Genomic DNA, 72,089 nt, shown 5'->3' with positions numbered 1-72,089 from the left:
TGATCAATAGTTGTGATCACATTATTGTCAGAGGACACTTATTCCAACAATCTCCCACTTGTCCTCGACAAGTGTGCGTCAACAATTCTCTTGTCCTATTACTATCTCCCACTCAATGCAAGGTGTCTTTCAGGTCGTACTTGCAAGTGATCATATCGAGAGTGGTTTCCTCGATCTGGAGAATAACTGATTGACCGGATTTATCTATCATAAATACCTTCCGAGCGTGGCCACGCATTTCCAGTTCATTACTCCTCGAGTGGCCCTGAGATATTGTTATAACCCTGACTAGGGGTGGACAATTCCTATCGCACTCATTCCCTTCAACTAGCCACAGCCATCATAACCCAAAATATGCCCATTTGACCCCATTTACGAAGGTCGTAGTAACACAAATCAAAGTTAATCTGAAACTGTGCCATTTTAGGCGAATAGTCATTAGTCAAAAGAATCGACTCATTTGAATACTATAGTAGCTCTCGCCACGATCAGGCTATATAAATTTGCCAGAACTCTATAAGCGGTCATAAGGCCCGACAAAATGTTCCTAACAGTGTGCCTATGTGATCAACTAGTCATCTCACATGACTCTATGGCACTTGAACTTGCCATCAATCGCATCACATTCTAGTCACTTCGAGACGTCACCTCATACAAGTGACTATGGGCAAATACTATGTTAATCCGTGTTCACTTTAACAGGGTTCAATTGTCACTACAACCCGTTGGATGTAACAATGTATAAATTAAAGATAAAAGACAAATGTGATTGTGAACATGAACAAAAACAACACTTTTATTTCGTTTCAAAATCTAACAAAAACTTGGTACATGTTTAAGTCCCATGGCCGCAACATGTCCATCATGCTTAGCCTGCGATAAAGGCTTGGTGAGCGGATCGGCTATGTTGTCATCCGTCCCAACCTTACAAATCACAATTTCCTTTCTCTCAATGAAATCTCTTATTACATGATATTTTCTAAGTACATGTCTAGATCTATTACTAGACTTTGGCTCTTTAGCTTGGAAGATTGTCCCACTATTATCACAATAGAGAGTGATGGGATCATTGGCGGTAGGTACTACTCTTAGACCTTTCGTGAATTGCCTGATCCACACAGCTTCCTTGGCAGCTTCTGATGCTGCAATATACTCAGCCTCCGTTGTAGAATCCGCGGTTACAGCTTCCTTGAAGCTTCTCCAGCTAACGGCACCACCATTGAGCATGAAAACAAAACCAGCTTGTGATTTCATGTCATCTCTATCTATTTGGAAGCTTGAGTCCATGTAACCATTAACACGGAGTTCGGTGTCTCCTCCAAACACTAAGATAGAATCCTTAGTTCTTCTCAAGTACTTAAGGATGTTCTTGACAGCAATCCAATGACTCTCACCTGGATTTCCTTGATATCTACTCGTCATACTCAAAGCATACGAGACATCAGGGCGTGTGCATATCATGGCGTACATGATTGATCCAACAACGGAAGCATAAGGGATCGTCTTCATGCGTTCAACATCATGGGGTTCGGAGGGAGATTGAGTCTTGCTTAATATTGTCCCAGTTACCATAGGTACCAAACCCCTTTTGGATTTGTCCATGCTGAACCGTCGAAGAATCTTATCAACATAAGACTCTTGACTTAGTGCCAATATCCTCTTGGATCTATCTCTATGAATCCGGATACCTAATATGCGTTGTGCCTCTCCTAAATCCTTCATTTGGAAGTGGTTACCTAACCACTTCTTAACAGAAGACAACATTGGAATATCATTTCCAATGAGTAGTATGTCATCGACATATAAGATTAGGAACACAACATTGCTCCCACTAAATTTCATGTATAAACATGGTTCCTCAACACTTCGAGTGAAACCATTTTCCTCTATAACATGATTGAATCGATGATTCCAACTTCTAGATGCTTGCTTAAGACCATAAATGGATCTCTTAAGCTTGCACACTTTGTTAGGATTTTTAGAATCAACAAAACCTTCGGGTTGCATCATGTACACCTCCTCTTCTAAATGCCCATTTAGAAAAGCGGTTTTGACATCCATTTGCCATATTTCATAATCATGAAATGCGGCAATCGCTAACAAAATCCGTATGGATCTTAGCATGGCTACGGGGGCGAAGGTCTCATCATAATGGAGACCTTGGACTTGGGTAAATCCTTTTGCCACTGGCCTAGCTTTGTAGACATTGTCATGTCCTTCTATACCATTCTTGACTTTGAATATCCATTTGCATTGAAGTTATCTTGCCCCTTTAGGCAAATCTACCAAGTCCAAAACTTGGTTTTCATGCATAGAATCCATTTCGGACTTCATGGCTTCAAGCCATAAGGAGGAATTAGGACTAGAGATTGCGGTTTTGTAGGTAGCGGGCTCGTCACTTTCTATAAGCAACACATCAAGTGTTCCATCTTCTTCGATAAGTCCCACATATCGATCGGGATGGCGAATAACACGGCCCGTTCTTCTAAGAGGAGGAGGAATAACCGCATTAGACGACGAAGCAATTTCTTCTTGCGTCTCTATTTCGGTTTGTGGCTCTTGAACTTCATCAAGTTCAAAATTTCTCCCACTCTGTCTCCTAGAAATGAAATCACTTTCTAGGAAGACAGCATCTCGAGACACAAACACTTTGTTCTCTTGCGGCTTATAGAAGTAATAGCCTCGTGAGGCCATGGGATATCCTACAAAAATGCATTTTTCGGATCGTGGTGCCAACTTATTATCATTTTTAATTTTGACATAAGCATCACAACCCCAAATTTTCATATGGGATAGATTTGGAACTTTTTCTCTCCATATCTCATATGGAGTCTTTTCTATTGCTTTGGTTGGACTTACGTTCAAAGATTTTATTGCGGTTTGAATCGCAAATCCCCAAAACGAGTTTGGTAACTCGGTTTGACTCATCATGGATCGAACCATATCAAGTAGGGTTCGATTCCTCCTTTCGGCAACACCATTGAGTTGTGGTGTTCCGGGTGGAGTAAGTTGTGATATAATACCACAACCTTTCAAGTGTGAATCAAATTCAAGGCTAAGGTATTCTCCACCACGATCGGATCGTAGTGCCTTAATCCTTTTGTTCAATTGGTTCTCTACTTCGTTTTGAAATTCCTTGAATTTCTCAAATGCTTCACTCTTATGCTTCATTAAATAGATATACCCATATCTACTCAAGTCATCGGTGAAGGTTAGAAAGTAGTCATAATTGCCACGAGCGGTGATACTCATTGGTCCACATACATCGGTGTGTATGAGTCCCAATAGTTCACTAGCTCGTGTCCCTTTACCACTAAAAGGATTACGAGTCATTTTGCCAAGTAGGCAATATTCGCATGTACCATATGATTGATAATCAAATGGTGTAATCACATTAGTCGAAATTAATCTTTTGATGCGATTCTCGTTTATGTGACCTAATCGACAATGCCAAATGAACGCTTCACTTGGGTCACTTGATTTGAGTTTCTTTGATTGAATGTTATAGATATCATTAGTCAGATTTGAGGTCTCTAAAATGTAAATGCCATTGATAGAGGAAGCTTGGCCTATAACCAAGTCGTTCCTAGAAATAGTACAACGATTGTTCTTAATGACAAAACAAAAACCGTCCATGTCTAGCATGGCGATTGAAATAATGTTTTTAGAGAGTGTAGGCACATAAAAACAATTATGTAAATACAACTTAAATCCATTAGGCAAAGCTAAAACATAAGTTCCTTTGGATTCGGCCGCTACCCGAGCTCCATTTCCAAGGCGTAGATCCACATCTCCCTTGCTAAGCCTCTTCACGTCTCTTAAACCCTATAAATGATTATAAAGGTGAGAACCACAACCGGTATCTAGTACCCATGTCGTAGTGGAAGTATAATTTATATTAATTACATAAATTTCCTTAGGAATTTTACCTTTTGGAGTGATGATTCCTTCCCTTATATTTCGCAAATATACGGGACAATTCCTAAGCCAATGTCCCATGCCATAGCAATAATGGCACTCATCATTAACTTGCTTGAAGTTTTTGATTTTCTTTCCCTTCTTCTTGAACCTTTTGCCCTTGGAAGCAAGAACTTGATTGCTTGAGCTCCCACTAGCTTTGGCATCTTTATCTTCCAGAGACAAAGACCCTATAGATTGTATGAGGTAGTCTTCCCGAGACGGACTCACACGAGGTCTAGTAGTAGTAGGTGGTTTAGAAGAAGTGATGAAATTAAGGTTTCCATCCGAACCTATCCCAAAATGAAGTTCTCTAGTAGTGTCGAAATCATTGTTGGAGCAAACGTCGTCAAAAACATTGTGGTAAGACTCAATAGTTATCGGCGCGGTAGCATTTGATGGATTCATTGCAATGAACTACAAATATGGAGGAAAAGGAAATATTAACATTTTGTCTTTTTAAATCATACCTGTAAAATATTAACAAGATATGAACATTTATATAGTGACCTCTACCCAACTATCATAAATGATTCCAAGATCCAAATTCATATTAATTTAGGGCACGGTGTGCCGAAATACCCTTTATTAACATATTTCGGTGTATTAACCTTTTAATCGATTCTACTTTTAGAACTCTTGGTCGATGATATTTACATTAATATTCATCTTTAGCCCGAAACACATCCGGAAATCGTCGTGAATACTTTCGTTGAGTACAACCCAAATTTCGAATAAATGTGTCCATAATCCAAACCCATATAAACTTAGGGCACGGTGTGCCGAAATACCCCTTATTAACATGAATTCGGTGGATAGACATACATCACCCACTTCCCCTACGTAATAAGGTTTGTACCCCGGTGTGGCCGAGTGCACTCCCTCACGAAATAGGTTTTCATGGTTTCTACTATTTGGTAAGGCTATGTCTCAATTAATTGTTTTAGCGAGAGGTCATGTCAATTTATTATCTATCACGTTTTAAGTGAACTAAAGCGGTGAACTACGATAATTTTAATTGACACGGTCGATAAACTCGATTAAAGAAGATGCATGTTTTAGTTATGGCGATTTAGCGATGCATGCGACATATAAATAAAATGCAAACATAAAATAAATCCTAGTATGGCCTTTTCTAAAATAGAAAAACTATTTAACTATTACATATTCGGAAACCAACTCCATTGGTCCCTTGAACTTCGGTTGTGGCACGCATCTCGAGGTAACACCGTCTTTATGTACCGCCATCTTGAAGAAATCCGTCTTTGGGAACTCCGGAATAAATTAAATTACATAGCAAATTACATAATTTCCTATTATACATTTGTAACTAAAATAAAATAAATCTATTAAATTACAAACGGTGATACGAGATCACAATAAAATTACAACCGAATCGATATTCCCATACATTTCGGGAAATACCAATTAAAATCTAAGGCCATACTAAGTAAAATTACATAATTCAAAAATTACATAAATTAAATTATGACAATCATAAAGAAAATGCAGCATTATAATATGTATGAACATGCCCAATTTTATGTTAAATCGCCTTCAATTAGCCACTATCGTATATTACTCGGTTTTTACGGATTTGCGTGATTTCAACATTTTATAATCACAAAAATTACATAAATTCATATTTATGCATAAGTTAATTACCCTAACCTCTTAGGACTCAAAATTTAGTCTTCACTAATTATTTGACCATAATTAACTCATATTTCTAAAATTGTTCATTAATGGACCAAAATTACAAAAATAAGCTATAAACTTCAAATAAATCACAAAATTTCAAATAAATTCAAAATTTGAAATTTAAACTCATGGACATTCTGGAAAAATACCATGACACTCATAATGCTCAAAAACTTAGGTTAAAAATTTCAAAATTTTTCCGGAAAAACAATGTTGCGGTTTATCGGTTTTTAACAAAATAATCATAAAAACATGGGAAAAATTATATTCACCAACTTTTCAATTTTAGATCTGAAAAAGATAATAAAATGCAACATATGATGTTTTTCTTTAGTCATAGAGTATGTTTTATTAATATTGCACTAATAAAGTCACTATTCATGCTATTTTTCTTCAAAAATCCATAAATCATGCAAAAAGACTTCACTATAGCCCATTATTTTACACACATCTTTTAAAATTGCATGTGACATCATACTAAATTTCTATGACCATATTCGAAATTTATCTCATATTAACCTATTTTTCACCTAAAATCGATTTTAATAATGAAAACTCCATTTTTCGAACATAAAAAGTCCCAAAAATATGAAAATTTACAGGTCATCTCAAAATAATATATGTGATAACATATCCAAAAATCACTGAAAAATTCGAAGTTTAGCTAATTTTGGTCCGAAAATGACATTTTTACTCATAAAATCATATTTAAATGCCATTATTGTATAATATGAACAATAAAAATCCGTAAATTAACCAAAATATCCTAAAAACATTTTAGGACCAGAAATTTAACATGGATAAATTAATTTCGTGATATCTCATAATAACACAAATTATACAAGTTTTATATGTTAATTTTTATAACTCGGAAAAACTTTTAATCGATTTGCATGCAAACAACCATGGCTCTGACACCGATTGAAAGAAAAGTAGATCTATATACTAACATATTCATATATGTTTTAATTTAATTTGTCATAAAATTAACAAAAGATCTTATGCATGCAAACTAATTAACAAAAGAAGAAATATTCATCCTTACATTGGAATTTCGGTTCATATGGGCTCGAAAGAGATCTCCTTTTCTTTTGTTCTTGAACTTTCCTTTTGGATGAACAAAGACCCAAGTGTAGCATCTCTCCCAAGGATTAATACCTAAAGCACACTCTTAAATAAAATCAATATTATAAATACTAGTACAATATTAATTTTGTAAGAAAAATTGACCCAAAATAATTTTGGTTTTTTGTCTCCTAAAACCAGGTAGGAGAAAGAGGAAGGAAGGAAAATATTTTTATCTCTCTAAAAATATTTTTGATGAGATGAATGAATGAAAAATTATCACACACACATGCATATGGTGAATAATAAAATTTTAAGCAAAAGAACATTTGTTCTTTTCTAGGGGAAACCGGGTAGGAGGGTGGAGGAAGGCCAATGCATGGGCTTCGTGCTCTTCCACAAGAGGCACTAGGTATGCATGCCTAGTTGTAGAAAAATGATTACTTTTTCCACTAATTTTAATTAACATTATAAGAATATGTTAATCACACCCAATATTTCGGTCCATATGAATAACATGGAATCCATTTTATTTTTGTCAATTGTCAATATGTCACATATCATATGTTGTATAAATTTGTTGTGCATTTTTAACATATTAAAAATCAACGTATTATTAAAAATACGTCACATACAACAATCGACTTAGTAATTCATAATTACTTGTACCAAAATATTTTACCAATTATAAATCACAACAATTTGTATTTATAATAATTCATTCAAATTTAATTGTTTCCTTAAACAATAATTTCATCTGAGTAATGATACAATTCGATTACTAAGACCGTATCTCATTTTAATCAATTTCAATGTGATACGTAAATTTTACTTCCAAAATCGTCCGTCAATTTTCAAGTAATTTAATTAACTCGTAACATTATACGATTAATTAAATGATCAATTAAGAGTGTTGCCCTATAGGTATGACCTAGGGGATCAACTGATCACCACCGTCGCACGACAGTAATGTCAAACTCTAGTCAGCCAATCATTACCGATATATGTTGACCAGTTGACAGTAAAAATTATTTCCCAATTGTATTCTTTAAAATGAGACTTAAACATGTGATCATCATGATCAATAGTTGTGATCGCATTATTGTCGGAGGACACTTATTCCAACATTAGTATCTCCTCCATAAGTCAATACCCAATCCTTAGTCCTCCGTAGGTACTTGAGGATATTTTTGACTGTTATCCAGTGTATTTCACCTGGAGTCTTTTGGTACCGACTCGTCATACTCAATGCATATGCCACGTCTGGACGTGTGCATATCATGGCATACATGATCGATCCTATTGCAGATGCATAAGGAACACGACTCATGCGCTCAATTCTTTCAGGCGTCGTGGGTGACTGAGACTTGCTCAACTGCATCCCAGTCGTCATAGGAAGGTTCCCCTTCTTGGAGTTGGTCATGTTGAACCTCTCAAGAACCTTATCCAAATAAGACTCCTGACTAAGTGATAACGTCCGTCGTGATCTATCTCGGTAGATACGGATTCCCAAAATACGCTGTGCCTCACCCAGATCTTTCATCTGGAAATGGTTCTTCAACCATTCTTTAACCGAAGAAAGGAGAGGAATGTCATTCCTAATCAAGAGTCTGTCATCGACATACAATATCAAGAATACAATCTTGCTCCCACTCGACTTGATATATAAGCATGGTTCCTCGACCGATCGAGTGAAACCATACTCTTTTATCCCTTGGTCGAAACGATGATTCCAACTCCGTAAATAGAACGCTTAAGCTTGCATACTTTCTTAGGATGCTCAGGATCTATGAAACCTTCGGGTTGCACCATGTACAACTCTTCCTCCAAATAACCGTTTAAGAAGGCGGTTTTTACATCCATTTGCCAAATCTCATAATCATGAAATGCGGCAATCGCTAAGATTATCCGAATGGAACGTAGCATGACTACATGTGCAAAAATCTCATCATAATGCAATCCGTGCACTTGAGTGAAACCTTTTTGCCACAAGTCGTGCCTTATAGGTATCTGGTTGCGCGTCTACAGAACGATTTATTTTGTAAAGCCATTTGCACTATAGAGGTTTTACCTTATTAGGTAAATCAACTAGATCCCATACGTCATTCTCATACATGGAGTCCATCTCGGATTGCATGGCTTCAAGCCATAGCTTTGAGTCGGAACAGGTCATAGCACTTTTATAGGTAGCGGGTTCATTACTCTCTAGGAGTAAAACGTCATTCTCCTCGACCATACCAATGTATCTGTCCGGAGGATGAGAGACTCTACCCGACCTCCTAGGTTCCTCTGGAACATTAACCGTATCATCGATTGGAGGTACACTTCTTCCATCTGTTCCTCGGTTGTTGGTTCCGGAATCTCCGAAACTGGCTCGAAGGTTCTATTACTCGTCTTGTTCTCGAGAAATTCTTTCTCTAAGAACGTCGCACTAGCCGCAACAAAAACTCGATGTTCGGTAGGCGAATAGAAGTAATGACCAAATGTTCCTTTTGGATAACCTATAAAGTATGTCTTGACCGATCGCGGGCCGAGCTTATCCTCGTGTCTCCACTTGACATAAGCCTCGCAGCCCCAAACCCGAATAAAGGACAAGTTAGGTACCCTTCCCTTCCACATTTCATATGGAGTCTTGTCGGCTTGACTTTAGACGGACTTCGGTTAAGTATAAGAGCAAATGACAAAGAGCATAACCCCATAATGAATCAGGCACTACGGTGTGACTCATCATGGATCGAACCATATCAATTAAGGTTCGATTTCTCCGTTCGGACACACCATTCAATTGAGGTGTTCCAGGTGGAGTTAACTGCAAAATGATTCCGCAGTCTTTTAGGTGTTGATCAAACTCATTTGAAAGATATTCGCCACCCCGATCTGAACGGAGTGCTTTAACCTTTCTACCCAGTTGGTTCTGTACCCTATTCTGGTATTCCTTGAATTTCTCAAAGGACTCACTTTTATGCTTCATTAAGTAGACGTATCCGTATCTACTCAAATCGTCCGTGAAAGTGATAAAATATCTATAGCCATCTCTAGCGGTAATTGACATAGGTCCACATACGTCCGTATGTACGAGTCCTAATAGGTCACTAGCGCGCATTCCAACACCTTTGAAGGAAATTCGAGTCATCTTGCCAATGAGACATGATTCACACGTGCCATATGTAGAAAAATCGAATGCGGGAATAGTCCCATTGTCGACGAGTTTCTTCACGCGTTTCTCATTTATGTGTCCCCTTCGACAATGCCATAGATAGGTTTGATCTTTGTCACCAACCTTTAATTTCTTATTATTCATGTGTAATACTTCCGTGGTTTGATCTAAGATATAAATTCCATTCATGGAAACTGCTTTGCCATAAATCATTTCATTAAAAGAGAAAATACAACTATTATCCTTTATTGAAAATGTAAAACCGTCTTTAGCAAGTACAAACAAAATAATGTTCTTAGACAAACTAGGTACATAGTAACAATTATTTAAAAATAACTCAAAACCACTAGGGAGTTGGATTACATATGTTCCCTTCGAGGCGTGAAGAAGAACTCGTGCTCCATTCCCGACTCGTAGGTCCACATCACCTTTTTCGAGAGGTATGATGTTCTTTAGGCCCTGCAAATGATTACACAGATGAGAACCACAACCAGTATCTAGTACCCAAGTTCCGAAACTTGCATGGTTAATCTCAATCATATGATTATTAAATGACATACCAACAGGAACGACGCGGCCTGCCTTGATGTCCTCACGGTAGACGGGACAGTTCCTCCTCCAATGTTCAGTCTTGTGACAATGGTGGCACTCTATGTGTCCGCCCTTGCTCTTTGTCTTGCCTTGTGAGCCACTAGTCTCACCTGGCGCACTCTTACCGTTTCCTGGCTTCTTAAACTTTGGCTTACCTACAGCTAGGTCGCCATGAGCCTTGCCCTTACCTTTACCCTTGTTGTAAATCGTGAGAATATCCTGCTTCATGCTCCCACTCAATTTCATATCTTTCTCGGTCTGTACGAGAAGGGAGTGTAGCTCATGAGGACTCTTTTTCAAGTCATTCATGTAGTAGTTCGCCCTGAAAAGGGCAAAACCATCGTGAAGAGAATGAAGCATTCGGTCAATGACAATGCTCTCACTGATTTTACAATTCAGTGTCTCCAGCTTCTCGACATTCTCAATCATGTGAAGAATGTGTGGGCTAACCGGTTGGCCCTTCTGGAGTTTCGCATCAAAGAAGCGACAGGTATGCTCACATGTGACGATTCTCGGTGCCTTTGAGAACTCGTTAGTGAGCATGGTGAAAATCTTGTTTGCACCTTGGGCAATGAAGCGTCTCTGCAAATTGGTTTCCATTGCAAAGATGAGTACGTTCTTTATCGCACCCGCTTCCATAACGAAGTCACTATAAGCGAATGACTCGCCGGCTCCTGCATTTGGGCCTGGGTTGACCGGTATTGGCTCAGTTAAATACCTGAGCTTACCGTCGCAATGGCAAGAGTCCGTAGTCCGCCTCCCGATCCGCAAAGTTGGACCCATCATTCTTCAGTCGCGTGGACTGATTCATTTGATCCATGAATACTTTTAGCCAGGATGAACGATCTAGTGTGGCACTAGGCATTGGGATTGCGTTATTTCCAGCCATTTGTTGTAACAGTATTATCGAAAATAATCGTGTTCTACACTGCGAAAGAAGAATAAAAATAATAAGCATGTGCATCGTTTTGACTTTAAGTCTAATGAACTAATGTCATAACGCGAAGACTCAAAACATTTATACAATTGACCTCCCTCAAGAATTATATAAATGATCCCAAGACTCAATTTTCTGTAAATTGATAAGCTAACCTTTTAGCTAATTCTACCGTTAGAATTCTTGGTCGATAAATTTCTGTAAATACTATCTTTAGTCCATCATAATCACGAGAAACTCTTCGGACTATGATGTTGAGGTAAACTAAGTAAACACAACTACTTACCCAACGTAGAAGGGGTCATATTAGGCCTACCGACGAAGAAGGGATTCATAGATGTTTGCCCTTATAAAGACTAATCTCAATTTCCGTTTTAGAAGAAGATCCCATCAACTTTATTTTAATTCATTTTAAGTGAACTAATATCTAGCATGCGAAAATGAATAAACTAAGGTGATGGCTTAAATAGACTGTGACATCTGCATGTCCATGAAAACTAACATACAACCTATATGAGTCATTTTTCATGCATTTTAGTAGTAGGTGGTTTGGTTTTAGGCGGAATATGATGCAATTACTAACATGTGAATGAAAAGCAATAATAATGAAAAACGTAAAAAACAGTAAAAGTCCTAGTGTGGCCTATCCTATCAAAATGAACAATAAATACAAGTTTGGAATCCATCCTTGTACCCGAGAAGCTTGTCTTGATGTTCCATCTCGATCCATGTAGCGGGAGTGAGCTTGAATCTTCATCTTTAGTCTTCTTTGAAATTACAATAAATAAAATTACATAATTGACCTATTTATTACATTCTAATTTCAAAACCCAAAACTAAAATAAAGGAGATTCGAGATCTCATAATTACATAAAAAATCATGTTTCCTTCATTACGAAAACATAATTTGACTAAGGCCACACTAAGTAATACAAACTACAACCGATTGCAAAAATTAAATACGTAAATAAAAATCATTCATTCGATTCATTCAACAAAATTAAAAGCATCAACTAAAAATAAATTAAACATACATGACACAATTCCTTAATTATGTTGATTAATTTATTCAAACCACCTATTTAAATTAAATTAAGTGACAATTCCACAATTAATCACATTAATTTCATTCTTAATCCATATTAAACTTGTAATATGAATTCTATCCGTCAAAATTTTAAACTGCTTTAAAATAACTCGGTATCTTTAAATTGTGAACCGATTCACAATAACTAATTGGCCAAATAAAAAAAAAACAAAAACCAATTTTTTTTAAATTGTACTCGGCTGGACAAATAAACAACAAAATTTTTTTATTAAAAACCAGCTGCACACGGCTGAAAAAAAAAACAGCCCCCTTTTTTTTTATTCGGCAATTAGGAAAACAAAAGGAAAAAAAACTTTCCAAATATTTTTTTCCTTTCGGCAATTAGGAAAACAAAGGAAAAACTTTCCAAAAAAATTTTTTTTTTAAAAAAAAATTCTGCCGTGAACAGTAGCAGAACCCCCAAAAAAATTATGGCTAAAAAAACAAGAACCCTAATTGCCCCTTTTTTTCCTTTCTTTTGGGCCAATATGCCCTAAAACAAGATTTGATGACAAAATTGTTTACCTTTGCTATTAGAACGTGATTAGCATATGAAATAATAAACATGATTAATTTATATGCCAAAAAACTATATAGCAAAAACATTCTTTTTATCATAAACATGACGATTCCATTTAATTTTAACTTAATCTGCATTAAATCAAAAACTACCAATTCTTCATATGATAATTTTAACTGATTAAAAACAATAATATGAAAAATAAAATGGAAAAATATCATCAAACTTAAAAGAAAAACGGCACAAAAAAAAAAACAATTCGGCACAAAAAAATTTTTTGCCGAAACAAAAAATTTTTTGAAACCCTAATTTTTTTAGAAAATCCTCATTGTTCACATACAAATTTATGAAAATCATCAAAATCAAAATCGTGGCCTATAGCTCTGATACCACTTGTGGGAAATAATCTGTATACTTCCCTTAATATAGAAGGATTATAGCGAATTTAACAATGATGATTAATAGTCATAAACAAAATACATAAACAAAGTATAAAGGATTCAGAATTAACCTTCGGTCCCAGCAAAATTGGCCTAAGAACAATATCAAAATTGATATTCGCCTATCAGTTTCACCCAAGACGATATGAGATATGCCCCTTGATTATGCTAGAAATCGATCTAAAATTTTCTGTAAAATTTAGTTGTTTTTGTGTTTTTCTGATGAGAGAGAGAGGCTTGGTCAAGGAAAAAGAATTAGGGTAGAATAAACATCTCCCTTTCTTTCTTATACTGACCGAATTATGGAGTCAATTAGGAAAGAATAATCCTTTCCTAATTTCGGCCAAAGTGACCGAAATAAGGAGTATATTCTCCTTATTTTTGGTCTCTCCAAAAATATATAAAGTGTGTTAAATTGTCATCTAGGGAGGATCGAACCCATGACCTCTTGGCTTGTGTACCCTCACTATTACCACTATGACACATTCAACTTGTTGATATTAAATATAACTGATTATATTTATTTACGAATTAATAGATTAATTCGTCAACCTAACATTATATACATTTAATTAAATATAACTTATTATATTTAATTTACGAATTAATGATTAATTGTCTCAACTAATATTATTTAATTTTCATTAAATAATTATCTCATCAACACATTGACTAACTTTTTAGTCATATTGGGCATCAATGTGATTATATTTCTATAACCACATTTCTCAAACACATCCTATTGGTGTAACCTTTAGGGACCAGTTGATCACCGCCATCTGTATGATAATAACGTCAAACTTTCTAGCAAGCCAACCGTTATTAGGTAAACGTTAATCAACTGATTAAATATACGAAGTATACCCTTGTGAACCTGTAAGAGATTTACAAATGTTATCACACTAATTTGTGGAGGACACAAGCTCCAACAAGCCCTCCTCATATACGCCCATGGCTGGCGAGCCTTACTACGCATTGCAGCTGGCGAGCCTTCCTCATATACGCACCATAGCTGGCGAGCCTTACAACACATCGCGGCTGGCGAGCCCTTCTCATATATGCACCACAGCTGCCGAGCCTCTATCCGCAAACATGCATGGACGTATCCGAAGATGCCTCAGGTATGACTCCTTCTTATGGCTGGCGAGCCTTTGTACGTAGTTAACGGACTTTAAACGACCGGCACGGATAGTCGACAGACTCTAAACTATTCCCGACGATAGGTCCTCGGCTCGTACCCTCGAGTCGTCTTGGCGTCGCTCTTCCCGACGGCAGGTCCTTGGCCCGAATCCTTTCGAGCCGCCTCGACGTCACTTGGATCTCCAGGTTGTAATCTTCAATTGACCTGGAGGTTCTACTTTGACTTTCGCCCTGTCCAAGCCTCAGTCAAAGTGGGGGCTCTGTAGATACCCATTATCTGCTGAGACTCCGGCAAACACCCGATGATTATCGGACTACAACATGCTTTGGAATCGCGGCGTTTGATCGACAGTTTGTGTACAACTTTACGTCGGAAAACTTAAAACGATTTCGAAAATAAAACATTTCAAAACTTTTCAAAAGTACCTGGAGTGTTTAATGCATGGTGACGGGGTCACAATGACACTAACTAGAGTCAAAACCGACACCGGACCAAAAACCGACTCAAAAATTCAAATCCCTACTCCAACAACGAGTCAAACCGAGTCAACCACAAAAAAACAAACCATTTCAAACCTTCTATACTAAGATTTCCCGGATTCATGAATGGTCAAGTACCACACATGTGACTACAAATCCTAGGATAGAACAAATCATGATTGCACTTGTGTGAAAGTGACAGGACAACTCGAAGACCCGCGACATGGCTCGCGCCTCTTTGAGCAGCCCAGGTGGCCACGTCGCTCAAAACTCACACAACCACTCAGTTTCCTATAAATACCCCTCAAATGCCCCCATTTTAGAACTTACGCGAGTGTCCGCCCCCTCTTTTCTCCCTTAAAATTCTCGACTCGACTTCTTAAATCACAATCCGACGCGTATTTACGACCTACCGATCGTAAATACAAGCTTTACACATTGTTTGGTACCGTCATCGTGCATTAAATCACTTGACCGACCACTTCGACCACTAAACCGTCACTAATCTTAATAAAACACTCTTTTTACTTACCAAAACGGTTTTAAACCGAGTCTTTTCCGACCAAACGAGTTGTTACACTTACGTCGGTTTCTCGCCATAACCAAACATGTAAGTATGAGGGTGTAAAAATCCTTCTTTTATCATGTCTTCATTTGTTTCATGACTATAACATGCTAAAACATGCATAACATGATCCAAAACATGGGATAAACGAGCCAAAACTGTGTTTTGGCCTGAGGCAGAAGGCCCTTATTTTGAAAATAGGCTCGCGCCTAATGGAGTGCCCAGGTCAGAACTCAACCGTGTTTGTTCTCGTCTTTCCCCTTTAATTCATTTTCAAATTTGTAATCGGTTTTTACCACTTCAAATATTTTCAAACCCCTTTTTATTTTATTTCATTTGTTTTAACCATAAAACATTTTTCACCCTTGGTTCCTCATACCATGACGGTTAAATCCATGTTTCGGTGATAATATTTGGTTAAATACATTGAAAAGGTATTTTAAAGCCTTTTATTACAGGAGGTATTTTAAAGCCTTTCATCATTTATTTACAATTTCAAAAGAAGCATATTAGTCACCGACACAAAGTCATCCTTGGTTCTACATACCATGCCGGATTTTAACTCGGGTACGATGACGAGAATCGACTAATTACATTCAAGTGAACTTAAAATAATTAGTTCATAATTATTTTCAAAACTATTCATGTCAAGCTTGCCAAGTCGAACCCGACATCGAATATCATCAAAATAATGATGTTTATTCGAGTCTAAACGACCCCTTCAAACAAAATTGGGTCAAATACCCGTTTTTCAATACGTTTTATAAACGATTTTCAAAAGGTCAGAACACGGCATACAACCGTTGGTTGACCCGCGCCTAAATAGGCCCCCTTCTTTCTTATTTCCAAAACAAAGAGAGACCCCCTTGCACTGTCAACAGGCTCGCGCCTCATATGGCCGCCTGGCACAGGGCCTGTTCCCTTTCCAGCATTAGTCTAGGACGATCCCGACTCCGGTTAGCCCGGATATAGGATGGATCAGATGACTATTTGCTCATTCAAAATCATATTTGCAAAATGCTTTACTAACACAAATGGATCACGTTATGCACCATAAACCTAATACGGTAAATGGATGTTTAATTTCCGTCATCCATGCAAATCAACCATTAATCCGACTCGTCATCTTATACTTGATACTTGGATTAAATCAACCGACTTAGAAAGTTCTCACATGTTAGGTTTAAATTATTGGATGCGCATTCTTGCATTTAAACCATTTTATCAACTTTTGCATTCAACCAACCAAGATCGTTCAGTAGAGGCCGCTAGCGCGGGCGGGATTGGGTGTCTGATTAAAGGGCTTCCCAATACGTACCTTCACCTCTTACTCAGAAACTTTGGATAGTGGACGACCTTATCCAGGGCGTACGAGAGTCATTCTAGAGATATGATGCTAAAGAGGGATGATTTCCTTATCTTTAGTGCCTATGTCAAACGCTGCTTTGTGCTTCGATTTGACCGAGGTATAAAGTGGATTTCGAACGGGTTCCAAGCATCCCACAAATGCTTGGTGGCGACTCCGAACATCTCTAATCGTTTCGAGACCCTTACCGAGACGAAACCGACCGATCTAAAATGATCCGGTCGAAAGCATTTTTACGCCGCCGAGCGTGGCTTTCAAAAGACCGCTGCAGTCCGCAGATCGAACCGGGCCCGCAGGTGGGCCATATCCACAGATTGGCGACTCCGCTGGGGATCGAACCCAGAATCTCTGGTTTCGCAGACTACTACAACTACTCAGCGCCTCCCGTCGGACCAGTCCCGGTCTCGCGAGGAGTCGCCGCCAACGCAGATACTACTACCTGCTTAGACTCCCTATCCGGGGAACTCTCCAGCGTCTCACGCTCCATCTCGACGTGAAGCTCCTCCGCTGCAGCTAGCTAAGCCCTCAGAGAAGCAATCTCCACTTTTCGGCTCCGTAACTCGTCCTCACGACGCCTCACTCCTGGTCCCGACGAGTGATCCCCAACCCCTGGGCCTCGATCGTCGACCTAGCTGCATCCAACTCAGCGCGGACCCAAGCAAGCTCCGCTGGATCCGCAGTACCCTGCAAAACACAATACAGATCATCAACATCTAAAAACGTGAAACGCAACATAAAATACACAAAAACAACATACAAAAGTACCTGAGAAAGCCGGGCCTCCCTCGCAGCCAGGTCACCAGCAAGCGCCCTCCAGCGGTTAGCCATCCGCCACAAAGCCTGATGACTAACGGTCGTCACCTACATTCAAAAATGTCCTTCAATACAATGCAAGGCAAAACATAAATGAGGAAAAATGTCCAAGTCAGGAACTCACCCTCAGAACGATCAGCCTCCACTCCATGCCAACGTCGGTCACCTCGGCAACCGCAGGCTCTGGTAAGCGCAGCTGTAGCTCCTCACCACCCGGCCCCTCAAAGGTGGTCTCCGCCGGGAAAACTGGGGGCTGAGTCCTCATCAGCAGGTCGACTCCCTGTAATTTGGATCCGCATCAGAAATAACAAATCCTCCTACCAAAAGAAGCAATGAAAACAAAAGAACAGAGGAAAATATACCTCGATCGGGTACCAGGCAAGCCTCGACAACCGGAAGGTGTCGTAGTCGACGTCCCGCAGTAACAACGCCTCACCTCCCTGACCGTGAAGGTGCTCCTCAACCTTGTCGGGGGTCGACTCCTGGAATAACATCCTAGGCGGGTCGACCGGTACCACGAAGATCTCAGTAAAGCACTGACGAGCTAAACGCTCGCCTAGGTACCAAACCGGCTCGATCGCTGTCTCCAAGTACAAACGCTGGGAGCTGCAGGGCCGCAGACGCTCCCTGACGGCGGCCGGCACGTCCGTGTAGTTCTCCCAAGGCCACCCTACAAACTGCATTCAGAACAAAGCTACTCAACCGACCGGGGGCTTCCTAAGCTACCTAGTCATCCTATCTCTATCTAATTCTACAAAGAAGAAAGAGTAAGGAACAACGACTCACGTCAGCAACTCGAAGCTTGTTCACGCGACGCTTGCAGTCCTCGTAAGTCGACTTAGTCGACTTCTTCCGAGCCACCGTCCAACCCCTCACAGCAGGGTAGGTCAAGGGGACACGCCTGTGGTCCCCGGATGCAGCGGGGTGAAGTAAGCATACAACCAAGCCTGTAATCAAACACAGCAAACACAAATCAGCCAATTTGTCAAAAATTGCCAAAATCAAAATAAAAATCAAAAAGAAACTACAAAAAATGCTCGTACCTCCAAGATGAGGCCGGGACCAACCAAAGCAGGGGCACTACCATCCCCCACTACCTCCGGACGCACCGCTGCATGCATGTACCGGGTAAAACTCGCCAAGGCCGGCGTAACCCAGTCAAACTCTCCAACGGCGCCGGAGCAACACCCGCCACTCTCTCTCTGAATTGGTCTCTCACGTACGAACTCGCGTTCAGGTACGGGGTAATGTCAGAAGGCTCAGGCAAAGCAGTACTGATCAGATGAGTAACCGCAGGAAAAGACACTCTCTCTGGTGTCTCGGTAAACTCAACAAGCGTCTCGCCACAAGAGAGGCCGGATATCATGGCAAAATCCTCTAAGGTCACACCGACCTCCCCGAACTCCATGTGGAACGACGACGTCGTATCCCAGTACCGATCCAACATGGCACGGATCAGACACAGGTTCGACCTAATCGAAGACCTGTGAATATCCCGCCAAGCGGCCACCAACGGCCCAAAAGCCGACCTCTCTATCAAGGCCTCGTCTGTCGTAAAGGCCCAAGCAGGTAGTAAAGCCCGAGAAAGTCCTCATGGTGCCGATCTCCTGAAATCAAAAACAAAAAATGTCAGAACGCCTATTCAGGTCTGACACTTCAAAAGTGACGAAAGTTCAATCAAGGGACACGACTCACCAAGCCCTCGTGAGCCCGGTAGGAGATATGCCAGTCCAGTCGAAGCAACAACTGGCTACCATCAAAACCCTCGGCCCAAGCAGGCGCAGTCCGCAGGTTAAGCCCCCGCGGGGCTGTAGCCCATCTAGCTCTCCAATTCGCGACGTCAGCGTCGTCCTCAACTGTCTCCGCCCTCCGCCTCTTCTGACCACGAGACTCAACGTGATGGATGAGAGGCCTCTCAATGACCCTAACGACGTTTTGTAACGTCCGTTTGGTCGGCCGAGGAGTCCGTCTCCTCGTAGAAACCCTCCTTCCGGAGGTACCGGCCTCAGAATCAGTCTGAGCTCTCCCAGCACCGGTAGCCCCAACAACGGGCTCCTCACGCTCCTCAGTGGCCCTCTCGGCCCCAGCAGTCTCCGCATTGGGTCCCTCCTCCTCGGAAGCGTCCTCCTCTACCGCGGCGGGTACACTAACCGGAGTGCTGACCGGCCCCGTCCAGAACAACTCCTCAAAAGTCGCTGCAAGGGACCCAGCCTGTCCCGAACACTCTCCTGCAAAAAAAAAACGTCAGGCGAAATTTCGGCATTACGACGGCGTAAATCGGACAAACCCAGAACAAAAAAACAACCTGTAAAGCAAAACAAGGGTAACCCCGCCCAAATCCAACCAAACAACAAAAACAAGTCACAAAAAACGCACAAAAAACGACTCGCCCTTCTTTTCAAGCAAAAGACGAGTCAAAACAACAAACAAAAAATGGCACCCCAAGACCCACACAAGGTCCGCCAACAAACCAAAATACATTCCCAATGCAATGAGGAATTTTTCTACGGCTCAAAAAGGCAGTTTCTACGCCAGTTTGAGCGCAAACCGGTCAAAATTTCAAAATATGACCACAACACGGCAACTTGATTTTATCACACCCTAAGGCGACCTAAACTACCAATAAGGTCCATTTCAAGGCAAACTGACTCAATTCAAGCCCAAACAGGCGCTTATTTTGTCAGACATAAGACCGTCACAAAAGGCAAAAATTCCAACTTTGCCCACAATAGCCAACAAAGGTCCACAATGGCAAATACGGTCTTTCCCGACTACAACGCAACCTAGTGGGACCCACTACCCAAGCAAATAAACTTGGCATTATGAGATGAGACGGTTTCTCCACCTCACTCACGTTTTTCGAACATAGGGAGCGGGAACGGGGACCAAAATGCAAACTAAAAGCACCCCTATACTCCTAAACACGTTTCTAACTTAATGCAATCATCAATTTCACTCGAAATGGGCTTAATCAAAAACGCCCAAATCGATTTTCTAGGGTAACATCTCGCCCTAATTCAATTCAGCTAAAAAACCAACAAATTCAAATGGATTCAAGAGGGAATACATACCTTGAGATGACATTGTTGATGATAGCACGAATTCAAGCGAGCTAGAAGATTCAATAATGGCGATTTTAGTTTGTTTTTGTCAAAATTTGGAAAAGATGAAGGGGGAATGACGAGCAGCTAAGCCTCGCGTCTTTTACAGAAAAATAGGAGACCCCCTTCTATCCCCAAGGGGCTCGCGCCTCAATGCGGCTTCCCTTTGCTATATTCAGCGAAATTTGGGTTTTGGCCCAATTTCCTGCGCAAATTCTTCAAAATTCAACGACGTCAATTAAAATCGTCATTTCAAAAATAATAGTGAAATCAAAATTCACTATTTTCTCAAATTTCAAACAAACGGCGATCAAAACCGCCATTTTCCCTTCAAAACTAGTGAAAAAATCAAAATTCACTATTTTTTCTTTTTTCAATTGCGAGAATAATAGTCAAAAATTCAAAAATTCACTATTTTGCCAAAATTCAAACGACGGCACATAAACCGTCACTTCAAAATAATAATGAAGATTCCAAATTCACTATTTCCTTCACATGTCAACGACGACACATAAACCGTCACTTCAAAAATAATAGTGAAGATTCCAAATTCACTATTTCTATCACATGTCAACGGCGGCACATAAACCGTCACCTCAGTCGTAATAGCGAAATTTAAAATTCGCTATTTCCTTCAAAATTCAAACAAACGAGTAGTGGAAGTTCAAATTCACTATTCCTTCAAATGTCAACAGAGGGCTTCCTCGCGGAACCCGTTTATTTCAAAAACAGTGATAGTGGAAATTTAAAATTCACTATTTTCACGGCGGCATCATGAGTCCGCTACTTTCAAAACAAGCCCATCCAACGCAGATATTCTCACGGTCAATTAACCGACCGCCCCATGGCTGGCGAGCCTTACTACGCATCATGGCTGGCGAGCCCTCCTCATATCCGCACCATGGCTCGCGAGCCTTACAACACGTCGCGGCTGGCGAGCCCTCCTCATATACGCCCCATGGCTGGCGAGCCTTACTACGCATCGCAGCTGGCGAGCCCTCCTCATATACGCACCATGGCTGGCGAGCCTTACAACACATCGCGGCTGGCGAGCCCTCCTCACATATGCACCACAGCTGGCGAGCCTTTATCTGCAAACATGCAAGGACGTATCCGAAGATACCTCAGGTATGACTCCTTCTTATGGCTGGCGAGCCTTTGTACGTAGTCTAACGGATTTTAAACGACCCGCACGGTTAGTCGACATACTCTAAACTGTTCCCGACGACATGTCCTCGGCTCGTACCCTCGAGTCGCCTTGGCGTCGCCCTTCCCGGCGGCAGGTCCTTGGCACGAATCCTTTCGAGCCGCCTCGACGTAGCTTGGGTCTCCAAGTTGTAATCTTCGATTAACCTGGGGGCTCTACTTTGACTTTTGCCCTGTCCAAGCCTCAGTCAAAGTGGGGGCTCTGTAGATACCTAATATATGTTGAGACTCCGACAAACACCCGATGATTATCGGACTACAACATGCTTTGGAATCGCGGCGTTTGATCGACAGTTTGTGTACAAGTTTACGTCGGAAAACTTAAAACGATTTCGAAAATAAATCATTTCAAAACTTTTCAAAAGTACCTGGAGTGTTTAATGCACGACGATGGGGTCGCAATGACGCTAACTAGAGTCAAAACCGACATCGGACCAAAAACCGACTCAAAAATTCAAATCCCGACTCCAACAACGAGTCAAACCGAGTCAACCACAAAAAACAAACCATTTCAAACCTTCTATACTAAGATTTCCCGGATACATGAATGGTCAAGTACCAAACATGTGACTACAAATCCTAGGATATAACTTATCAGGATTGCACTTGTGTGAAAGTGACAGGACAACTCGAAGACCCGCGACGTGGCTCGCGCCTCTTTGAGCAGCCCAGGTGGCCACGTCGCTCAAAACTCACACAACCACTCATTTTCCTATAAATACCCCTCAAATGCCCCCATTTGAGAACTTACGCGAGTGTCCGCCCCCTCTTTTCTCCCTTAAATTTATCGACTCGACTTCTTAAGTCATAATCCGACGCGTATTTACGACCTACCGATCGTAAATACAAGCCTTACACATTGTTTGGTACCGTTATCTTGCATTAAATCACTTGACCGACCACTTCGACCACTACACCGTCACTAATCTTAGTAAAACACTCTTTTTACTTACCAAAACGGTTTTAAACCGAGTCTTTTCCGACAAAACGAGTTGTTACACTTGCGTCGGTTTCTCGCCATAAACAAACATGTAAGTATGAGGGTGTAAAAATCCTTCTTTTATCATGTCTTCATTTGTTTCATGACTATAACATGCTAAAACATGCATAACATGATCCAAAACATGGGATAAACGAGCCAAAACTGAGTTTTGGCCTGAGGCAGAAGCCCCTTATTGTGTAAATAGGCTCGCGCCTCAATGGGGTGCCCAAGTCAGAACTCAACCGTGTTTGTTCTCGTCTTTTCCCTTTAATTAATTTTTATATTTGTAATCGGTTTTTACCACTTCAAATATTTTCAAACCCCTTTTTATTTTATTTCATTTGTTTTAACCATAAAATATTTTTCACCCTTGGTTCCTCATACCATGACGGTTAAATCCGTGTTTTGGTGATAATATTTGGTTAAATACATTCAAAAGGTATTTTAAAACCTTTTATTACATTTTGGGAGGTATTTTAAAGCCTTTCATCATTTCTTTACAATTCAAAGTCATCCTTGGTTCTAAATACCATGCCGGATTTTAACCCGGGTACGATGACGAGTATCGACTAATTACATTCAAGTGAACTTAAAATAAACTAATTATTTTCAAAACTATTCATGTCAAGCTTGCCAAGTCGAACCCGACACCGAATATCATAAAAATAATGATGATTATTCGAGTCTCGTTCCTCAAATCAACAAATGCGGTCTAAACGACCCCTTCAAACCAAATCGGGTCAAATACCCATTTTTCAATACGTTTTATAAACGTTTTTCAAAAGGTCAGAACACGGCATACAACCTTTGGTTGACCCGCGCCTAAACAGGCCCCTTTTTTCTTATTTCCAAAACCAGGGGAGACCCCCGTGCACTGCCAACAAGCTCGCGCCTCATATGGCCTCCTGGCACAGGGCATGTTCCCTTTCCAGCATTAGTCTAGGACGATCCCGACTCCGGTTAGCCCGGATATAGGACAGATCAGATGACTATTTGCTCATTCAAAATCATATTTGCAAAAATGCTTTACTAAGACAAACGGATCACGTTATGCACCATAAGCCTAATACGGTAAATGGATGTTTAATTTCCGTCTTGCATGCAAATCAACCATAAATCCAACTCGACATCTTATACTTGATAATTGGATCAAATCAACCGACTTAGAAAGCTCTCACATGTTAGGTTTAAATTATTGGATGCGCATTCATGCATTAAACCGTTTTATCAACTTTTGCATTCAACCAACCAAGATCGATCAATAGAGGCCGCTACTGCGGGCGGGATTGGGTGTTTTATTAAAGGGCTTCCCAATACGTACCTTCACCTCTTACTCAGAAACTTTGGATAGTGCACGACCTTATCCAGGGCGTACGAGAGTCATTCTAGAGATAGGATGCTAAAGAGGGATGATTTCCTTATCTTTAGTGCCTATGTCAAACGCTGCTTTGTGCTTCGATTTGACCGAGGTATAAAGTGGATTTCGAACGGGTTCCAAGCATCCCACAAATGCTTGGTGGCGACTCCGAACATATCTAATCGTTTCGAGACCCTTACCGAGACGAAACAGACCGATCTAAAGCGATCCGGTCGAAAGCATTTTTACGCCACCGAGCGTGGCTTTCAAAAGACCGATGCACGTCCGCTGATTGAACCGGACCCGCAGGTGGGCCATGTCCATAGTGCCAAAATGATAAATATCTCGCTACCGGCACTACGCCAAATTATAGGTGCAACAACGGTTAGATAAGGTGATATACCGTTGTAATACAAAACACGGAACCGTTATTACATCGACCGTTGTTATTTTGTGGCCACGGTTGTTAAAAAGGCAGAACCGTTATGAAATTTAAATAACGGGTTCAAATAACCGTAATAGAATATTAAGAACGGTTCAAAAACCGTTGTCTGTAATATTGAAACCGTGGTAGTATTAGTTGGAATTATGGATGAAGGTGGGAACTACAAATCAAAATATACTTAAATCAAAATAGACAGAATAAGTGGAATATTACACATGATTAAACCCAAGTTACGTTTGAAATAGTTATTAAAACATACTAACCGGTGACTCTATGTTGATATACTTTTGGGTGATAATCTCCCACATGGACCGACAACAGAAAAAGGTGCATTGTTTGCTGTCTGGTTGTTGTAGAGGAGACTATTATATAAATAACATTCAAATAAGCTAAATTAGATGAAGCTCTCGCATAAACATAAATTAAATGATAGGAGTAATTATTAAGAATACACTTACTTTTATCGTGATAAAAGTTGGACTTGATGCTCCAATTGCTTGAAACACACTAATTCATAAATATATACAGGAAATTATAATTAACATTTGACTCAGTAATATTGACGGGACATTAAAAGGAGCCTAGTCTTCAAAGGTCATACAATAACAAATGACATTATAATGTAAGGTTGTAAACTTAATCAGTTATCATCTTTACAAATTTATCAGTGGGACTATGTCTGCAAGAGTCAATCCAGTACACTATGCTTTTGCTCACATTGATTGTCGTTAGCATCCAATGCTTGCTATGAAATATTGAAAATTGAACTGTTAGTTCATATACATGCATGTAAGCGTGTTAATAAATGAATAGCATCGTGATTCATTTTAATAAAGTACTATACATACCGATTCTCATTGTATGAGGCAAACCATAGGTTTTGGGGCGTCCTCAATCATTGAGCAATTTTATTGATGTGATCTTCGTATGTATATCCAAGCACCTTTTGAGAGAACAATTCAGGTGACACGAATCCGTAGTCATGAGAAACATAGTTCCCCTCAGCGATGTGTGTACACAGGTACTTATTACGTCAAATGGAACGAAAAATTTTATTTTCATTGATGATTTAAATAAACATCACTATTCGTAAAACCAAATGCCAAGTTTTATTAATGAACTTACTTCATCCAAATTACAATGTGCATAGCATCTAACTCGTCAAGGTCGAGAAACTCACATAGTGATTCCCCATCCATAATAACAACTGTACCTTCACCCACAACATTCTCTTTTATCTCAATAATGAGTACAGACTGGGTAGCTACCTTCCTTTCAGTCAGCTGGTGCAAAGCTACGAACGTTGGAGTATTCAATTTTTTCTTATAATCATCGCTCTGATATCTAATTTTAAGAGGAACAACAGGGTTGTGTGCAGCAAAAGTAGATGGCTTCTAAGTACGTCATCATATTTAACCTCGGTCTACAATTTATTAAAAAAAATATATACTTTACACGAGACATCATATATAATTTAAATAACCAAAAAAAAGGAAAAACTCACAATCTATTTTTCAAATTATTACTACCTCTTGAATTTTGGGCGGAGAGGCACACGAAACAGTGACTTTGGGTGTTGACGTAGTAGTCTTAATTTCAGCCATATGGCTTCGTGTAACTCCTGCAAATGTAAAAATTGAAATACTTACTATATTTTAGATAAGGTTACCCTAATAAATTTAAAGGCGTTCATTATATAAAATGTGTTTGCTTTAGCATAACTACCCCGGAGATGTCAACACTAATGAATGCTTCAAGCCATTGCACAATAGAACCCACGACATCTTGCAAACGCCAATTATCACTAAGTAGTACTATTAGAGTACCATACTCCTCCAGATATAAATCGGTCACTTCCACTTCTATCCATTCCTGACGGAGGGCAATGCCTTCAACCTTAACTTCTTGAGTCTGGTCGTAGTAGAACGCTGCTCCCCTAGCAACAATAATTTTAATGGATGCTACTGCAGGAGTATTGTAGTAAAGAACACAAGGCTTATTGCAAACGCTCTTCAAATTTTTAATTAATTAGTATATAAACATGCACTACTTTGATTATAAATTTAATTAATTAGTATATATACAACAATTATAAACTAGTCGTAGTAGCTGTACCTCGTTAAAAGCTGGATTTGGAGATAATACGAACGTGTCTTCGGCTCCCACCTCCACCTCCTCTCTCACGGCCTTCATGGCTTCCTCTTCAACTACCCGGCCTTGATCCTTTGACATGTCTTCTGCTCCCAACTAATTCTCCTTTGCCATGTCAACCTCAGCTCGCATGCCCGCTTTTTCCTTCTCCTCCCCTGCTTCCTTTATGACTTGCCGAACCATAACCAACTCTTCTTCAAATGGCTTATCCCCCGTTTCCACCATTATGAGTATCAACCTGGCAATTGTTTGTAGTTGTGTAGTAGAAATGAATATGATTAAAATAAGTAGTATAACTTCAGCATATATATATATGAAAAATGAGTAGTAGGTGCATGAAAATTAATAAAATGTTTCTCGTCTCGATTCCGGTCAATAATTTAAACTTTTTGGACCAAGAAATATGTTATCTAAGCATAAAATTCTATGCCAAATCCAAATATGTCGTTATTTTTTAGAAGAAAAATCTCTAAGGTGGAGTTCTCACGGTCCTCACTATGTTGGTGGTTCTCATCGGATCCCATATATATATATATATATATTATGTCGAATAAAATACATTTATATACCCTATCAACACCACTCATTGTCTTTCGACTAGTTTTCCTAAGATACCTAGTGATACCAACATGCGTCGATTGTTGGAATATGTGTCCTCCGACAATAATGCGACCAAAATTGTTGATCATATTGATCACATGTTTAAATATCATTTTAAGAATACGTAAGGGATGATTCATTTTATAGTCAACTGATCAACATTAATCGGTAACGATTGGCTTGCTAGAGTTTGACGTTACGTATCGTCGGGGACAAAGTGGTGGTCAGTTGATCCCTTAAGGTCACACCTAAAGGATGATGCCCTTATCTGTAAAGTTGATTAATTGTATGACGATACAAGTTGATCAATTCCTTAAAATTGAACAATTCATTTGTGAGAGAGAATATTGATTTCTTATTTTAATGAGATTAAATAAGATTTATTTTGGTAATAAAATGCTTTATTACTAAAATTGTTTATTGTTTGAGAAGCGATAGAAATAAGGATGAGTGGTTAATTATAATTACAAGATATTGTGAATTATAAATTTATGACCTATTTTATTTATGTGATCAAGTATCACTAGTCAATTTATTGCATGTAATTTAATTAATTTGTAAAATGATATTTATGTGATGAATATGCATTAAATTAATTAATAACATGTATAAGACTACATGTGATATATTGTGTGACAAATGACAAATTGACAAAATAAAATGGTAGTCCATTTTAAGTAGGTGGACCGAATTGGAGGAGTATGTAGTGGATTGTGCTTATATTATTTTATGTGATAGAATTTAAATAATAAGCCTACACTACACTAGCCTTACATGCCTAAGGTTTTGAGAAGACAAAAAGCTAAAAAGTGAAAGACCATATATTGGTCTCCTCCTCCTAAAAACCGTGACCCCTCTTCCTCCTTAGTGGATAATTTTTTCTCTAATTATTCTCTTTTTTTCTTTTTGTTGGTAGAATGTAAGAATTCTATTAATAATAATGAGCTATTACACACTAATTTATCAACCAAACAACAATTTAAAAGAGTGCACATTGCACCTCTACACAACAATTCTGAAACATACTACTCAACTACTTATGGAATTCCAAATCAACTTCTTCCTAGACTTGTTCTTACTCCCAATACGAGCCTGGACCTCATGTTTAATGCGAACTCCAACAACCTCTGGTCGCCATACCACCTGCTGGAACCTGCAGTGATTACGTGCCCACCAGATATGATATACCAGTGCCATCACTACCAAGGAGGTGAAGATCCCCCTATTCTTGTCTTGAGCCTGCCACCAGCTCAAAACTTGCATCAAAGGAATTTCCAACTTACTCCATTCTTGTACCTGCTTCACATATTTTCTACTGTAAGAGCAAAGGAAGAACAAATTGTCATGGCTTTCATCCTCCTCACCACACAAAACACAAACTGTTTCACTGCTCTGAAACAACCTATGAATCCTATCCATTGTTAGAAGACGATGCTGAACAAACAACCAACTGATAAATTGGTGCTTAGGGATACCATCAGTAATCCAAATATGTCTATACCAGGTGACATTACTTGCTTCATTACCAAGCCATTTATATCCACTAGAAATCGAGTAAGGAGCATCTTTTTCTAACCAGTCATGATGTATATAACCAGGAAGAAGGATATCCTTAACTCTGCAAATTCTTTTCCAAGCCCAACTGCTGCTTTGGGAAGGTTTATAATCAGTCCAGGGCACACTTTTTAAGTAGGTACAATGCACCCACTTTACCCAGAGGTGGTCTTTCTTATCCATCACCCACCAAACATACTTTCTTACTGCAGCCACATTCCACCTCCTGATATCACACACACCTAATCCCCCTTGTTCTTTTGGCAAACAGACTTGCTTCCAGGACACAAGAGCATTAGAATATGAGTGAGCTTCCCCCTTCCATAAAAAACTCCTACAAGTACTCTCTATCTTAGCCATAATACTGGACGGAATGATGTATATCCTTGCCCAGTAACTATGAAGAGTACCAAGAACACTTTTGATCAACACTAGCCTTCATGCATAGGATAATTTCTTTGCCCCCAATGCTCTAATTCTATCCACAATCCTTTCCACCAGAATGTTACAATCAAGTGCAGATAACTTCTTAGCAGAGATAGGCACCCCAAGATATTTAAATGGGAGTTTACCTATCTTTAAGCCAGTAACACTAGCAAATTTCTCCAGCAAACCACTCTCCAATCCATTTCCATACACATTGGACTTCATTTTGTTCATATGCAATCCTGAAGCAGCAGTAAAAGTAGAAATAGTTCTCATCACAGCTATCATGGAATCCCAATCCCCTCTACAAAAGACTAAAAGATCATCAGCAAAGCAAAGATGAGTAAGGTTCAGCTTCCTACAGAGTGGGTGATGATTAAAACTATCCAGTTCAGTCAATCTATTCAAGATCCTTGACAAATATTCCAAGCAAATAGTGAATAACAGAGGAGACAGAGGGTCACCCTGTCTTAGGCCTCTTTTGCCTTGAAAGAATCCAAAGAACTCTCCATTCAGAGATAGAGAAAATTGAGGAGTTGTAACACATTCCATCAGTAGATTAGTAAAATGACTTGGGAATTTCAGAGCTATAAGCATTTCTTTCAAAAACGACCATTCTATAGAGTCATAAGCTTTTTCCAGGTCTAACTTCATGAGCACTCCAGGAGAACAAACCTTCCTATTATAAAGCTTGGTAAGATCTTGGCAGATAAGGATATTCTCCACAATATCCCTATCCTTAATAAAAGCACTCTGGTTAGAACTTATAATGTCAGGCAAGATAAGACTCAATCTGTTGCACAATACCTTTGCTATTAACTTATAAAGTGTATTACAGCAAGCAATAGGTCTGAACTGGCTCACATTTGTAGGGAAATCAGTCTTGGGGATGAGAGTGAGAGTAGTGCTATTCAGTTGCTTCAAAAGTTTCCCAGACTGGAAGAAATCCTGAACTGCTTTAATAACATCCTTTCCTGTCACTGCCCAAGTATCTTTAAAAAATTGTGAACTAAACCCATCAGGTCCAGGAGATTTTGTACTTGGAATAGAAAAGATAGCCATTTTTATCTCTTCTCCAGTGACTGGCTTATTTAGCAGGGCAATATGATCAGCATTTAGCACATTCCCTTTTCTTACTGTAGGAATATGCACATGCTTCACACTGTTGCTCATCCCCAGAAGCTTCTTATAAAAATTTTCAAATGCCTCAATGATATCCTGAACCTGTGTCAGAACATTACCATCAGAATCCTCTATTTGCACAACCTTATTGCCAGCTCTTCTCTTTTTAATCACAGAATGAAAGTAAGCTGTGTTATCATCCCCCTCTGCCAACCACTGTGCTTTAGATTTTTGTAGTAAGAATGATTGTCTAGCCTCCTCTAACTGCCTATATCCCTCAGCAACTTTCCTTTCAGCTTCAATAAGTGATGCATCCTGAGGTTGCTTCCTTAAGTCAGTTTGAATAGAGTGTAGAGACATAAGCATAATATGAGCATTTTTCTCAATATCATGAAAATTATCCCTATTTAACTTCTTCAGATCACCCTTCATAGCTTTCAATCTCTTCACCACAGTGTACATAGGAGTACCATAAATGTCAGCACTCCAGTGCTTAGTCCCAAGATTCATAAATTCAGGAGCCTTTGCCCACATATTAAAATATCTGAAAGGAATGTTCCTCTTCCTAGTATCCTCTTCAAGTTATAGAATACAAGGGCAATGATCATATAAACCTTCAGGAAGGAAATTTGCAAAAGATTCAGGGAACATATTAATCCACTCATCATTGATCATAACTCTGTCAATTCTTCTATAAACCCTTTGTGATGCTTCTTGTTTGTTCGTCCAAGTAAAAAATGATCCCACTGCTTTGATATCCTCCACACCACAGTAGTGCACACAATCCTGAAATGGTTTTATCTCAGCAGCAGTAATCTGAGACCCTATTCTCTCATTAGGAAGTAGAACGTTATTGAAGTCTCCTCCAATTAACCAAGCTCCAGTAATCTGCTGCTGGTATGATTTCAGACTAGTCCATAGGTTCTTCCTATCAGCAGCCTTATTAAATCCATAGACAAAAGTAATCCAAAATTCTCTTTGCCTGACTCTATCAGTTAGCCTAGCATGAATAGTTTGGGAAGAAACATGCTGAATATCCACTTGATAGGCCTTAGGGTTCCATAACATCCAGATCCTCCCTCCTTTGTGACTTTGATGATTCGTGCAAATAGCCCAATTATTACAAATATTATTACTAACTTTCAACCAATTATTGCTTTTGACCCTAGTTTCTATTAGACCAAACACATCTACTTTATTCATATGCAGGAATCGTCTTATATCCATCTTATTATTCACTTTATTAAGTCCTCTAATATTCCAAAATCCAACACTACCCATTACTACTAGTTTGGCCTGTATCCATTCCCACCTGGCCTCCTTATTGCCAGTCACACTTTTTTTCAAAGATTGGGTTACAGCTTCCAGATAAGAGTGCCCCCCTGGAGTAATAACAGGAGGATGTGCTTCCTGTCTTCTCAGATGAGATACATGCTGACCAGGAGTTAACACTCTCCTATCCCCAATGACACCCACAGAAGGAGTAACTACAGTCTGTGTTGCAGGTTCATTTGATTTCTTACGGCATACCTGAGTGACTTTAGGGCCCTGTTTTGGTGCTTCATTCTTCCTACACTGACCAGTAGCATGCCCTATACCATTGCAAGTATTGCAAGTAATAGGGAGCCAATCATACTCCAGCCTAATTTTCTTTTCCACCCCTTCCTCATCCAAAAAACTAATTGATTCAGGGTATCTTTGATTCACTTTCACCTCTATCATTAGACGAGCATATCCCAGGAAATTCCTCTTTTCTGTGGCTTCATCTCTTCTTATCACTTTTCCTATAAGTCCCCCAATTTTGATCAAACAGTCGTTACCCCAAAATTTAAGGTCAAGTCCCACCAGTTTAACCCAAATTGGCAAGTATTCCATTTTTTGTTTCACAAGTGCAGTACCCACATTCCACTCTTTTATCACAACTGGCTTGTTATCAAACATAACAAACCCATGCTGCAAAACCCGTTGCTGGATTGCCTTAAGTCTTAAATCTCACCAAAAAAATTCCATTCGGCATAAACGAAACCTTGTCATAGTCTTCCTCCTTCCACATTCGCTTAATAAATCCCTCAAGAACATTCCAGGGAGGATTTGCACCAACTACATACCCAAATACAGAGGTAGACCAAAATTTTATCTCATCCTTAACATCATCTACTGTAAGCTTAAGTAAAGGAGGTGTAGTTACCTTAGGAGTATTCCGAGAAACCTTCGTCCACGCCTGTTCATTCTCAGGATTAACCTCCTGATCTGGTTCAGGGACGTCATCCTGACCCTCTTCACAAGTATCTTCCGGAGCATCATCAAATTCCTCATCCAAATCGTAAGGTTCAAGAGTTTCCACAGTGAACTCCAAAACCCTAGCACTTGTTCCATTACTCTGAACTTCACCTGATGCTAGATTTCGAAATATCAGTCTCCTTATTTAATGGAGAAGAAGTAGTATTAATAGTACGAGAATCAGTAATTTTTTTATTTATTTTTGATGTATTTAATGCAGGTTTTTTTTTTTTTGCTTTTGCCATTTTCAAGATCCCTAAATTGATTGAGGTTTTTCAGATTGTTTAGAGCTTTCTCTCCCTACATTCTCTCTCTCTATCTTGAGTTTTGAAGACTTCTCTAATTATTCTCTTTCTTTTTTTTTTTTTTTTTTTTTTGGGAAAGTGTAAGTATATTAATATTAACAACAAAATTACATCATCCGGTATAGAATCGTACAAAAAACAGTACCCTCAGCAAAAAAAGATATCCAGTACAAAAAAGACTTTAGTTATAACGGAACTTCTGAATCCATGTTGCATCCTCCCGAGTAAGCTGCCTCTGATTTCTAGCCCAAAATCTGCTTAATACATCCTTAATGGCCTGCTGCACTATCCTTGTAGGGTGAGTAACATAAGAGAGAACCCGTGCTCTATTCCTTGCTTTCCAAATTAAGTACACCAACATCACAAAAAATGCACACATGAGCCTTCTTCTTAATACACTATGTCTTCTCCCTCTCTTGTTCCATCCAACCAGATCTTTAGGCTTGAGGTTTACATGAGTCCACTGTTGTAGTAAAGCAGAACACCTGCTACTAAAAGCACAGTAAAAAAACAGGTGTTCATGATTTTCATCCTCCATATTGCATAAGTAACACTCCATATTAGCAGAACCACCCATTCTAGCAAGCCTGTCACGAGTTAGAAGCCTTTTGTGCTGCACTGCCCAGAAGATGAAGGAGGATTTAGGAATGTTCATGGCATTCCAAGTTGTTTTCCACCAGTCTACAGTGGCCTGAGGATTTCTAAGCCAGTCATATCCTGCCTTAACAGAATAGGCAGCTGGCAAACCCAACCAATGATCATCAATGTATGCAGGGGTAAACAAAGACATAATGTGGGCAATTTTTTTCCAGGACCAACTACAATCATTAGGAGGAGAGTAGTTGGTCCAATGACTACCCCTTAAATACACATGGTTAACCCAACGCACCCAAAGATGATCCTTCTTAGAAGCCACCCACCAAACATATTTCCCTAATAAAGCCTTGTTCCAAATATTTGCGTTTTTAATACCCAGTCCACCCTCTGCTTTTGGCATACAACAAGAATCCCATCCAACTGCAGGGGCACGGAGATAGGTGTCTTTCCCACCCTAGAGGAAATTCCTACAAATACGATCAATATTGTTCATTATTCCAGTGGGGATGAGGAAAATAGTAGCCCAATAAGAATGCAAAGTGTGAAGAACAGAGGTAACCAAGGTGAGTCTTCCAGCATAAGATAAATATCTTGAGCCCCAAGCTCTAATTCTTGCTGTAATCCTATCAGTCAATTTCCTTCCTTCATTCTTGGTTAATTTTTTTGAAGATATAGGAACCCCTAAGTATTTAAAAGGTAAAGCCCCCTTCTGAAAACCAGAGACCTGAAGAACATCATCAACAGTGTCATTCCTTACCCCATTAAAGTAAATCTCAGTTTTATCTTTATTGAGGCAAAGACCAGAAGCAGCTGAGAAAGTGGCAAAGGCTCTAAGTAGCCACATGATGAAAGCAGGAGTCCCTTTGGAGAATAGAAGCAAGTCATCAGCAAATAAAAGATGATTCAGTTTCAATGGTCCACAGAGAGGATGGAATTTGAAATTCTCTTGATTGCCAATCACCCCCAAGATTCCTGATAAATAGTCCATACAAAGGGTAAAAAGGAGAGGTGATAATGGGTCACCTTGCCTGAGACCTCTTTTACCCTGAAAAAAGCCAAAGGATCTTCCATTTAGGGACAAAGAATATGATGGTGAAGTTACACATTTCATAATCAAGTTGCTGAATTTTTCAGGGAAGTTTAAAGCCTTAAGCATCTTATCCAAGAAGCCCCATTCAACACTGTCATAAGCCTTCTTCAAATCAATCTTTATCAAACATCTAGGAGAGGCAGATTGTCTGTTGTAAAGCCTGACAATGTCCTGACATATCAGAACATTCTCCACAATATTTCTGCCTTGGACAAACCCCCCTTGACTAATATTCACAATATCAAGCAAAACATCTCCCAATCTATTACAGAGTAATTTAGCAATGCACTTGTAAAGGATGTTGCAACAGGCAATAGGTCTGAACTCTATAACAGTAGTTGGGTTACTCACTTTGGGGATTAAGGTAATGTTGGTAGTGTTGATCTGTTTCAACAGTTGACCAGAATTGAAGAAATCATGGACTGCATCACACACATCCTGTCCCCCAATATCCCAAGAATCTCTAAAAAACTGGCTCGTGTATCCATCAGGTCCTGGGCTCTTGGTAGCAGGAATAGAAAAGATACATTGCTTGATTCCATTGTCAGTAACATGTCTAAACAAAATCTGGTTATGAGAATCATTAGTCAAGTTTCCAGTCCTCACAGTAGGCTTATGTACCGTAGCAGTCAACTTGCTGGTACCCAACAGATCAGTATAATAAATCAGAAAAGCATTTTCAATTGCCAGAGGATCTTGAAGAACAACTCCATTACTATCAGTAATATGAGCCACCTTGGAGTGGATTTGTCTTGTTTTGATCCTACTGTGATAGAAACTATTGTTTTCATCTCCTTCTTTTAGCCACTCCACCTTTGCTTTCTGCTGCAGATAACTGAACCTAGCTTTATTTAAGATTCTATAATTACCAGCAGCTTCCATTTCAGAAGCCAAAAGCTGATGGTCCTGGGGATTCATATGCATTTGTTTTTGCAGATCATCTAAGAGATGCTTAGCAACTTCAGTACTCCTCTCTATATCAGAAAACCTGTTTTTATTAAGCTCTTTCAAAGGTTTCTTCAAGTTCCTGAGCTTAGTAACAACCTGGTACATCCTAACCCCAGGAATAGTTTTTTGCTATTCTGCAATTACCACATCTTTATAATAAGGGTCCAAACTCCACATATTGAAGTATTTAAAAGGAGCACGCCTTATATGTGACTCATTCCTTCTAGAGCAGATGCAGGGACAATGATCAAAAGTGCCCTCATTCATGAAAAAAGCAGAGCATTCTCGGATACAAAAGCATCCACCCAAGTTAACCAAACATCTGTCAATCCTAGAAAAAACTCTGGAGGAAGGGTCTTGCTTGTTGTTCCAAGTAAAGAAAGATCCATGGGCTTGGATGTCGATCAGACTCACAAGTTTCCACAAAATGCCTGAAATCCCTTATCTCACTCCAGACCACCTCTCTGCCTATTCTTTCATTATAGTTCAGTATAAAGTTGAAATCCCCACAAATACACCAAGGCTTTGTGCAATGGGTATTAATCTGGCTCAGGTGATCCCACAATCTCAGTCTATCATCATCAGAGTTGGATGTATAAACCACAGTGTACCAAAAACCTCTCCAGAACTGATATAAGTAACTTCAACAGTTATATGCTGATCATTACTATAAAGTAGATGAATTCTAAAAAGCTGAGGTACCCAAATGATCCAGACACGACCACCAAGATGATGCAAATTATTGTTAATTCCATTCCAATGTTGCCCAAGATTATTTAGAACATTAAGGAAATCCTGCTCCTTTATTTTTGTCTCCACCAAACCAAATAAACCAACTTTATTGTAATAGAGAAACTGCTTGATATCTAGTTGTTTATTTGGATTATTCATACCCCTGACATTCCAAAACCCCAATTTATCCATTATCACTAGTAATAGGTACTCCACTCCCCTCTTTGTCTGGAATAGGTACTCCACTCCCCTCTTTGTTTGGAATAGGTTCCGTGCTTGCAGTACGTTCTAGTGAAACAGCTGCCAAATATGATGTACCAGGTCTGAGGTGTGAGACTGGAGCATGTTCCTGCCTGACTAATTGAATAATTGGACTCACTGGTGTAGGGAGGTTGGCAGAATTATGGATAGTAACCCCACCAAAAGGAGGAGAAGCAGGAGGTGCTACCACTGGTTGAGTAGGTGGAGCATTTTTCCCAGTGGGTTTACTTACTGGCCTCCAAACCTGGACTTGTCTAGGAACTGCCACTTTCTTCTTACAATCTGCCTTTGAATGGCCAATTCCTTTACAAGACCCACACACCAATGGTTTCCATTCATATTCCACCCCAACATTCACTTCAAAGCCTTTTTCACCCTTAAAGTAAATTCTCTCAGGGAAGTCTTGCCCCACTTGCACTTCTACCATAAGTCTAGCATAACCAATCCTGGTTTTCTCAAGTGTAGCACTGTCAGCTCTCATGTACTTCCCAATCAGTGAAGCAAGTTTCTCAAGTGTCTTCTCGCCCCATAATTTCAGACCCAAACCACACAAACGGATCCACACGGGCACAGCTTTAACAGGTTCTTTGGCGAGAGAAGCATTCTCAGACCAGGGTTTAACAACAAGAGGTTTGTTGTCAAACATGGGGAACCCTTATTTCAGGACTAGGTTTCGACATTACATTGTAGGGAAATGAACTAGGAAAGCGCCATTAGGTAAAAAAGATACTTTATCGTATTTATATTTCCCCCACAAGGTGTTAATAAACCCAGACATACGCGCCCATGGAGGATTACCTCCTAAAACATAGCAGATAACTGCCGTAGACCAGTAGTCAATTTCAGGTTGTTCTTCCTCAGGCGTTATCTGAAGCAACTCTTTTTGGCCTTTAGTAGGAGAACGAGGACGAGACTTACCAGAAACCTGAGTCCATCCCGCTTCCCCAGCAATAGGATCTGCATCAGAAATTGCTGCTTCCTCCTCCACAACTGGGATTTCCTCCTCCTCTGATTCTACATCATCTTCCACTACAGGTGCGTCCTCCGCGTCTGATTTACCATCATCTTCCACAACAGTATCCAAGTTAATAACAGGAATCCCCACAATCTCACTGACCGGTCTCATAGTCTTTGCATCAGCAGATTGCGGAATCATTGTTGAACTGGATGCCGCCATCTCCAAATTGGTAGGTTCCATCGATTCCTCACTATTATCAAGTCGTAAATTTTCTAGATTCGAAAAAGAAAGTCGCAATTTAGCTTTGGATTTTTTAATTTTGTTAAGAGAAGATTTAGATCGAGGTTTATTTGCCATATTGCAACTGAAACCCTAATTTTCTAGAGAGGATTTTCTCTCTCTAGAAGTCATTCTCTCTCTTTGATTTTTATTATGCCTATTTCTCTAATTATTCTCTTAATGCTTGTCCATTCACATGACATGCATAGTTTTTCCTCTCTCATATTCATCTTTTTCTTCATCAAAAACTTGAGATTTTTGATTCATATTGTTCATAAAAGATTACTAAAATTATTAATGTAATATATGAGTGTTAATAATCAATTTTAAGGTAAACTACTAAACTAATATCTAGCTAATATTATTTAGTAGGGATAAGGGATAATCTTGGGTGCAATCAAGAGGAGAATCTCTACTTTGAGATTTTTGGAGGATCATCCTAATATTCATTATAGCTCAAGAACTAACAAGTAGGAGATCTTGTTGGTGCCCATAATAGCCGAAATATTCATATGGTATGAAACGATTTTTCTTATTCTTTTCTAGTTTTGCATGCATAAGATCCTTAAGTTTTTATGACTAAAACTTTAAACCTAAATATGTGATATTTAAAATATGATTTCCAAAAAGTGGTATCAGAGCATCATGGTTGTTGCATGCAAAATCGGGTTAGTTTTTCCGAGTTAATTTAATTAACATATAAAACTTGTTATTTAGGATTTATGAAGATAAATCATGAAATAATTTTGCATGCTAAAATTTTCTGGTCCTAAGTGACTTTTAGGACATTTCGGTTTATTTATGGATTTTTATTGTTCATTTTATATATTATTGGCATTAAAATATGATTTTTATGATAAAAATGTCAGTTTTGGACGAAAATTAGCTAAACTTCGATTTTTCTAGTGGTTTTTGTCTATGTTTTCACATATATTATCTTTAGATGACCTGTAATTTTTCATAATTTTTGTAGTTCTTATGCTTGAAATATGGATTTTTCATGATAAAATCGAATTTAAATGAAAAATAGGTTAATATGAGTAATATTTCGAATCTGGTCATATAAATTTAGTATGTTGTCACATGCCATTTTAAAAGATGTGTGTAAAATAATTGGCTATAATGAAGTCTTTATGCATGATTTATGGATTTTTGTTGAAAAATAACATAAATAGTGACTTTAATTAGTGAAAAATTGCTAAAACATACTTCATGACTAAGGAAAAACGTCACATGTTGAATTTTATCACCTATTTCAGATATAAAAGTGAAAAGTAAATTAAAATAATTTTTCTCATATTTTTATGATAATATTTGATAAATCCGATAAACCGCAACATTGTTTTTCTCGATAAATTTCGAAATTTTTAACCTAAGTCTTTTGAACAATATGAGTCTCATGGTATTTTTCCAGAATGTTCATGAGTTTAAAATTTCAAATTTCAAATTTATTTGAAATTGTTATGGTTTATTTGAAGTTTATGGCATTTTATTGTAATTTTGAGTCCATTTATGAACAATTTTAAGAAATATAACTTAATTATTGTCAATATGTTAGTGGGGACTAATTTTGAGTCCTAAGTTGGTTAGGATAATTAAATTGTGCATAAATATGATTTTATGTAATTATTGTGATTTTAAAAGGTTGAATTACGCAAATCCGTAAAAACCGATTAATATACGATATTGGCTCCTTAAAGGCGATTTAGCATAAAATTGGGCATGCTCATACATATTATAATGCTGCATTTTATTTATGATTGTCATATTTTAATTTTATGTAATTTTTGAATTATGTAATTTTACTTAGTATGGCCTTAGTTTTAATTGGTATTACCCGAAATGTATGGGAATATCGATTCGGTTGTAATTTATTGTGATCTCGTATCACCGTTTTGTAATTTAATAGATTTATTTTATTTTAATTACAAATGTATAATAGGAAATTATGTAATTTGTTATGTAATTTATTTATTCCGGAGAACCTTGAAGACGGTGTCACACGAGAAGGCGATCCATTAAAGACGATGTTACCTCGAGATGCGTGCCAAAACCGAAGTTCAAGGGACCAAAGGAGTTGGTTTCCGAATTTGTAATAGTTTATTAGATTTACTATTTTAGGAAGGCCATACTAGGATTTCATTTATGCTTTGCATTTTATTTATATGTCGCATGCATCGCTAAATCGCCATAACTAAAACATGCATCATCTTTTTAATCGAGTTTATCGACCATGTCAATTACAATTATCGTAGTTCACCGCTTTAGTTCACTTAAAACGTGATAGATAATAAATTGACATGACCTCTCGCTAAAATAAACAATTGAGACTTAGCCTTACCAAAAAGTAGAAACCATGGAAATCTATTTCATGAGGGAGTGCGCTCGGCCCTACCGGGTTACAAACCTTGTTACGTAGGGGAAGTGGGTGATAAATGTCTATCCACCGAATTCATGTTGATAAGGGATGAATCGGCCCTACCGTGCCCAAGTTGATGTGGATTTGGATCATGGACACATTTATTCGAAATTTGGATTGAGCTCAACGGAAGTATTCGTGACCGTAGTCGCATGTGTTCCGGGCTAAAGATAAATGTTAATGCAATTTTATCGACCAAGAGTTCTAAAAGTAGAATCGATTAAAGAGTTAATCCACCGAGTTATATTGATAAGAGATGAATCGGCCCTACCGTGCCCAAGTTAATATGAATTTGGATCTTGGAATCATTTATCATAGTTGGGTAGAGGTCACTATGTAGATGCTTTTACGTGTTATTTACAAGTATTAATAAAACGATAAATGTTAAGGTTTCACTATTCTGTTATCATATTGTTCTATTTCTTCACCACAAATTCATATACGATATCATTTCGATTTTTGATTCAAATCTCCATTAAAACGTCGTAACTAAAGACAAATATGAATTTTCTTCTAAAACCTCGAATTATTCATTGTAAGGATCTCTTGTGAAGAGTATATATGGAAGTTATTTGTGATCAAAAGGGTTTTTGATTCTTGACTAACATATCTACTTACAATTGTTTCTCATATGCTTAATTAAGTTAAGTACTTTGAAACGTTAAATCATTTTGGTAACTAGATTTGTTGGAAATCAAAATTGACCAAAATACCGCAACCACTTCAATGAAAGTTTTAAGACTAAACGAACGAATGAAGAGTAGTCTTCATGAAATTAAATTTTGCTTCTCTAAGCAAAGACTCATTGAAATGAGTGGGAGCATCCTCTTAAACAGTTAAGAAAAGGACGAGGTTCGAGAAGTAAAATTAGAATGGAATTGATACAAGGTAATGTTAAAAGTAAAGTTATTGAGAATAACGATACTAAACCTATCAATCCCGACCGATAAAGTTTCCATTGTCTTAATTGTTGAACGCTAGAAAGGAAACTACCCCAAATTATTGAAGAATCAACAAGTTAGTTGTGGGACATCTAATGGGATCTTCTTCTTTAAATGTTTATTTGATTAACATAAATTTTTCTATTACTACTTCGTCAATAATAGAAACCAGTGGAGGTTTTCATCATTGTATTCGATACATAAGATGATTATAATATGACGACTAGCATCAAATAATATCGAGAGATAGAGTCATTGTGTAATCAATCTAGTTTTGGGTTTATAGTTGTACTTAATTATGACTATTAAGTGCATAAACTCTAAATAAGAATAAAAACTTATTAAGATACAAAAGAGGTTTCACTTTTGTGACCCTATACAACATGATTTGATGTATGGCAAGCCCATTATCAAGGTGATTATATTCTAAACCAAACTAGAATGATATATCATGAAGATGATGCAAGACTCAAATTGGTAACCCAAGATTAAACCTTAGATTCTGGAATGATGAACGCAAAGAGTTATCGAGTACTCTTGAAACCATTAGATCTTATGGTATATGCGTATCTTGTATTCAAAGCAAGATGTCTCGTGCCTTTTGGTTGAAAAGCAGATCGAGGTTGTAAATCATTGATCCAAAATAGGTTGATCAATTTCTTTTACCAACTATTTAGATGACACTAATGTGTTCACTTAATAAGGTAAATAGAGAAATCTTTGACGAAGTTCAAAGAGTTCAAAAAAATCACGATCTAGTCGTGATGGGATTATCAAAGTGAAGACTTTGATATAAGCCAAAGAAAATGTGATATAGTATCACAAATTAATCTCTCTTAGCATGCATTATGGGATAATGTGTGGTTGGATAAAGAAATCAAACGCTATTTCGATATGGTTTGGACTTCAATCAAGTTACTTTGAGTTACTTGATCCTTTTGGGGATTTTATCATTTTGTCTAAATTATTTTTCCACTAAATTTAAAGTAATTCATATGTGATATGAAATGGTAGGGTACCATGCTTGTAAGTTTTCACAAGAAACAAATGCTCATTTTTTCCTTACTATAATCACGAATACAACAAGTTTGTGGCTCGTGAAGCTGTCTTTCTAGAATACAAGTTTATTTCTAGAAGACAGAGTGGGAGAAATTATTCAAGAGCCACAAAGAATGTTATGTCGCAAGAAACTGGTCTTTCTTGGCTACATGAGACGTTTTGTGTAAGACGTTGTTTCCCAAAACCTAGGAGGTTAAAGTCATCACTTGTTGAAGACAATGAATTAGTGTTACTTTTAGAAAGTAAAGAGCTTGCAACTTACAAAGAAATTGTTTGATTCAATTTGATTACTTCTGGAAAGTAATGAACATATGACTTACATGAGAGTGTTTAAGTCACAACTCAATACAAGGCTTAGAGCCATGAAAATCCGAAACAAATTCCAAGTGAATTGTTAGATATCAAAGCTTGATTGGTAGCAAAGGGTTTTGCACTAGTTGAAATGCTTAAGTCTATTTGGATCTTCTTAGGGATTGTGTTTCATTATGAGATATATAAAGCGAGTGAATCTAAAACCCACTTCTTCAATTAGAAGGAATGTATTCAATACATGTCTTGAGTTTTGTAGATTCTTGCCATCCTAAGATAAAGTGAAACTTAAGAGAGGGTCTTAAGTAGGACATCAATGAGTTGGAATCAATGTTTTTATCATGTTATAAAACATTTCTCGATAAGTCGAGAAGTTGTGTTTATACATGAAGTTTAGTGGGAGTTACGGAAATTTTAGTAGTCTTATATGTGGATGACATATTGATCATTGCGAATGATTTAAGACTTTGGAGAAATATAGTACATCTTTAATATCCGGATTTATGGAGATAAATCTACATGATATTAATGTCAAATAAGGAGTCTTATGTTGATAAGATTCATGACTAGTTCAATCGAGTTGAACATATTTGATTGATTCCATTTGCTTCCGCTGCCGAATCAATTAAATAGGAAATGATGTATAACACTTCATATACTTTGAGTATGATGAATTGTTTCAAATCGAATTTAAGTAATACTTACCAAGTACGCCATAAATATTACCCTTAAGTGCTTGCAGAAACATTAATGATGTAAAGCAAAGTGTTTTTGATGCAATTTTTTGTAAGGGTGTTACACAGATGACAATTGACATTTGAGATTGCGCATGGTTTCCGACAAAACCATAATCAAAACACATTAGGATGGTTAAGATACCATTGTGGCTATGTTATTTAAGAAATAGATTTTCTAGAATCGTTCTAGGCAATAAAGAACAATGAGAAATATTTACAACGGAAATTGAGTACACTTGCAATCATGAGATGTGCAAGACAATGGATCCCGCATACTGTGAAAACAGTGGGAGCTATTCTAAGGCTAGAGAGCTTATGTCTAGATTGGATCTAGACACGTACTCAGAAAGTTTTGTAATGCAAATGTATACGTTACAAAGGAAAACGAGTATGTAGTAAGGTTGAGTTAGGTACAAGAAGTTGATAAAACCTACTAACCAAAGCCTTCTCATAAGGCTTAACATGATAAGTCATGTCATATGTCATTTCAATTGCATTGAGATGAACAACTACATATAAGATGAAAACGGACTATAAAAATATGAAGTAGTAATCAGGTATTGACTCTTCATATGTGATAATCACATTTGTCGTTCGTGTTTTTTAAATCTAAAAACTCCTTTTATACTTTGTTACATCCAAACGGGTTGTAGAGACAATTGAACCCCGTTAAAGTGAACTCGGATTAACATAGTATTCGCCCATAGTCACTTATATGAGGTGACGTCTCGAAGTGACTAGAGTGTGATACGATTGATGGCAAGTTCAGTGCCATACAGTCATGTGTGATGACTAGTCGATCACATAGGCAGACTGTTAGGAACACTTTATCGGGCTGTGACCGCTTATAGAGTTCTGGCAAATTTATATAGCCTGGTCGTGGCGAGAGCTACTATAGTATTCTAACGAGTCGATTCTTTTGACTAAAGACTAATCGCCTAAGGTGGCACAGTTTCAGATTAACTTTGATTTGTGTTACTACGACCTTCGTAAATGGGGTCAAATGGGCATATTTTGGGTTATGATGGTTGTGGCTAGTCGAAGGGAATAAGTGCGATAAAAATTGTCCACCCCCTTGTCAGGGTTAAAACTGTAACACCCTGATTTCTGAAGGAGCCTTTAGCAAGACATTCCCTAATAAACTGGACTGTTACCATCTCGATTTCCCGAGATAGTGAATAACAAATTAAACTCCAAGGCAAATTATACAATTACTTTAACTTAATTATTACAAAACCTCTTTTACATCAAATTACAAAGAACTAACATAAATAAAAGTGAAGGTCTTCTAAATAATGATCTAGCTACTAAGTCTTCTGATCCAGTGTCTCACGCCCATCAAGCTCCCATCCTATCTCATAAACCTGTCAAGTCTGCTCACCAATATTTGGAACATCACAGGTGTTCACGAATACACAGGGTCAACCACGAGGTTGAGTAGGGAATAAAATGAAACAACAAAATATGATATGCATGCTCCTCCGTCACCTCCATCTCCATCTCAACTCATATCTCATAACCCGGAACGCCCGGCCATACCGATCCCCGGCAGGCACAACAATCGACCGTCGTCGATATACCAGCTCAACAGCTGAGGACCCCAGGGCAAGTCCTGCAGAACCAGCCTGGACCTTATCACAACATCACATCGTATCTCAACATCGTCACTACCACACCATCCTCCAACTCCAACGCATGTGAAATGCTCAACAGTAATCAATGCAACACAATATGTATATCAATGAATGAAATCATGCGAGCTACCAAATGTTGTGATAACATACTCAACACGATCAATTCAGTCAACCACATTCCAATATATGAATCATAACGTAAATCAACAACCACGAAACAAGTCAACGTTCAAAGCTTGGTCGTATGAAACACAACAAGTCAACACAATTTAACAACAACGCTGATGAGTCAAGTGTATTTCCCTACCTCAAAGATAGCAGCAGACAGATAAGCAGATGCTTTAAAGGTACTCCACTCGAAACTCGTCACCTAAACATATACGTACAATAATTAGTTTACTTGCAACTATTCCCGTTCCCAAAAATGGCAAGGTTACAAAATATAGAAATCTCCCAAAATAGATGTTTCCTAAAATAGCAATACTTCCCGAAATAGAAGGTTACTATTTATGGAAACCTTTCCGAAATGGAAGTTTCCTAAAATAATTCCCGATTCACAATTCGTACTCAAACCCGACACAACTTAATAATAATTATAAAATTAACAATTAAATAAGATTAATAAAATTAATAATAATAATAATAATAATAATAATAATAATAATAATAATAATATTAGTAATTTCCGTGAAATTACGCAAACCCGACTCAACACCGACTCAAAGCAAATCGCAACGAATTCACGCAATAAACCCGACACAAGACACGCACGCGCTCCATTCCCGACCTCACACTCGCCTCATGTGCCACCCCCTAACGTCGACAACCACCAGGCCATGACACCAGGTCAGGCCTGGCCGTCGTCGACCACCACCAAAAGGGTCGACTCAGGCCGGCAAGTCGAACCATAGCCATTAACTGGCCTGGTTCACAGCCTAGCCGCGTCAACCACCTCCTGCAGGCCCTAATTGCCACCACCACGACCACCGTCAGCCGCCTAAACCACCGCCATCAGGCTCGACTCCGTCCCCTCTAACCACTACCCTCAACGACAACCACCACCAAGCCCTTAAACCACCCCTGCGACCCGAATTAAAACAACCAATGAAAAAGGGAAAGGGTTGTGCTTACCTACGACGGCCGCTCGTACAACCACCAGCGACGACTCGAACCACCAACAACCACTCCTGCCGACTCTCTGATACACCGTCAAGCTCGCTGCTCACTCGCCTCCTGCTGATCGTGTGTGTGTGTGTGTTGGTGTGCGTCGAAAAGAGGGGAGAGGGAGAGGGTGAGCGGCTCTTAGATTAGGTTTAGGGTAAATGGTGGTTACATGTTCCGGGTAAGACAAATGGGTTAAACGGGTATGGTAATTGGGTAAATGTAGATGGATAAATGGGTGATACGATTCTTGACCCAAAAGACAAAATGTGATGTAACCCGACTCAACATATACGATATAAACCTGACTTAATAACATTCACGATATTACGATGCAACAAAAATAAAATGTATAATAACTAATATATAATAATATCCGTTTAATCGATTATATAAAATACGGGGTATTACAGTCTTCCCCCCTTAAAATGAACTTCGTCCCGAAGTTCGCTCCCGTACTCAAACATCAAAAGGGGTATTGTATATCGTACATACGAACATCACGCATTTCTAACACAGTTAACACACACTTTTGACACATCAATTAAATATAACAGACGCGAAATGTTACATTCTACCCTCCTAAAAATAAACTTCGTCCTGAAGTTTAACTCATCTTCACTTAACCCAACTAACTACAACTAATAACTACCTGAGAACACAAATGTATAACAACTAAATAACCACCTGAGAACACCGTCATCTTTCCATCTCAATATCGATTTCAACTCAAGTAACTCAATAACTCAATAACCATGGTCACTCCAGACCGAAAACACAATATGGCACAACGACCCAACACTCATAACTCAATACTAGTAACCAATTTCCATCTCAATTTCAATATCGATATTGTCAAAGGTTCAAAGAACTGTGCTCAACACCTAGAGTAAAACTCTAAGCTACTCACCCACGAGTCAGGTCAAAGATTAGACAATTTAAATACAATACGAACCAAAAATCAATATATGAAAATCCGAATAAAATAAGGCTCAACTCAAGGCCAAAGTCCACACGGTATATCGTAGTATAACTTAAGCTCCATATTATGAGAATCAATAGCACAACACAATCTTAATTAATACGTAGTACTTCCATTATCTCCTAGCACCCAAACGAAAAGCCATTACTGCAAACCATTACCAAATCTAATTGTTTCCTTTACAAACTTATAGATTTCCAATCCTTGTGCTCAACCAATCATATATGTCATTCAAATCTACCCAAACCCATCTCACCAAAATCCCCCTCTTGACAATAAGATATATAATACGTACTTATATAATTGAAAACCGAAATAATGACAATCACCAGAAATTCACAATTACCATGTATAAATTGATATCATAAAACGATGACAAATAATGACGCATACACATACAACCCCGAACAATAATAAAAGTGTTAGGGACGGTAATACCGTGTTACCTCGATAAAGAAAATAAAACTCAACCACGTCCTCGCATATGACGAAAATAGCTCACTAACTAATGGTCTTCATAATCAAAGTTGGTGTTGGGATAGAGTAGGCACGAGGGCAATGGACATGTATGTAATTAAGCAAATTTGAGGATCAATTATAGACCATGAACGAGCGAGAGTAAAAATAACAAAACAATTTAAGAAACTTCTCACATTTGTAAACATATCATAGAAAATAGATCTACCACTACTATCCATCACAATCACAGGATCTTATTGACATGTCCATACAACCATTTACTCACTCACTAGTTTAGGTCACGAATTAGGCCGATGAATTTAAACAATCAACAACATACCCATAATTCATATTTTAAATTATCAAAATTGTTTGCACGATATCAATTCTGAAAACATATTTCCCAATAAAAGTAACAACATATGATCCATGACGACAATAACATTACTTCCATATCACACATGTGTTTAACATTTTAGCAACCATATCATTCAATTGCGTCCAGCAACTTAGTATAACTCATTTTCAGCAAAACAAAAGATATCGCATAAATAGCTTAAACATATACATTTGCCATCATATACTTTGTAGAACATTATCTATAATAAAAGATTAGCAACTTGAACAACTTCTCTGATTTGTACGATTTGAATAATTAGGCAACTCGTAGGCTCAATTAAACGTAACGATAACGACTATCATTTAAACCAACGCATATCATGTGAATCATCAAAAGGTTATCCCATTATAATTGCCAACATAGTTATCATAAACAATCTTCATTAGAATATAATTGATAGCAACGACTCGAGAATATAGATATGTCAACTGTCGTGCTACATCAAACATTTTCCTTTATATCACGCTCATCCAATTCCAAGAATCACTTTAGCATTTTAGGACAATATAATAACAAACATATCCAATAAGGAATAACAACACTGTTTATTATCATGTCATAGGTTTAGGTTCAACTGCAATAATTTAATGCGATGAAGGTAATAAATATAACTATGGGCACACAAACTCACATAAAAGACATTAGAACTCAGATGGCGTACTACATCTGTGGACAGTTAAACATAAATCATTACTACCATACGTGTGTAAACATTTAAACATGATTAATATTATCATGAAACATTCATGCGGAAACAACAATAAATTGACAACATCCAACTATCAGGTGCGATTCCAGCTTTCCACCAACATCCGTAGCATATATTATCTATGCAAGAGAAAATAACGATGGTAACAATCAAGAAACATATATTAGAATATCTGGATTTAATGCTTACCTGCCACTAACTTTGATAAGATAAGACAACATAGGTATTTATGGACATATTCCGGCCATTACAGAGATTATGAACAACAAGAGACATTACGACATGACAACACATAAGGTACGCAAACAACTGAACTCGTATAACATGTCACCTTTGATTAAGAATCATATTCAGCTATTCAATTTCACACATACTATCATGCCAACAATGCTATAAACTAAACTTTAATTTTTTTTTTTTTTTTTTTATCACTTGTTAAGATACATAACCAATGAATATGCGTGCTACTATCATCATATAAGGACATTATAAATTCACATTAATAAGGCTCATGAAATAATCAAACAACTGTATGAAAACTCAACATAGAATTCACATTTTAAAAGTTATGATTCACGTTGTAACTTCCAAAAATCACGAATAAATAACCGTTTAACGAAAACTTGAGTTATATTACTTTTTATAACATACAGAGAGTTAATAATACGTGAGAAAAAGAATGAGGTCCAAAGCTCAAGAATTCAATTTTTAAAGCATTTTAAAACTCCGTTGGTCCAAACAGCATGTAACAACAATTGGTCCGAAACTTGGGTCAGTTTGCAAAACTTACCTTTTAATATTGAAGTATCAAGAATTTTCGTGGCTTATCAATCTGAAATCATGTGCGAGTATTATAATCACTCCAATTGGAATTATGCAATAATCATGAGTACAAAATAAATGAGAAATTTTACAAAATTGTTGGTCGAAACATAATTGTACGGGAACTTTCTGACCATAGACCACTAAAATGTTTATTACTCCTAACCGTATATCCTATGAACATGAAACCAACGCCAAATGAAAGGTAACTCACCAGGCTACCTCCCATAAAATTTTCATCCATAGGCGATAAACAGAAAACGAATGGCAGTAAGATCAATTAGAGAGTAAAATCAAACAAAACGTGTTTCAGCACTAGGTCATTCATTTACTATGTTCCAAGCTCTTACAACCACACTATCGATACTAACCCATCCTAACTTAAATCTCACACTGTGTACCTTCGTAACATCTACCCCATAGAATCCCTTCGCATCTCGATCTACTCCTTACATCTAAATCATGATTGCTATGACTAGAAACATGCAATTCAATAGTGTTTCTCATTACTATCACAATACTATACTAGCATGGCTTCGGGATCACATAACCGTATATCACTAGACATAATAGTACTATCAACACATCATTCAACATCCATCCTGATAAATATCATCAATTCGCAATTATTTTCACGCTCGCGATTACCACAATCCAACACTTCATTGATTATCAACCTGAACACGAAAATTTTATTTCTCATCTCCACAACATCATATGATCACGCCATCATTCATACAAAATACTTACCGTAACGTTGTCCTGCAGCATGGCTAGAATATATGGGTCTCAAGGTGTACATCCACTCGATTATATCCAAGGTTTTCCTTCTAACTACCCCATTCACTCAATTTCTCTCGGGTTACCTGGTTCCAAACTGAGAGGGCAAAAGAGCACGTATTAAGGGCGCCTTCTTAACCGCACTGTGAGCTCCTAACAGTTCCTACCCAGGGGTTCATTTTATTTAGACACATCCTATATTCATTGGGTTCATTGGTTTAGGCCTGAGGATCGTTCGCTCTGATACCACTTTGTAACACCCCGATTTATGAAGGAGCCTTTAGCAAGACATTCCCTAATAAACCGGACTGTTACCATCTCGGTTTCCCGAGGTAGTGAATAACAAATTAAACTCCAAGGCAAATTATACAATTACTTTAACTTAATTATTACAAAACCTCTTTTACATCAAATTACAAAGAACTAACATAAATAAAAGTGAAGGTCTTCTAAATAATGATCTAGCTACTAAGTCTTCTGATCCAGTGTCTCACGCCCATCAAGCTCCCATCCTATCTCATAAACCTGTCAAGTCTGCTCATCAATATTTGGATCATCACAGGTGTTCACGAATACACAGGGTCAACCACGAGGTTGAGTAGAGAATAAAATGAAACAACAAAATATGATATGCATGCTCCTCCGTCACCTCCATCTCCATCTCAACTCATATCTCATAACCCGGAACGCCCGGCCATACCGATCCCCGGCAGGCACAACAATCGACCGTCGTCGATATACCACCAACAATGAGGACACCGGGCAAGTCCTGCGAACCAGCCTGGGCCTTATCACAACATCACATCGTATCTCAACATCGTCACTACCACACCATCCTCCAACTCCAATGCATGTGAAATGCTCAACAGTAATCAATGCAACACAATATGTATATCAATGAATGAAATCATGCCAGCAACCAAATGTTGTGATAACATACTCAACACGATCAATTCTGTCAACCACATTCCAATATATGAATCATAACGTAAATCAACAACCACGAAACAAGTCAACGTTCACAGCTTGGTCATATGAAACACAACAAGTCAACACAATTTAACAACAACGCTGATGAGTCAAGTGTATTTCCCTACCTCAAAGATAGCAGCAGACTGATAAGCAGATGCTTTAAAGGTACTCCACTCGAAACTCGTCACCTAAACATATACGTACAATAATTAATTTACTTGCAACTATTCCCGTTCCCAAAAATGGCAAGGTTACTAAATATAGAAATCTCCCAAAATAGATGTTTCCTAAAATAGCAATACTTCCCAAAAAACAAGGTTACTATTTATGGAAACCTTTCCGAAATGGAAGTTTCCTAAAATAATTCCTGACTCACAATTCGTACTCAAACCCGACACAACTTAATAATAATTATAAAATTAAAAATTAAATAAGATTAATAAAATTAATAATAAAATACTACTAATAATAATAATATTAGTAATTTCCGTGAAATTACGCAAACCCGACTCAACACCGACTCAAAGCAAATCGCTACGAATTCACGCAACAAACCCGACACAAGACACGCACGCGCTCCATTCCCGACCTCACACTCGCCTCACGCGCCACCCCTTAACGTCGACAACCACCAAGCCATGGCACCAGGTCAGGCCTGGCCGTCGTCGACCACCACCAACAGGGTCGACTCAGGCCGGCAAGTCGAACCATAGCCATTAACTGGCCTGGTTCACAGCCTAGCCGCGTCAACCACCTCCTGCAGACCCTAATTGCCACCACCACGAACACTGTCAGCCGCCTAAACCACCGCCATCAGGCTCGACTCCGTCCCCTCTAACCACTACCCTCAACGACAACCACCACCAAGCCCTTAAACCACCCCTGCGACCCGAATTAAAACAACCAATGAAAAAGGGTAAGGGTTGTGCTTACCTACGACGGCCGCTCGTACAACCACCAACGACGACTCGAACCACCAACAACCAGTCCTGCCGACTCTCTGATACACCGTCAAGCTCGCTGCTCACTCGCCTCCTGCTGATCGTGTGTGTGTGTGTGTGTCGGTTTGCGTCGAAAAGAGGGGAGAGGGAGAGGGTGAGCGGCTCTTAGATTAGGTTTAGGGTAAATGGTGGTTACATGTTCCGGGTAAGACAAATGGGTTAAACGGGTACGGTAATTGGGTAAATGGGTGATACGATTCTTGACCCAAAAGACAAAATGTGATGTAACCCGACTCAACATATACGATATAAACCTGACTTAATAACATTCACGATATTACGATGCAACCAAAATAAAATGTATAATAACTAATATATAATAATATCCGTTTAATCGATTATATAAAATACGGGGTATTACAAAAACAATATCTCAGGGCCACTCGAGGAGTAATGAACTGGAAATGCGTGGCCACGCTCGGAAGGTATCTATGGTAGATAAATTCCGGTCAATCAGTTATTCTCCAGATCGAGGAAACTACTCTCGATATGATCACTTGAAAGTACGACCTGAAAGACACCTTGCATTGAGTGGGAGATAATAATAGGACAAGAGAATTGGTGACGCACACTTGTCAAGGACAAGTGGGAGATTGTTGGAATATGTGTCCTCCGACAATAATGCGACCACAATTGTTGATCATATTGATCACATGTTTAAATCTCATTTTAAGAATACGTAAGGGATGATTCATTTTATAGTCAACTGATCAACATTAATCGGTAACGATTGGCTTGCTAGAGTTTGACGTTACTGTCGTGGGACGGTGGTGGTCAGTTGATCCCTTAAGGTCACACCTAAAGGATGATGCCCTTATCTGTAAAGTTGATTAATTGTATGACGATACAAGTTGACCAATTCCTTAAAATTGAACAATTCATTTGTGAGAGAGAATATTGATTTCTTATTTTAATGAGATTAAATAAGATTTATTTTGGTAATAAAATGCTTTATTACTAAAATTGTTTATTGTTTGAGAAGCGATAGAAATAAGGATGAATGGTTAATTATAATTACAAGATATTGTGAATTATAATTTTATGACCCATTTTATTTATGCGATCAAGTATCACTAGTCAATTTATTACATATAATTTAATTAATTTGTAAAATGATATTTATGTGATGAATATGCATTAAATTAATTAATAACATGTATAAGACTACATGTGACATATTGTGTGACAAATGACAAATTAACAAAATAAAATGGTAGTCCATTTTAAGTAGGTGGACCGAATTAGAGTATGTAGTGGGTTGTGCTTATATTATTTTATGTGATAGAATTTAAATAATAAGCCTGCACTACACTAGCCTTACATGCCTAAGGTTTTGAGAAGACAAAAAGCTAAAAAGTGAAAGACCATATATTGGTCTCCTCCTCCTAAAACCCGTGACCCCTCCTCCTCCTTAGTGGATAATTTTTTCTCTAATTATTCTCTTAATGCTTGTCCATTCACATGACATGCATAGTTTTTCCTCTCTCATATTCATCTTTTTCTTCATCAAAAACTTGAGATTTTTGATTCATATTGTTCATAAAAGATTACTAAAATTATTAATGTAATATATGAGTGTTAGTAATTAATTTTAAGGTAAACTACTAAACTAATATCTAGCTAATATTATTTAGTGGGGATAAGGGATAATCTTGGGTGCAATCAAGAGGAGAACCTCTACTTTGGGATTTTTGGAGGATCATCCTAATATTCATTATAGCTCAAGAACTAACAAGTAGGAGATCTTGTTGGTACCCATAATAGCCGAAATATTCATATGGTATGAAACGATTTTTCTTATTCTTTTCTAGTTTTGCATGCATAAGATCTTTAAGTTTTTATGACTAAAACTTTAAACCAAAATATGTGATATTTAAAATATGATTTCCAACATCGATACCCCTCTCACCCGACTTAGATGCTCTGCTTTGCCGATTGCCCTAGCAAGAATGTCGTCACGTCCTTAAGGCTTCTATTTTCCCTCCTCTACCTCCTTCTCACAGATCCTCTGCATACACAAAAAACCATTATGCAACTAAATTTTATTTAAACTCACAATTATATAACCGACCGCCAGTGGTAGGAGTGACATATTTATTCAAACTTACAATTTTCTCTTTGATGGCTTTATCATATATGAATTAAGTTCTTATTATAGGGGGTTTGTCGCACTCCCCCAATCAAACAAATTCTCAACTAACTAATGTAGTAAGGTAGTAGAGGTCGAACCACAAGAAGATCAAGTATTGAGTACTAGTTTTGTCTTAGATTATAAATTAGCTATACAGATCAAAAAAATTGGTTTTAAACTAATTAATTAAAGTACTAATCTAAGACTACTAAAGTAAGAAGGCAAGTAATAGAAGTAGTAATGGTTTAAACAATAAATAAAGGCCTATGAACCGATTTTGTCCACCGACATGCTCATTTACTATGACAATTCCGGTTAATTAGTCGTCAAAGTGAATTGTAAGTGGGAAAACGCCTCTAATTCGCCTACTAACTCCCTCTCGGGCTCATAATAGGGCACTAGTATCACCGACTTACCTCCTTCCCTGGTTCGTGACTCGGACTCCTTAATTCAATACCCAAGTACCCGAGTATTGGTCAAGGTTATTAAACCCGCGTTGGTTTCAAAGTCATCTCACTCCCTCTCTCGAGGGTCGATTTAAAACTTAAGATTGAAGGCACCCTCCCTTGGTTCTCCCTCTCGGATTCAACCTAGGTCGACAACTAGTCCAAATGAGGTGGTCTTACTCCCAACCTAATTGGTTCTCACCAATGGTCAAGGGTCAAAAGTCAATCACCAACAACAAATAAGACTATAACAAGTCAAATCCTCCAATCTTCCATAACCAACACGCCAACAACTAATTAAAATGAAATTTAATAAAGTAACTTAAACATGTCGGGGTTAAATCGAATCCTAGTGAAAATACTACTCACTAATCATTACTAATCTAACACTAAATGCTTTTATAATTACTCAAAACATGGTATTAGACAAAGTAAAGTGATGAAGATTAAAATTTTAACTAATCTAACGACTAAACATGAATAAATTAACACTAAGCATGTTAAGAGTAATAAAGACTAAAACTTTGAGTAATTAAAGTTGATTAAACTAATTAAAACATAAAAACATTGAAAATAACAATAAGAAAGATAAGAGATAAAGAAATTATACCAAACTTTAATTAAAGAAAATGAGAAGGTAGATCTTCATACAATGTTGTGAATTATGACGATAATTTTAATCTAGACTAAGGAACAATCAAGAAAATGTGAATGTTTGATATTTTGGAAGAACAAAATTGAAAAACCATCCTAACTATTCTACTGCTCCTCTTTTTGTTTCTTTTTCGTTCTCCTTTACTTCCCAGAAAACTAACCAACAATAGTTGAAGCTGCCCCCTTTGTTGTACTGCCTTCCATCTTTTTGTTCAAGCTCTCCTAACTTCTGGACCCAATAACAAAAGTGAAGTCCGTGTCTTAATTTCCTACTCCAATATGTCCAAAAGTCATCTGAAAGTCCAAATGGACTATGATAGTCAACCTCTCATAGATGGCAGCCCAACTACATAGGATAACAATATGGGCCACGTTTAAATTTCTTTTTGCCCTTTGATCCGTATTGACTCGCTTTGCTTGACTCGGCACCTACAAATACAAAAATACGAGAGCAGTACGAAAATTCCGACAAATGATATAAATCGACACAAATTAAGATAAAACCAATATTATCCAATTTTATTAAAAAAAGGGAAAATATAGCTAACTCGGTTTATTAAATTGATTAAATAAGAGATATAATGTGGGTTAAAAACAAGTCAAATAAAGGGTTATCAAGTCTCCCCACACTTATCTCTTACTCGTCCTCGAGTAAGCTCTAGAATGGTCAAAAATGCTAATCAAATTTGACCTCTAATAGTAAAAGTGAATGCACGATATATGCATCACTTAGTTATTTAACTAATAATAGCCGAATGAGTTTTAGCGCACTCAACGCCCTTTCAACCCACGTAGTTATGCTTATGAGGAAAAGCAAAACTCGCAAGGCAAGTGAGGTCTTGCACAAAAAGATGTGAACCATGCAATTAGGCAAACATACAATCAAGGACGGGTTCACATAAACATAAAATAGCTACCTTTTTCATCTAGGTAGCCGATCCAAATCAAACAATTTCGGTGGTGTCATTTATTTTCTCATTCCTCAACTAGTAGTCCAATGCCAATTAAAGAAATGACTATGAAAAAGCTTAGAAAATTACATTTACTACAAACATAAAAGGTCGGTCTTCTATTCAACCGCCAAAGACAAGTGAGTATAGGTGAAAGAGTATGGAGTGGAACTCCCATGACGCCACCACCACATCATAGACAATGTTGCGATCATAAAAACCAAACAAGGGCCGTCCTATTCTAGCTAGGCAGTAAAGGATGGCTATTGTTTTTGGCAAAATGAGTGATTATTTTCAACTTTTTTTTTTTTTACATTTTCTTCTTTAATTTGGGTTCCCTTTTTTTATTAAACTAACAATGGAACTTGCTTTCTCTTTTTTCTTTTGTGGCTTTTTTTTATAGCTGGGTAGATGTCGTCGTATCCAATCAAACAAATTCTCAACTAGTAAGGGTAGTCGAGGTCGAACCACAAGGAGATTAAGGTCAAATACTAGTTTGTCTTAGATAATAGGTTAGCTACGTGAATCGTAAAGTATGGTTGAGTTTGATTTTTATTTAATCAGCTAAACTAATTCAAATAAAGTGCAACTAAACTAGATATGAAAATAGAGCAAGTAAATGTAAATGTTGTAATTCAATATAGAATAAAAGGCCTAGGACCCGATTTCCCACCAAATTCTAGTGTTTATTGTCATGATTCCTTTTAACTAGCTATTGGGGTGATATGTAAGGAGGAGATGACTCTAATTCGCCTAACACCCCCTCTTGGGTTCGCATTAGGACACTAGACCTCCCAATCCCCCTCCCTTTCGGTCTCGGAGGTCGGAATCCTTAGGTAGAAGCCCGACTACCCTAGAAACGTGCACTTTCCCGAGGTATCCTAGCATCTCCTAAGTCCATTTAGCTCTCATCAGTTTCCGGGTCATCCAACTCCTTCTCTCGAAGGTCGAATTCAAACGCTAGTCTAGAGGTGCCCTCCCTTGGTTCTCCATTTCGGTCTTAACCTTGGTTAGCACAAGGTCCAACTCTTGGATACCCGGTTCCCGACCTAACCAATTTTCATTAGTGGACAAGGGTCACAAACCAACATTACCCACAATTGACCAATTCATCATATCAATTCTCTAGCCTACTCTTACTAACCCTCCCCAATAACTAATTATATAGGAATCAATCAAATAAACCACTCATGTTCGGGTCAATTGAGTCATAGTGAAAGGATTACTCACTAATCATGTTTAATCTAACATAAGACAAATTAAATTAAATACTATACTAAATATGAAATTAAACATAATTAACAATAAAGATTGGAACTTTAATATAAATTAATGACTAATAAACATTAATAAGCTACACTAAACATAATAAGATTAATAAAAATTAAACACCAATTGTTTAATAAGGCGGTCTTATACTATAAGACCGGCCTTTTAACTAAAAGCCCAACAGTTTAAAAACTTCTCAATTATCTACCCATTTATATCTCGTTTTATTTCATACTCTCATCAACATTTTCACCCTTTTCTCCATTTCTGCTTTTACCTCATCTTCTACAATTAAACAACCAATTTATCCACACCTCTCCAATCCCTTTCCCTCCACATCTCCCATTTTAAACCCTTGAAACTCCATCTTTAAGTGAATAATCTAAGATCTCATCATCTTTTTAAACAAGGTATGTTCTCATCCGAAATTAATTTCTTTATTGTATGCTAAGTTTGGAAGAAGAACTGTATCATTTTGATAGTTCACAATAATTTCAATGTCATCTTTTTATACAGATGAATGAAATGATTGATGTATTTTGTTGTTGTAAGGGTTTTTTGATTTTTCTAGTGGTATATACCGAGTAGATGGATTGGCATCAAAACCTACTCCGTATAAGGTTTGCGGTTTTAGTTTGAAAACTCATAGTTTTAACTTCAAAAGATCAGCAATAATTTACTTTGATCTCTCAATCTGAACTTTACAATCTAATTGTTAAACCAGGATTTTAACTTAAAATCTCGGTTTTTTAAGTTCAAAACTTGTTTTGGGAAAAAAAAATATAACAATTTGAAAGGTCTATAATTTATACATTTTGTTGTCAAAAGCTAATTAGCTCAAATGGAAGAGCATGTGCACTGCATAAGGTATGGGTTCGAGCCCCATATTAGCTAATAAAATCTCATAACAAATTTATAAAATCGAATGATTTGAAGCCTTGAAGGGGTGAAATAAACAGTGATTGTTGTTGATATCGCCATTAAGTACCTAAAATTGAAATACGGGGTCTTAAGTGAAATACTTTGTTTTTAAGCTTAGTTACATTGTTTTAGAGTAGAAAAGGTTGGGTTCTAAATTATTGGCTAGCATGATAATTTGAAGTAGATTTAAATTGAACTCTCAATAAACTTAGAATTTAGTTTAAAAACTTTAGAATTTATGCTAAAAGCTTTCGATCTTAAGTGAAAAACTTATGATTTCAATTTGAGGTGTAAACTATGTAATTTTAATGTTTTGGGTTTTAAGTTGAAAACTTATGATTTTAATCACAAAACTTCAAGTTGATTTTAATTTGCATGGTCAAGATTTTAAGTTGGAAACACAATATTTTGGATTGAGAACTCCACCTTTTAAGTTGATAACACAAGATTAAGGAAATGTTTAATTATAAAATAATTGAGATATAATCAGAAGCTCATGTTTTTAAATTAAACAGAATTATTTTAATTGGTAACTATAAATTAAATTATAAATTTATGGGTTAATAGTATAATTAGTGTTATAATTATAATTTATAAATAAACTTATGAATTTAGTCGAACAAAAAAATTGGTAGCTCAATATGCGATTGTCTAGAAGTCTCTGTGCAATTTTTAACTACTAACTCTCCTTATTCCTTGTTTTTTACTTTTCATGCAAACCGCCAAGATAATGGGTGATAATGGGTGGGGACAGACTGGACAGTGGGGCTATACTTGATTGAAATTGACTCTATACGATACTTCTTTTCTTTTTATTTCAAAAATTGGGCTCACTCTTACCTATTGGGCCCGTCCTATGATATAGGACGGTCCTATAGGAGAGTTGCTGAAAATTAAAACATTGATTAATTTAGGTGACTAAACTAACTAAAACATAACAATAATGAAAATAACAATAAACAAAATAGAGAGAAGAAATGATACCAAACTTGAAAGGAAATTACATAGATAAGGTGTAATTAATTTTACATACCCAAAAGATTCAAACTTGAACACTATAATTAATCTACTTAAAACTAATTTTTAGAGAGAAAATTTGCAGAAAACTAGAGAAAGAACCCTCAAAAAATTCTGAAAGGCTCTATGTTTCTCTGTTTTTGTTGCCCATAACCAAAAGTGACGATCCCCAATTGAAGAGCTTCCTCCTTTTTGTCCTATTTCTATCTACTCTATTTTATGTTTCGTCTAATAATTCAAAAATGCCACAAAGAGTCCAAATGGACCAATGATAGCCCACTACTCGTGAATGGCCGCCCAAAGGCATATTGCTGTGATTCTTGCTCAAAAAACAGACCGATACTTAGGGGCACGTGATTCCAACTTAGCCAATGTGATGATATTGCACATATTTCGCGCGGGTTCGAGTCTTGATAACTACCCGACTGAAAATTATACATGCTCGATTTGTCATCTCGCCAACCACTCTTCTCTTCTTTCTTGTCTTTTCATCACATTATATCCAAACCGGTACCTATAAAATCAAACAAGCAAAAAGCGGTACCAAAATCCCGACAAATAATAAGATTGACATTTATTAACATAAACAACTAATATTTTATTTTATTCCAAATTAAGTGAATAATGCTATAATCGGGTCACTAATTTGACAAAATAAGAGATAAAATGTGAGGTAAAAAACGAGTAAAATTAAGTGTTATCAAATCTCCCCACACTTATCTCTTACTCGTCCTCAAGTAAGCTCATTAATTAAACTAAGACCCTTAATATAAAAGGACTAGCTAAACTACTAATATTCGATAAAAGGCAATTAACGGGCCTTCTCAGTCCCTTCAACTCACGTAGTTGTGCTTATGAAGTAAATCACGACTCGTAAGGCAAGTTCGGTATTGCACAAAATTTCGACACATACAAACATTAAGCACATAAACATATAATAAGATGCATCAACAAAAGATGAGACCGCTTCCCTCATCAAGCGGTGAAATCAACTAACGAGGAAACAATCTAAGCATATAAATTCCGATGTAGTCACTAGTTTTACAAAGAACTAAGTCTAAGACTATATAAACAAGTCACCTCCTAGTTGTGTAAAATTAGTACGTTTCATTCACATATACTAAGTTGCTTTGTCAAGGGTGATAAGGCGAGATGGAAAGTGAAATCTTCGTGAAGTTAGAAGACATTATAGGCTTGGGATTCCGCCTTCCACCTAAGTGAAAGGAAGGGCCGTCCCTTCTCAACCAAGCAACAAAAAGGTAGACCACCGGTAAAGAAAATGTATATGTTTGGAATTCTCATTTCATTGGTTTGCTTGGGTTATTTTTCCCCATTGCATAACATTAAGCATTTGGGCATTTTATTTTTCCATTTGATAACTTATTATTTTTTTTTTTTTTCATTTGGTAACATTTGACATTAAGCACTTTGACGAAATAAGTGACCCCGTATATAGTGAGGGTACATTTATTAACTTGGCAAAATAGCAAACATTTGGTTTTATTGGCACTTTGAACTCAACTTTGATAATTGTATTTGCCCGTTCCCTTTGGTAAAATGATTTGTATGGTAAACAAGGATAATCGGACAATTGCATGGCCTTAAAGGTCACCTAGGAAACCGATCACCAAGGAATTGTCACATCACGAGGGTGAACGTAATGGTCAAATTCACGCCCCTTGACTATGCCTTAAGAAATGGATCGCATCAATACTAAAATTACAGAACAAAGGGCGTCTCAAGTCTATTTTAAAAGACAAAGTGCTAGGCAAAAAGAGTATCTACACCAGCCTATACATGCTTGTCAAGGTTCCAAATTAGGCATTTTCCACAAATTTTCCTAAATGCAACTACATGTCATGGATGCAACTAGTATATACATGTTATAATACAAGTGAAACTATCAAACTATATGTCAAGTAATCTAATGCAATCTATCCCTAACAACACATAAGCACATATCCATCAAGTCCCAAAATATGGAATATCCTCCTCAACATACAAAGCCCATCCTCCTCAATTATAAATAAGAGAAAAGAGAGGGAGAAAGGAGATGAGATAGGAGTGATTATACCAAGCGTCTTCTAACTCCTTAGCATATGCCTCCGATATTCCAAATGTACCTATGTATTTATTACACAAACAATAATATATACAAGACATGTCAGGGGAGTTTCCTCCCCACACTTATTCATTTACATATGGAAATGCAAATAAATGAAAGCATGTTTATGGATTTTTGAAAAAAATTCATTTTTTTTTTGTTTTTGGATTTTAAGGAATAAATCCCCTCTGATACCCGTCGCTGTGAGTACCAAAGATAATATTTATAATTCCTATTAAGACTAACCTAGGCTAGTGGTAACAGGGTCGATCCGCAAGGAGGCAGTTGTAAACTTTAGTTGTTCTATGATCAGTCTAAGGTAACTATTATGGGGGTTGAATTGAGTTGGTCTAAGTCTAAAGGCAAACAAAGATAAAAAAACTAAAAATACGATTTAAACAGATAAGAGAAAGGTACTAGGATGGTCGGGTCATTACAGCTTCGGCGGCAGCAAACTAAGTTGGTCTGAATTAAACACAAGTAAGGCGAGAAATAAGAGGTCCTCTCGGTCCACTCCTAACAAATAGCATCTCTCGATCTCGCTAAAGGTCCCTAATGTCACTAATACTGACTTTCGTCCTGAAAAGCGACTAATAGCCTAAACTATACCTATCTTTCGATCTTAGCACAATTTAGTCGAATTAATTGACGGTCAAACAACCTACCCTACCTTTCGGTCTAATGGGTCAGTCACAAAAGAGGTATCTAACTGGTCGCATGCATTCGATTAAATCGGATACAAGATTAAAAACAATTAAGACGAAGATATCCTTACAAGGTCAGTCGATCGACCAACAATGTCAGTCGATCGACTGACACGCGGGTTCAGTCCGTGTCTAACCTATTGCCGCCTAGCCATAAATCGCCTACATCCTAGCACAAGCTATTTAGCTACTCATGGCAATGATGAAAACTATAACAACATTAAAGATTAAGACTAAAGAATTCATGCTTAAATTGATAAAGAAAACAATAAACATAAATAATAAAACGGCTTAGGGAATTAACTAACAATTCTATACTAGCGAAAATAAAGAAGAACAAGAATTAGGGCAGAGGAATACCGAGAATTCAAAGGAAGATTAAGATTAAGAACTGAAAGATCCGATGCAAAAGTCGATATATCAAACCCTAATTCGGAAATAAGCTAAAACTAAAGTACTGTATGTGATATAAAACTTGATGATCAAAACTGAAAGTTATGTTACGTTATATAGCCAATAAGCGCAACAACTATTTCCTAAAACCTAAACTTCACGGGCTTTAAGTTCTTCAATCTTTTAAATCCCGTTCTGGAATCGAAATCTGGTCGATCGACTAAAGATTCTGGTCGATCGACTGCTCCTCAGCAACAGTAGCTTCTGGAACCCGATAGGTGGTCGATCGACCGATGTGGATGGTCGATCGACCGGATTAGCTGCTACTTGACTTCTTTATTCTACGTGGACTTGTCTTTTGGGCCTTGGATCGCGCACCAAGCTCGTTCCTTAAGCAGTTCCTTTACGTCATTTGCAATGCAGATTACTCGGGGACAGATTTGGCTTGATTTCCCGCTAAATTCTCCACATTTCTGCAATAAAGTATAAAAGCACGAAAGTAGAGGAAAATAGAGAAATATGGGCATATATGGCACAATTGAGCTCTGAAATGCGTGTAAAAAGAGATGTAAAACATCATATAAATGACACGCATCAAATCTCCCCAAACCAAACCTTGCTTGTCCCCAAGCAAGAACTAGACTCGATCTAATGACCTAATGGAACGAGTTCAAACTCAGAGCGAAATGCAAACTGTAAGGCCTAAACCAATTTAATACACAACCAACAATCAACTAGTAATGTGAATCATGCAAACGAATTATAAAGTCGTCAAAAACTGCTGAGCTGTTGACTATAGAGACTTATCAAATTGGACTCTCGCGGGTCGCTCAAATCACTCAATTAAGCACAGGTGATATATTTGTAAGATAGAAAGAATTAATTTTCTAGTGACTCTCACCTAACTACGACCTATGAAGACATGCCAGCAATAAATTATGAAGACGACCTCTATGACCGTACATACGCATTCCAACCAAACAGATGACCATTGACACATGCCGAGGTATAATTATGGAAATGTGAGGTATGGGTAAGAAGAGGCAAAACATTTTATGGTAAAGTGGAGGTACAGGTGATCAAGCTAGTACCAAAACGGAACCAAGTGACAATATCCAACTTCTTGCTCAATAACGAACGAAACGGTGCTATAACGAGCACAAAACTCACAATCTCCAAACTATCAAATCAATAAAACTCCCCATAGGATATAAAGGAATCATGGGAGCAAAAATCGCCAAAAGATACAGGATAAAGTATGCGAATTGATTTTTCTCTTTCTTTTTTTCTTTTTCTCGAACGTTAGTCGATCGACCTGAATGAGCAGTCGATCGACTGCTTTGAACAGTACAGAAACTCTCTTTTTTTTCAAATCATTTTTCCATTTTTTTTTTCTTTTGTTTCTTTTCTTTCCTTCTTTTCATCTTCCCAACAATATCTCAAACATGAGCAAATGCTACCAAAAACGCGTAACAATCCCAAAAACTAGGCTACTAGCTTGACAAAGGCAGGCTATGTGTAGGATGTAGAAAATAGGACAAAAAGGGATATTTTTGGCAGTGTGGAGCTTATGGGTAAAATGAGAAAAGGAAACCTCTACCACATGTGTCAACTAACCACAAACCGAATGCATACAGGTATTAAGCAGATCAAATTCATAATTATGCAAATTAAGGAAACATGCCTCATAAGGAGTACTACTCACATTCCTAAATAAACCGGTCATAGATGTCACCAGTTATAAGCTCTAAAAACTCAGAAAATATGATGTAGCTTGCCAATTATCAAAGTCAAGTCTCAAGTTCAGCAAATAAATTGACGAAAACTCGTAGATATGCACTTATGATTCTACTAATAACATGTAAGTCAAGCAAGGCTCAGGCAAAACAGATGCAAATGCTAAATCATCATAGAAATACTACCGTTCCGACTCGACCTATATGCTAAAATAAACGTGCATTTTATGGAATTTTTTGAAATTTTTCAATTTTTTTGATTTTTCTGTATATATATGTGAAATGAAAAAAACAATGCAAAACAAAAAGTAAACGTGAATGCAAACAAATGAATGAAGTGCGACGCAAAACCCTTCCCCAAACCAAATCGCACAATGTCCCCATTGTACAAAATCATGTAATGAAAGCAAAGAGAAATGGGAATTTGCGAGAAAAGGGAAATAAAAACATAATGACATAAAGGAAAGACTTGGGAACTCACAAGACTTTAAGCGCAGCAAAGGGAAACCTCCCCAAACCAAATAAGTGAGCTAGGAGGTTTCAGAGAGCAATGATGCTACCGATAAGAGACCTGAAAAGACAATTAAAACCACGCATAAGACTGAGAGAAACAATTTTGGAACGTAAATATTGTGCAAAAATGAAGCAATAGAAGAAATAGACAATTTGACGGAAATGAAGTGGAGTAGAAAAACTCCCTGAAGTCCGCATATCGACCAAACACAGCAGGGGAAAGGTCGTGAAAGAATATAGCAGCAGCAGAAGTCGATCGACCTAAAGGGGCAGTCGATCGACCAGATGGTCGTGAACAGTAGCTCCTGTAACCCGCAACTCAGTCGATCGACCAATGAAACCAGTCGATCGACTGAAAACACTGCTGCAACGTCTTATTTCTTCGTAATTGCTCAATGATTTGAGCCGATAAGCTCTAAATACCTGCAAATACACAATAGTACGCGCCCAAAATTGCGCAAAACCCGGAATAAAGTCTAAAGTACTTAAAAATCCTAAGCAAACAAAATAAAAGCGAAGTTTTCGCGCACAACAAAAGCAATAAAAAATAGTTCGAAAGCAATAAAATGAAGTTTATAACGAATTTGATCAACTAATAGTTGATCAAAAAGGACCAAGGGATGGCCCACTTCGTCGGCTTCTGGCTACTAGAGGTAGCCTCAATGGTGCTCATCTTATCAGTTGCACCCTTCTTAGCTTCGACAGACGGAGAATTCAGCTGATCAGCGTCGTTATCTTCCCAATCAAGGACTCCCTCAGAACCATCGGAGTCCAAATCAGCCCATCTCACCTTGGCTGGCTCATCCTCTACTTCCTCGTCAGTCCCATAACTTAGGCAACCAAGACCTCCTCTCGAAACGATAGGCTCTGTCGCAGCTGGAGCATCCAGCGGCTCTTCCTTCCCCAAACCAGCTCCTGCATTATCTAAAACAACAAAGTCTTCCTCCTTTTTGCTCCCAATCCGGGCGGAGAGGGGTTAATACAAAGAGAGTAATAGGGACAAAGCGGTTCGGGAAGCACAAAGTACGATCTCTTTTCGAGACCGTGTTTCAGACAGCCACATGGCATCCTTCTTTTTAGCAGGTTGGGCAAAAACGATAGAATGTTTCCCAACCTTGAAGGTCAAGGTTCCTAAACCGACGTCAATAACTGCACCAGCAGTGTGCAGAAATGGCCTACCCAAAATGATGGAAATATGGTCATCCTCAGGCATGTCAATGACAACAAAGTCGACAGGGAAGAAAAACTTCCCTATTTGGACGGGTACGTCCTCTAGGATTCCTATAGGCTCGACCGCAGATCGGTCAGCCATCTGGACTGTCATTTCTGTGATAGCAAACCGGGTCAACTTGAGTCTCCTAGCTAAACTCAAGGGCATGACACTTATACTGGCCCCTAAGTCACACAAAGCCTTCTCAATTGAGAAGGTACCTACTTTGCAAGGGACAGAAAAGCTGCCCGGGTCCTCTAACTTAAGGGGCGCGGTGTGAGACAGATAAGAACAAGACTCCTTTGTGAGTGCGACAGTGTGCACTATTTCAAGTGACCGCTTTTTTGACAACAGTTGTTTCATAAATTTGGTGTAAGCGGGTACTTGGTTAACTAACTCAAGGAAGGGGACTTGCACATTAAGACTACGGATAACTTTCTCAAACTTATTGAAAGATACCTGTTCTTTGGTCGGCACGAGTCTCTCCGGATATGGGGCTGTAAGGAGCACCTTAGCCCTCTCTTCCAATTCGCGCGCGCCGGCGTCCTTGGACTTAGGTTGAAAGTCCGTCGCCTTCTCTTTGTTGAAGCTAGATCCCTCCTCAGACCGTCTCAAATGAGACCCATTGACCGTCATTGGATCGAACTTCGGAGCCGGGACTGACCCATCAGCATTCGGGTCTGCCCCTAAAATCTTCGGGACTGTGGTACCCCGGAACAAGTGATCTCGTAGGTTATTTGGCATTAAAGGACGAGACCCTTCAATATCAGCAGTGATAGTGGTCGATCGACCACTATCCTCAGTCGATCGACTGGAATGCACAGTTCCAGAAGCTCCTGGAACCCGTGTTTCAGTCGATCGACTAGGTACTTCAGTCGATCGACTGAAATTCCTGGCAGACGCCTTTTTCTTCGAATTGTTCGTTGAAGCTTTCTCTTTGCTTGTGTCTGGCTCATCTTTCCCAACAGCATCCTCAACCATAGCAGGACCGTCAAGGATGGACCCGCTCCTTAATGTGATGGCATTTAGGGTCTCCTTTTGTTCGGGTTGAGTGGGTAAATGTCCGGGAGCTCGAGTGTTACTTTTGCTAGCTAGTTGAGCAATTTGGCTTTCAAGTAACTTCATCCCGGCCTCTCTTGCTTGGGACTCCTTTAGCAGCAGATTCTTAAGCTCAGAAAACTCAGAATTTTGTGATTGTTGCTGCTGCGGCACATAAGGAGGCTTTTGGTACTACTGTTGCTTTTGATGAGGTGGAACATACGGCTGCTGCTATGGCGGAGGTTGAGTGGGGTTTTGGACATTCTGGCTCCTCCAACTCAGGTTCGGATGTGGTGGCTCGTAGTAGGTGTTTGTCTGCCTATAGTGTTGAAAGGCAGCACATGATTCAAAAGGACTAGGCGCAGTTTTTTCGAGACATGGCCCTCAACTCCACACCTTTCACGAGACGAAGGGACCGTCCCCGCACGCATTGACTTGGTACATCCCACCTTTAGAGACTCCTCCTAGCTCATACTTGTCAAATCTTGCAAAGTAAGAGCCTCAAGTGCAAAGAACAGAGGAAGATTCAGCAGCTCTCCTCTGGTTCCCTCTCGAATTCCCATACTCGGCCTTGTGGGTAGCGAGATCATCAATGATCTTCCACCCCTTGGTTGCTCCTAAATTTTCAGCAAATCTCCCATTGGCTGCAGCATCCAAAATGGCCCTCTGATCGTCGTACAACCCATTGTAGAAATGATTGCACAAACTCCATTTTGCAATCCCATGGTGTGGTATGGTCCGCACCAACTTCTTGAATCGGACCCATGCCTCGTGGAAATTCTCATCTGGCCCTTGTTTAAAGCCCGTGATTTGAGCTCTAATAGCGATCGTCCTTGAAGCAGAGAAGTACTTCTTATAGAACGCCAATGCCAATGTATTCCAATCGTGATCTCCGGACGGTCTTGTCCAAATCCCTATACCATTCCCTTGCGGCATCACGAAGGGAAAAGATGAACATGGTCTCCTTGATTTGATCCTGGGTCACGCCACCGGGAGGGGGAATGGCGGCTGCGAGAGTCAATGAAGGTCTCCATGTGCTTAGCCGCATCTTCATTTGCGGCTCCCCAAACTGTTTCTCTCAACCATAGTAATGTAAGCGAGGCTTTGGTTCGAATTTCCTGGCTTCTCCCGTTCGAACCCTTTGTACAAGTCGGCGGCTGTCGGCTCGTAAAAACTAGCTATACTCGCTTCCTCGGCCATGACCGAGATTTACGGAGAGGTAAGCTGTTTCACCGAAGAGGTGGGTGAAGACTTTTGGTCTTCCTTAAACAGATCGTGCTCGAGATAGCTTGACAGAGTACTCAGCTCTTCCTCTGTCGACAATATCCTTCGTGCTCGTCTCAACCCGCGCAAAGATTTCTCTATCTCAGAGTCAAATGGTAATAATTCTCCACCCTGTGACCTGCGCATAAGATGAAACTACAACAAGAATATAAGAAAAGTTTAAGGAACAAAAGTCCCTTAAACTGAGAAAGACTGAAAATAAAAACAACTAAAATTAGGACTATTGCCTCCCCGGCAACGGCGCCAAAATTTGATACCCGTCGCTGTGAGTACCAAAGATAATATTTATAATTCCTATTAAGACTAACCTAGGCTAGTGGTAACAGGGTCGATCCGCAAGGAGGCAGTTGTAAACTTTAGTTGTTCTATGATCAGTCTAAGGTAACTATTATGGGGGTTGAATTGAGTTGGTCTAAGTCTAAAGGCAAACAAAGATAAAAAAACTAAAAATACGATTTAAACAGATAAGAGAAAGGTACTAGGATGGTCGGGTCATTACAGCTTCGGCGGCAGCAAACTAAGTTGGTCTGAATTAAACACAAGTAAGGCGGGAAATAAGAGGTCCTCTCGGTCCACTCCTAATAAATAGCATCTCTCGATCTCGCTAAAGGTCCCTAATGTCACTAATACTGACTTTCGTCCTGAAAAGCGACTAATAGCCTAAACTATACCTATCTTTCGATCTTAGCACAATTTAGTCGAATTAATTGACGGTCAAACAACCTACCCTACCTTTCGGTCTAATGGGTCAGTCACAAAAGAGGTATCTAACTGGTCGCATGCATTCGATTCGTCAGATACAAGATTAAAAACAATTAAGACGAAGATATCCTTACAAGGTCAGTCGATCGACCAACAATGTCAGTCGATCGACTGACACGCGGGTTCAGTCCGTGTCTAACCTATTGCCGCCTAGCCATAAATCGCCTACATTCTAGCACAAGCTATTTAGCTACTCATGGCAATGATGAAAACTATAACAACATTAAAGATTAAGACTAAAGAATTCATGCTTAAATTGATAAAGAAAACAATAAACATAAATAATAAAACGGCTTAGGGAATTAACTAACAATTCTATACTAGCGAAAATAAAGAAGAACAGGAATTAGGGCAGAGGAATACCGAGAATTCAAAGGAAGATTAAGATTAAGAACTGAAAGATCCGATGCAAAAGTCGATATATCAAACCCTAATTCGGAAATAAGCTAGAACTAAAGTACTGTATGTGATATAAAACTTGATGATCAAAACTGAAAGTTATGTTACGTTATATAGCCAATAAGCGCAACAACTATTTCCTAAAACCTAAACTTCACGGGCTTTAAGTTCTTCAATCTTTTAAATCCCGTTCTGGAATCGAAATCTGGTCGATCGACTAAAGATTCTGGTCGATCGACTGCTCCTCAGCAACAGTAGCTTCTGGAACCCGATAGGTGGTCGATCGACCGATGTGGATGGTCGATCGACCGGATTAGCTGCTACTTGACTTCTTTATTCTACGTGGACTTGTCTTTTGGGCCTTGGATCGCGCACCAAGCTCGTTCCTTAAGCAGTTCCTTTACGTCATTTGCAATGCAGATTACTCGGGGACAGATTTGGCTTGATTTCCCGCTAAATTCTCCACATTTCTGCAATAAAGTATAAAAGCACGAAAGTAGAGGAAAATAGAGAAATATGGGCATATATGGCACAATTGAGCTCTGAAATGCGTGTAAAAAGAGATGTAAAACATCATATAAATGACACGCATCACCCTCCCCACACTTAAAATGTACATTGTCCTCAATGGACCAAGTGTAGGAAGGAAATGGGAAAGGGAAAACATGTTTTTGTGTTTTCGCAAAAAATTTCAAAAAGAAAAAGAGCATAAAAAGAAAGCTTGGGTTGCCTCCCAAGAAGCGCGGTTTTAAGGAAACCGCCAAACCTAAAAGTGGATCCATTAACTAGCCGGGATCCCACAATCTATGGCCAAGGCCACTCATTGCCTTTATCTTGTCAAAGAAGCTCGAATCTTTCCAAATTTCTTGGTTTTGATCATTCTCCTCATAATTTTCAAACTCAACTATATAAAACATTTCCTTCTTCATTGGAGGGGAATGATTAAAACCAATAACCAAGGGACAATTGATAAGACGGGTTTAGTACAGTATAGGAGTGTCGATTTAAGTGACTATTGGTGAGATTTGTGGAGTTTTAACGGCGTAATTGGATAAATTATCATGTAATGTTGTTAATTGAAATTAAGAATAATTGGGTAGTATTATGGGTTAATGAGCTGGAAGACTGATTTTGGTTGCTATTGGACTATTGAGGCATAGCTAAAATGGATTCATTGTTTGGATCGAGAAATCAAGAATGAAGCCCAAGTGAATGTCAAACAAGTGAAAATGAAAAGGTCCACTACATGGGACAAAAGCACATGGCTTGTCTCAATTTGGGCCAATAATGGGAAGTCTGATATGACTCATATTTGAGCACATTTAGTCCCTGAATTAGCCTCGTTCCTATGCTTTATAGTGCATAATTAGGTCATTTACTATCTTTAGTTTCCCATTTTGCATATTCTTTGAGTTTTGTTTCCTTGGTAGGAGAGGAGTGCAAACCTTGCATTTTCATCGCGAAATGGAGCTAAATTGATTGCATTCAATGACCAAGCATTAAAAGGAAGACGATACTAGAAGGCTTATGTAGATAATAAAGTACATTGGGCAATGATAAAAGGATCCTTGCATCCTCAACAAGATCCCCGCGGATTGTTGAGGAAAGAAGAGAAGATAAGTGTCTGACTCACAATACGAGCGGATTGTTGCCAATCCAAGCGTCTCCCTGCCCAGCAATCCAAGCGTCCCGACAGAGCAAGACGCTTGTCTTGAAGCCTCATAATCCGAGCATCTCCTCCATGATCCGCTCGGATCTTCTTACAGGAATCACCGTGCCAGCTTCCTAGACGGTCGGGACGAGCATATCTTCGCGGGACTAGCAAAACGGAGATGCTCATCTCCTCGGAGAGGAGCACTTCCTCAAATTTTCTTAAGGGTCTTAATAATCATTTAAGCCCTTAGTAACCCTAATCTTTGTACCTAATCTTTAGTATAAATACCCATTTATACTACCTATA

General features: G+C 38.2%; 3 protein-coding genes and 1 long non-coding RNA gene across 4 annotated transcripts; all 4 read right to left on the bottom strand.

Annotated features, from left to right (window-relative positions):
* Nucleotides 1–28,690: 28,690 nt before the first annotated feature.
* Nucleotides 28,691–29,575, bottom strand: LOC141588295 (uncharacterized). Its single transcript, XM_074409743.1, has one exon. The coding sequence runs from the start codon at nucleotides 29,573–29,575 to the stop codon at nucleotides 28,691–28,693; it is 885 nt and encodes a 294-aa protein (XP_074265844.1).
* A 1,770-nt stretch (nucleotides 29,576–31,345) lies between these two features.
* On the bottom strand, nucleotides 31,346–32,638 carry LOC141588294 (uncharacterized). The gene has a single exon (XM_074409742.1). It carries the CDS (start codon nucleotides 32,636–32,638, stop codon nucleotides 31,346–31,348), a length of 1,293 nt encoding a protein of 430 aa, XP_074265843.1.
* Nucleotides 32,639–32,741: 103 nt separating this feature from the next.
* LOC141588293 (uncharacterized) lies at nucleotides 32,742–36,874 on the bottom strand. Its single transcript, XM_074409740.1, has 4 exons — nucleotides 36,602–36,874; nucleotides 34,505–36,079; nucleotides 33,546–34,399; nucleotides 32,742–33,183 (listed from the first exon to the last, which is right to left on the bottom strand). Exons 1-4 carry the CDS (start codon nucleotides 36,872–36,874, stop codon nucleotides 32,742–32,744), a joined length of 3,144 nt encoding a protein of 1,047 aa, XP_074265841.1.
* Nucleotides 36,875–55,771: 18,897 nt separating this feature from the next.
* LOC141658822 (uncharacterized) lies at nucleotides 55,772–60,260 on the bottom strand. Its single transcript, XR_012549457.1, has 2 exons — nucleotides 60,003–60,260; nucleotides 55,772–56,258 (listed from the first exon to the last, which is right to left on the bottom strand). It is a non-coding gene; the product is annotated as an uncharacterized LOC141658822 (long non-coding RNA).
* Between the last annotated feature and the right edge of the window lie 11,829 nt (nucleotides 60,261–72,089).

The sequence above is a fragment of the Silene latifolia genome, chromosome 6 (assembly GCF_048544455.1).
Source record: "Silene latifolia isolate original U9 population chromosome 6, ASM4854445v1, whole genome shotgun sequence".
NCBI lineage: Eukaryota > Viridiplantae > Streptophyta > Magnoliopsida > Caryophyllales > Caryophyllaceae > Silene > Silene latifolia.
This window is presented reverse-complemented; position numbering and strand designations above follow the sequence as displayed.

Bases quoted from the DNA above. Each gene is read 5' to 3' on its own strand.
- LOC141588295 (XM_074409743.1), bottom strand. From the start codon at position 29,575: ATGGCTAAGATAGAGAGTACTTGTAGGAGTTTTTTATGGAAGGGGGAA.
- LOC141588293 (XM_074409740.1), bottom strand. From the start codon at position 36,874: ATGAATAATCCAAATAAACAACTAGATATCAAGCAGTTTCTCTATTAC. The intron at 34,400-34,504 runs GTTACCTCTGTT...AATTTCCTCTAG, and splicing joins ATGCTGGAAGACTCACCTTG to GGTGGGAAAGACACCTATCT. The intron at 33,184-33,545 runs GTTCCGTTATAA...CCATTAAATAAG, and splicing joins GATGCAACATGGATTCAGAA to GAGACTGATATTTCGAAATC.
- LOC141588294 (XM_074409742.1), bottom strand. From the start codon at position 32,638: ATGGAATACTTGCCAATTTGGGTTAAACTGGTGGGACTTGACCTTAAA.